The sequence below is a fragment of the Carica papaya genome, chromosome 2, assembly GCF_054855325.1.
Source record: "Carica papaya isolate Zhongbai chromosome 2, ASM5485532v1, whole genome shotgun sequence".
In the NCBI taxonomy this organism is placed as follows: Eukaryota; Viridiplantae; Streptophyta; class Magnoliopsida; order Brassicales; family Caricaceae; genus Carica; species Carica papaya.
The window spans coordinates 9,960,634-10,032,722 of NC_142310.1; the positions used below are offsets into that span (position 1 = coordinate 9,960,634).

Below are 72,089 nucleotides of genomic sequence, written 5' to 3' on the forward strand. Positions count from 1 at the left end.
GTTTTATGATAATAATAATAATAAGTATTATTTAAAAAAGCATATAAATAGACAAGAATTATAGAGAATGCTGTTTTCTCATCACGTGGGCCAGTGTGGGTTTGCATGAGACTTCTCCATCTATCACACTCTGCTCCCTCCCTCCTTAGCCGTCAATCAATTCCTTCCTTCTTCTTCTTCTTCTTCCCGTACCCCATATGGAGCTCCACAGATCAGACACTCACACTCAAAATGTCTGAACCCTCATTTCCACTCCGACTGCACGAATCTTCAACGCACAGCCACTGATATTTGTTTATATCATGTCGTTTTCCGCCGGAAGGAGGATTCTATACTCTTCTCTCCTCCTCGTTTTGATCTTCTCTGGGTTTCAGATTTGGTTCTGCTCTGACTGCAAAGCTGCTGCAATTCGAATAATTAATCCAGCAGGGAATGAAATGGCGAAGATGAAGGCGTCTCATAACCACAAAGCTAAACTGGAGCTGCCGTACAGCTACTTCAATGGAACATCATCTACAACACAGAAAGGATTTTCAGAGAGCAAAAGGAGAGTACCCAGTTGCCCAGATCCTCTCCACAACTAGCGCAAGAACTCCATCTTAATCCCAAAATACCCTCGTTTTTCTCGTCATTTTCATCCCACCCTTAGGGGAAAAACGGGGGTATTTTGGTATTTTTGATATTTTCTTTCCATCTTTTTCATCGATGTGTATAGAAGATGAGATTTTGGTTTATAGTTATCACAGTCAGACTCTGTATTAATCCTGTTCCTGCTCTACATTTTTCTCTTTTCTTTTCAATATTTTAATTATTATTATTCAAATTTGGGAATCTGATTGTGAGATGGTGGTGATGAATAACAGAACAGAAGGAGAGAGGGGAAGGTGAAAGTAAATTTTCTTTTTAACTTGCTATTTTCACCCTTTTCTGGGTTTGTGAAAGTAACATTATTGAGTATTGGGTGATGTTACTTGTCAAAGATTCAATTTTGGTATTACTTGAAGAAGTTGTATTTGTTAAAAATGGTAATGTTCCAGAACAAGTAAATTTGTACCAGTCACATCCTCAATGGTGTTAAAAAGTTTTAGCCAAAAGCATCTACTTCAGTTATTATAGAATTTACTTGTTTATAAAAAAGTAGAAGAAAATTTATCTGAAAATTAAATCTAAACACTAATTTCTTAAGGACATCAAATCCAAAGTTTTGATCAGAAGATCTCTGGCATTAGATCTAGGAGCTTTTTCTTCATCTTCATGGCATGTGACAGGCGTTGACTCCTCCTAAACATGAACAAAAGAAAAAACTTAAAAACCCCAAATTAAAAATTAAATATAATGAAAGGTAAGATGATAAAATTAGATTAAATTGCAGAAAAGAAAGAGGGAAAAAGGTGTTGTTTAATTTGAAGTGTTGTCTGAATGCAGTGTAGTCATTGTGTTAGTTTGGAAAGTTGTGAATTCTTTATTTCTTCTTCCAGTTAACTTTTTGTCTTTGAATGCAAAATCAAGACAACATATAATCGAGTACTGCAGCCACACAGAAGATTAAATTGATTTATTTTAAAAAAGATATTGATAAAATTGAGGGGTAATATTATATATATATATATATAGAGAGAGAGAGAGAGAGAGAGAGAGAAATAAAAGAAGGAGAGTGGTGGTGGGTAATATGAAAATTTTCGATATGGAGATGGGAGAAAGAGCCACGTATTTATGCGGCGAGGAGGTTAAAAAAGCTGGTGTTTATTTTGTTTGGTAGTGTTTTGGATTCGGAATCAAATTGACTCCAAACCCAATTTTACCAAAACAAAAACAATTATATATGTGTGTATATATATATATATGTATATATTTATTAGTCCACCAATAAATGCATACCCAATTCTGCTGCTTACTTTATTATTATTATTATTATTATTATTTTTTTCCTTCTTCTCTCTCATCTTCCTATTGCATACATACATATCTATATATAGCTTCCGTACTCTTCAAAAATTAATAATAATAATAAAAAAAAAAGGTTTTGTTAACTTTTTAAGTACGTACTTGGGTGGTGATTAAATCTGTGTGTTTCAGTGTGAGTTCTACAGATTTGCAGTTTTCATTTCACGTACAAAGCTAAAAGGTGCTCATAGGGTGCCTACAATTTACAGCTTTGAATTGGAGCAGCCTGAACTGGAAACACACCCATAAACAAAAATCCCACATTTGGCTCTACATTTTTCTAGGCAATTATATAATTATAATTCTCTTTCTGCATTAATTAAAACATTTATAAATTTTATTTAAAACATGTTTTTAATTGACATGTTTATTTTACATGCTTTTTATTAATATTTTATTTATTTATGTAACACCCAATTATTTTTATTATTTTGGTTTTTATTAATTCTGTATAAATATAATTATGTATTAATTGAATTTAATTTATTTTAATAAAAATAATAATAATAAAAATTGGTAAAAAATTGGTTAGAGATTTAATTGAAAATAATTTTGAAGAAAATAGGTGAAAATTTAGATTTTGGGGTATTTTTGAAAGAAAAATCAGAAATCAGAGATCAAAATATAATTTAAAAATATTACGCCACGTTAGCTGTCCGGTCAGCAGCCTCGACCAACCAGGACGCGCTAGCTGACAGAGACGCTGACGCAGGAGGGAGCTACGTGGGCGATACGCGTGCGCGAGATCGAACGGCTGAGATCCGTTTCTGCACACACAAACGACCCAGATTGAATCGCGCACGGACGGCCCAGATTGAATCGTGATGAACGGCCCAGATTCACTCCTTATTTAATCGCGATCGGACGGTCCAGATTAAAAGCGATGGACGGCCCATATCAAAAGCAGATGGGTATAAATAACCCCATCCGCACCCAAACCTTAACCCTAGCCGCCAAAGCCCCTCGCCGGAGAAGACAGCCCAGCCGTCGGGGAGCCGACCGCTGCCACCCGCCGCCGCATCGGAGCAACTTTCGGCCACCAAACGAGGTAAAAATTCTAACATTTGCTCATAATTTGATTCCAAACCCACTCATGGTCAAATCGGAGTGAAAGAACTGGCCAATTGGCCGGAAAACGCCGCCGCGGGGCGCTTCGATTTTTGCCTCCGATGAGACCCTTCTTGATTCCCGTTTGATGTGATTTTTCCACCATTGTGATCACTGTTTCCTCATCTACAGGTTGATCGGAGCAAAACACCCAACCGCAACGTGAGCCAGAGGAGCTGCTGCACCGGAGAGCCCCATCACCGGTGAGTTTCGGTTTTCTGCATTTTGCCGGTCCACCGAGAGCCCTAAGTGTGTTTTCTCATAGGAACCGATGTAAGTTTGGCTGAATTCGGCCGAAAAATGTCGAAAACAACTAACCTGAGGTGAATCGCCGCCGTGGGCGGCGGCACCGTCGCTAGAGCAGGCGAAGCCGCCGTGTCGGAATTTTAAAATTGGTCGAGTAGGCCCTGGGTATGACTTTTGGGTTATTTAGGATATGTGTATGTACCGTAAGCGCGTTTCAATTTTCGAGAAAAAATTCAGGGAACCCAAGGACCGCCCGTAGGCGCAGTAACAATCTAGTTTTCAGCGTCGAATTAAGTAAGAACTCCTCACCCTATTTCCTATCATGGAACTAAAGTTCGAATAAATGATAATACTATATTTTGTGCAAATTAATAGATATGCATAATTAATTAAGGTTGCTAATGGAGCCCGAACTAGACATTATTCTCTGTTGATTCCTGCTTGATTTATTTTACAGTTTAAATGCATTATGGTATCTGGTCTATCTATTCTATAGTTTTAAATGCATGTATTACTATCTTACTTGACTACTGTGTGATTTTAGAATTTACGATATGATTGTATTACTGGGTGCATGTTTATCGTTTATGTGATTATGTTCAACTTGGTAACGGAGACTAAGAAAAAACGGATAAGGTGACAGTCTCACTAGATATCCTGGGAGATGGTGGATGGACCGGGTTCATAAGGAACCCTACCGTAAACATCGTCTCATACCGGACGGGGTATGGGGACGACCCGCTTCACCCTCATACTGGACAGGGTATGGGGACGACCCGCTTCACCCTCATACTGGACAGGGTATTAAGGTTTAATGTCTTGGCGCTCATACCGGACGGGGTATGAGGACGACCCTGGAATTAAGACTGTTAAGGAGAATGGTTCACGTGTAGCGGAGATACTCCTATGGATCTCCATGGATATTAGTAGGCTAGTGAAAGCGAAAAACGGTGATAATCAGCTATTGTTAATGAATACGGATTTATGATATGTTTTATGTTACTGATTATGCATGAAATTGTGATCTGTATGATGTTATTATCTTTATAAGTTATTTTCACAGGTTCTCCAAGGGTAAGAAAAAGTGTAAATGGTTTTACTTTAAATAAATGCATTGTTTTAAAATTTGTGCTCAATTAGTTATTTTTGTTGGTTTTTCACCAATCTTTATTTATGTGATGGTGATATAGTGTGATGTCCTTACTGAGCTAGTGTAGCTCATTCCTTATTTAACCATTTCAGATCAGAAGGACCTGGTTCCCGAGCCCGATCCACAAGAAGACGACGAGTAGATGCTAGATGCTTTATAGTTTCTTTCATTTTTCTCATTTCTCGTATTTCTTTTAGAAAACTTATTCCGTGATATTAAGTTATTGTGTAAGACATGTTAACCTTAATATTTTATTTCACTTCCGTACTCAGATTATTATATGTATTTTTTTGAATTTCCGGGGCCGTTACAGTTGGTATCAGAGCCGCATTCCTCGGACCAATCCCTTACATAATAATACTTAGAGAAACACCAAACAATGAATTATCACTCAACTCTTTCTTGTGAAATGCATGTATAGAGAGATGAGAAGAGGAAGACCTCCACTAAACCGGGTAGCTCGGGAGTGTTCGCTCAGGGAAGACGTGGACAGGATATTTGAGATGTTAGAAATACTCATTGCGACCCAGCAAGGCCGATAGGAGAGGAGGGAGCTAGTTGACCCTCCCCCGTTGCCACAGGTTGAGCCACCACTGCAGTAAGAGGATCCTGAGCCACCTCGGTACGACCCTGCTCCTCCACAGTACCACCCGGTACCATCGCCGCAGAATAATCCAGTGCCCCAGCCACAGTACTGCCAGGCACTACCACAATATAATCCAGTGCCCCCACCATATAAGTAAGTACCACCACAGGGGCCCCCAGTCTATCCTCAGCCTAGCCCAATCCCTCTTCCACGGAACCCAATTCCTCCCACGATTGACCCAAGCTACATAGAGAGGTACATGAGACTGAACCCATCTACTTTTGTAGGGGAATCCTCTTTTTAAGATGCCTAGTACTGGTTGGCGGAGACGGAGAGGCCTTCAAGACCCTAGGGGTGACTCCCGAGCAGAGGGTCACCCTTGCTACCTACATGCTGGTAGGAGAAGCAGACTGCTGGTGGGAACTCAAGCAGACCACCCTGCCTGTTCTAGTTACTTGAGAATAATTCCTAGCAGCCTTTCATGCAGAGTACCTCCCAGAGCACATCCGACATCTGAAGGAGATGAAGTTTGTCCAGTTGGTCCAGGGGAACATGACTGTATCAGAGTATGCTCGTAAGTTCTTGGAGTTGGGTTGATACTCCCCTAAGACGTTGATGGATGAGGGCAGGAAGGCTAGGAGGTTCCAGTGGAGCCTCCACCCAGAGATCAAGCAGCATTTGTTTGTACTGGAGCTTGGGACTTATTCGGCCGTTCTGGCCAAGCCACAGTTAATGGAAAGGAGCCTCCACACCCTCCCTCAGTCAACAGAGAACCACAGACCCTTAGCTCCACCTCGCAGACCAGCACCTACTGCGCCTGTCTAACAGAACAAGAGGTCCAGACCGGTGATCCAGGCTCCCCCTCAGTCTCCAGTGGCAGGACGTGGTAAGATCTGTCAGCATTGCGGTAGGGATCATGGGAACCGACCATGCTACCGCCTCAACAACACCTATCGCATATGTGGTAGTACCCAACACTATGCGAGAGAGTGCTCAAGGAACCAGAATCAGGGCATACCTCCTATTCAGGGCAGAGCTTACAACCTCACCCAGCAGGATGCCGAAGCCGACCCGGACGTAGTACAAGGTATGTACACTATCTGTAACTATCTTACTCATGTTTTGATTGATATTGGTGCATCGCATTCATTTGTTTCACCTGTTTTTGCATCCAAATTTAATGTATTACCTGATAAACTTGATTCAATGTTATTTGTGTCTACTGTTGGGAGTGTAACACTATTGGGAGAAGTTGTCTACAGGGCTTGTGCCGTGGAGATAGTAAATAGGAAACTGAGTGTAGACCTAATAGAATTAAATGTGGAGAATTTTGATGTAATTTTAGAGATGAATTGGCTAGCGGCGTATCACACCACTGTAGATTATTTTAATAAGAAGGTTGTATTCAATCCTCCTAATGATGAGCTATTTACAAATTAATAAAATCATTTAGTATTTATTCCTTGATGACAAGTTTTCTTATTTGTCGAGTACCTTAACCTTGTTGTTTTTTCTAACTAGGCAAACCCAAGAAAGAGAATTGTATTCAAGAGATTCTGGTAGTCCGAGACTTTTCAGATGTGTTTCTGGATGAACTACCCAGACTGCCAGTGGACAGGGAATTCAAGTTCACCATAGATCTACAGCCATGCACCTAGCCTATTTCGGTTGCTCCTTACCGCATGAGCCGCGTTGAGATGGAGGAGCTGAGGAAACATATCACTGAATTGAGAGACAATGGTTTTATCAGAATTCCAAGTCTCCGCCGATGGGTTACTTTGATTCCAGGACAGGGTGTGTGTTTCAGGTGATAGTGAGTTAAAGAGAGACATCATGACAGAGGTCCATAGCTAAAAGTTTGCCATGCATCCCGGAAGCACTAAAATGTACCAAAGCATGCGACCTCGGTTTTGGTGGAATGAGATGAAAAGAGACATAGCTAACTTTGTGTCTAAATACTTGGTATGTCAGCAGGTCAAGGCACAGCATCAGCGCCCAGGCGAGTTACTTCAGCCTTTACCGATTCCAGAGTAGAAGTGGGAACATATCACCATAGATTTCGTGACAGGGTTACCTAAGGCACGCTCAGGACATGATGCCATCTGGGTAGTTGTTGACGGGCTTACCAAGTCTTCCCACTTCTTAGCCATCAGGATGACTGATCATTTGGACAAGTTAACAAGAATGTATATCTGAAAAATAGTCATATTGAATGGAGTTCCAGTGACAGTAGTGTCCGACAGGGATCCCAGGTTCACTTCTTGGTTTTGGAGTAGCTTTCAGCAAATCATGGGAACAAAGCTGTCTCTGAGTACTGCTTTCCACCCTCAGACTAATGGACAGTCAGAAAGGACAATCTGTACACTTGAGGATATGTTCCAAACTTGTGTCCTTGACTTTGGGGGCCATTGGGACCATCTACCCTTGATAGAGTTCATCTATGACAACAGCTACCAAGCGAGCATTGGCATGGCTCCGTATGATGCGTTATATGGGCGCCCATGCAGATCGTCGATTTGTTAGGAAGAAGTGGATGATAGAAAATTATTCGGCCTAGAGCTGGTAGAAGAGATTACATCCAAGATAGTTAAGATCAAGAAGAACATTCAGAAGGCTTAGAGCAGACAGAAGAGTTATGCGGACACCCGGAGGAGAGATTTAGCGTTTGAGAAAGGCGACCGGGTGTTCCTTAAGGTCACTCCCTTAAGGTCACTCATTTCAAGGGAATTAGTAGGTTCGGCAGGAGGGAAAAATTGAACCTCCGATTTATTGGACTATTTAAAATCTTAGACAGGATTGGTACTGCCGCCTACAGACTAGCACTGCCTCCAGAGCTTTCTAATGTCCACAATGTGTTTTATGTGTCCATGCTACGCAAGTACAACCTAGACCCCTCTCATGTCTTGGCCCACAAACCTCTCTCACTCCAGGAGGACTTATCCTACGAGGAAGTACCAGTCGGCATTACGGATCGAAAGAGCAGATTACTCCGCAACTGAAAAATATCTTTTGTAAAGGTTGTATGGCAGAACCACACACCAAAGGAGGCTAAATGGGAGCTAGAATCAGACTTTATAGCCCAGTACCTCCAGTTGTTCGATCGAGAGTAAAAGGTAAATTTGAGGGACCAAATTTCTTTTAAGGGGGGGAGAGTTGTAACACCCAATTATTTTTATTTTATTTTATTTTTATTAATTCTATATAAATATAATTATGTATTAATTGAATTTAATTTATTTTAATAAAAATGATAATAATAATAATAATAATAATAAAGGGTAAAAAATTGGTTAGGGATTTAATTGAAAATAATTTTGGAAAAAATGGTGAAATTTTGGGTTCTGATGGTATTTTTGAAAGAAAAATCAGAAATTGGGGGTTAAAACGTAATTTAAAAAAGTTATGCCACGTCAGCTACCCGGTCAGTAGCCCCGACCAACCAGGATGCGTAAGGTGGCAGAGACGCTGACGCGGGAGGCCATGCAGGAGGGAGCCATGTGGGCGATCCGCGTGCGCGCGATCGAACGGCTGAGATCCGTTCCCGGGTGCACGGACGTCCCAGATAAAAAATGCGCACGGACAATCCATATTACATCGCGCACAGAGGGTCCAGATTGAATCGCGCACGGACGATCCAGATTGAATTGCGATGAACGGTCCAGATTCACTCTCTATTTAATAGCGATCGGACGGTCTAGATTAAAAGCGATGAACGGCCCATATCAAAAGTGGATGGGTATAAATAACCCCATCGACACCCAAACCCTACCCCTAGTCGCCAGAGCTCATCGCCGGAGAAGACAACCCAGTCGGCAGGGAGTTGACCGCCACCACTCGCCGCCGCACCAGAGCAGCTTCTAGCTGCCAAACGAGGTAAAAATTCTACCCTTTGCTCAGAATTTGATTCAAAACCCACCAATGCCCAAATCCAAGTGAAAGAACGGGCTAATTGACCAGAAAATGCTGCCGAAGCTCAGCAGTGTTGCCGTGGGGTGTTTCGATTTTCGCCTCCGATGAGACCCGTTCTGATTCCTGTTCGATGTGATTTTTCCACTGTTGTGATCACTGTTTCCTCATCTACAGGTTGACCGGAGCAAATCATCCAACCGCATCGTGAGCCGGAGGAGCCGCCGCACCGGAGAGCCCCACCGCCAGTGAGTTTCAATTTTTTACGTTTTGTCGGCCGACCGAGGGCCCTAAGTGTGTTTTCTCACAGGAACCGATGCAATTTTGGCTGAATTCGGTCGAAAACTGCCGAAAACAGTTAATCCGAGGCGGATCACCGCCGCCCGTCGCAGGAGCACGGCAGAGCCGCTGTGCCAGAATTTTAAAATTGGCCAAGTGGCCCTGGGTGTGATTTTTGGGTTACTTGGGATATGTGTAGGTACCGTAAGCGCGTTTCAGTTCCCGAAGAAAAATTCAGGGAACCCAGGGACCGCCCGTAGGCGCAGTAACAATCTAGTTTTTGGCATCGAATCAAGTAAGGACCCATCACCCTATTTTTTATCATGGAATTAATGTTTGAATAAATAGTAATACTGTATTTTGTGCAAATTAATAGATATGTATAATTAATTAAGGTTGTTAATGGAGCTCTAATCGAAAATTATTCTCTGTCAATTCCTGCTTGATTTATTTTACAGTTTAAATGCATTATAGTATCTGGTCTATCTATTCTATGGTTTTAAATGCATGTATTACTATCTTACTTGACCACTGTGTGATTTTAGAATTTACGATATGATTGTATTACCGGGTGTATGTTTATTGTTTATGTGATTATGTTCAACTTGGTAACGGAGACTAAGGAAAAATGGATAAGGTGACAGCCTAACTAGCTATCCTGGGAGATGGTGGACGGACCGGGTTCATAGGAAACTCTACCGTGAACGTCGTCTCATACAGGACGGGGTATGGGGACGACCTGCTTCACCTTCATACCAGATGTAGTATTAAGGTTTTAGTGCTCATATCGGACGAGGTATGAAAATGACCATAGAATTAAGACATTTAAGGAGAATGGTTCATGTGTAGCGGGGACACCCCTATGGATCTCCATGGATATTAGTAGGCTAGTGAAAACGAGAAACGGTGATAATCGGCTATTGTTAATGAATATGGATTTATGATATGTTTTATGTTACTGATTATGCATGAAATTATGATCTGTATGATGTTATTGTTTTTATAGGTTGTTTTCACTGGTTCTCCAAGGGTAAGAAAAAGAGTAAATAGTTTTATTTTAAATAAATGTATTGCTTTAAAATTTGTGCTCCATTGGTTATTTTTATTGGTTTTCTACCAATCTTTGCATCTGTGACGGTGATATAGTGTGATGTCCTTACTGGGCTAGTGTAGCTCATTCCTTATTTAACCATTTCAGATCAAGAGGATCTAGTTCCCGAACCCGATCCACAAGAAGATGGCGAGTAGATGTTAGATGCTTTATAGTTTCCTTTATTTTTCTCATTTCTCGTATTTCTTTTAGAGAACTTATTCCATGATATTGTTAAGTACTTTTAAGTTATTGTGTAAGGGATGTTAACCTTAATCTTTTATTTTGCTTCCGCACTCAGATTATTATATGTATTTCTTTTTGAATTTTCGGGGCCGTTACAATTTCACTGATTAAATTTTTAATATTTAATAAAATATTTTACTTATTGAAAGCAAGATAAATTAATAATTATAAATAGAAATAGGAAGACAAGAATAAAAGCAAGAATATTATTAACTAATATTTTATAGAATAGCAAACAATTTACGAAATGATGTTCGTTGTTAAAAACAAATCACCATAATGGAAATAAAATATATTTTCTTTTTTATGACAAGTAAATATATGTTAGACTGTACAAGTCTTTAGAGAACATATTTGCCCCATAAAACGTAGCTAGTGTTGTGTGGGTTGAGTATAGAGCTTTATAGATAAAGTCAAAAAGGCCCAACATTTGATTAAAATATTGAATAGAAATCTCGGGCCCAGTGCCAGATGGAGCAGGGTCTTGATCTAAAAGGCTCACGGCAAAACGATGATCCAGATGAAAATGATGGTTGCAAAAACGTTGGGTTCCTCAGTTGCTGCGGTACAAAATTTATACCCTTAATGAGCTCTCGTTGAACTAGATACAAAAGTGGAGGCTAACAACACATTTGATGCTTGGATAACCACGTAAAGAAATTTTTTCTTATGCTTAGTCGCAGATGCTAAAGTAATTAATAGACTTGCCATATTTTCTATCGAAGATTAGGAAATAAGGCTTGTTGTGTAAGATTGACTGTTGAGCTTGGTAGATATTCTTGATCTATATGTGACATTGTAGAGGTCGTAGTTGAATGTTATTGTGTTTGGGTTAATTGTGCCAGTAATAACATTGGTCTATAATGATAAAAGCATAGAGAACAATGTGTTTGAAAATATGTGAATGAAGTGATGATGTGTTGTTACTGAGGAGTAGATAGGTTACTTAATTAGAGATGGTAAGGCCAGGTAGTTGTGAGGCTTGATGATCCATGGTGAAAGGTAACCACAATACTCAGGCTAGTGGACATTCTAGAAAAAAATGTTGAATATGCTCTAATATTCTGTTGACTATAGATCATGTAACGGAAAACATTAACAAATGAAGTGTTAGCATGCATTTCTAGCAAGATGTTATATAGGATATGTCATCATAAAATCGTATGGCTAGGCAGGATATTAGATCTCAATAGGAGGTCTCAATATCTAAAGTTAGTAGTAGATGCGGGGTGGATGAGTGTGAGTTAATAGTTGCCGGTACCTTGACCAGGTTGTGTATTTCCCACTAGAGGTATACTCCCACAAGCAGTAGTAAAGGGCATTTGGTTAGTTAGAAATGGGTAATTGGAGAAGGAGTCGAACTATGCTTGGGGATACTCTTGAGTCAATATAGAGGTGTTCTGTGTATGAAGGTTGATGAATAAGGTAGCCGACCTCTTGGTTAGGGATTAGGTGATTGGAGGGTGAGGGGGAGGGGGTGGGGTGGAAGTGCAAGGGATCGATAAAATTGGTATCTAGGGATCCATCTATGTATGAATGGTCAACCCTAAGCTTACTGCCTTACATATCCTCAATCTCAAAACTCATCTGCATGCCAGTATACCTTTTTGGATAAGGGAATCTTGAGATTTTAAAGTGTAAATGAGCGAATTAGACTCCCACAAATTTATGGCATTAAGGAAGTGGACTAGAAACCTTGCAGAGGATACAAAAGAGATCAGGCCAATTTGGTTAAAAGTGCAATGTTATAAAGAGAGAGGTTAGTGAAATAAAGTCTCCTTTGTTATTTGGGTCTTGTGAACATTAGTGAGCTAAGGGGATAGGAGCAATGTGATACAACCAAAAGATCCACAAGGATCCCAGTCAAGAATCCCAAATATATCTGATTTCGGTATCGTGGAAGCAAGTCGAACTCCCACAAGATTCGGTCAAACTATTCAGCATCAACTTCCCCGTTTTTTTGATTATTTAATTTCAGCATTGATCTTATCCTTTGGTGTGAGATTTTTTTGGTTGTTACTGGCATCGTGCTCCCTGGATAGCAAAGAGAAATTGTTGTTTCATTTCTATTTAAACCTCATCAGATTATGGATGAGGAGGTAAGCAAGAAATAAAATAAAAGGTGTGGTTTTTTATCCCAAAAATAGAAATTTACGTGCAATCCTTCTTGTGATTGTTCTAGGCACCTATCATTTTGGTATAAGAGCCATGTCTCACAAGGAAATGATTAAGAATTTGGAAGTAAGTATTGATGGACTGCAGGACAGCTTCAGCCGAATGGAGCTCGGAGTCGTTGATAAACTCCACCAACTAGAGGATACCCTCAAACGGTTAACAAAGAGTCTGTTAATCAACTGAGAAGGCTCCAACTGCAACAACCCAAAACGAAATGGAGGAACACGACCAAACTGCGACGAAGGAGCTGAGCGAAATGACAGTGGCCGAGAGCTCTTCTTCTCCAAGCTCGCCAAGCTGGAATTTCTTATCTTCTCCGGAGATGACCCGACTGAGTGGCTCAACCGCGTCACGCAATTCTTTGAGTATCAAGGAATTCACAAAGAGTAGAAGGTACAGCTAGCTTCTTTCTACTTAGAGGGCGAAGCCTACTAGTGGTGGCAATGGCTTCACTGGACTTATTAAGAAGAAGGAAGAATGGTGACGTGGACCAGATTCGAAGAAGTCTAGGCTTGTTTTGGGCCACTTGAATGTGAAGACTTCAACGAAGCCTTATCCCGAGTGAGGCAGACTGGGCCCTTGCGGGCCAAAGAGAATTTGAGAGATTGGGCAATAAAGTGAGAGGCTGGACTCAAAAGGCCCTGATAGGGACATTTATTGGCGGGCTAAAGCCTAAGATCGTTGAGAAAATCCAGATGTTCAGGCCCAAATCCTTGAAGGAGGCCATCAGCTTGGCCCGTATAAAGGAGAGCAAGTGGGTCGGCAGAGAAGGTTCAATTGGGTCAGAGTATCAGTCCGCCCCCAACCCTAGCTGCAAATTTGACCCCCAAGCGCCTCTCATGGGAAGAGATGCAGCGGCGCTGAATGTAGGGCCTCTGCTTCAACTACGACAAGAAATTCACCGCAAGCCACCGCTGCCGCAGAGCTCAAGTCCTGCTCTTAGAAGGGACCAAAAAAGAAAAAGAAAAAGAACTGAGTGAAGAAGAGCCTGAAATTTCTCTTTATACTTTCACTGGTTGACAATGCGTGTTGCAGCAACTATTCGTAATCAACACATCATCATCCTCATTGAAGCAGCTCAACTCACAACTTCATTAGTGAGCGAGTTGCGAGTTTGCTAAAACTGCAAATACTCCCGACCCAAGCCTTCTCAGTCAAGGTTGTGAACGGTAGCCCAATGAGGTGTTACGGACGATTTGAGAATGTGTCGGTTAACATCTAAGGTATACTCTTCCATTTGACCTTTTCTGCATTGCCATTAACTGGTCTCGATCTGGTTCTTGGAATTCAGTGGCTGGAAACGTTAGGGATGGTCATGTATGATTGGGGTTGGATGACCATGGAATTCCAGTGGGATGGTCGGTTGCGGCAGTTGCGGGGCTTTGACGCCCCACCACTCTAGATTACTTCAGTAGAAGAAATCGCCAAGGGCACATTTAGGCACTCCTCCCTGTTTGCGGTACAGCTCCAGGTAGAGGGTTTTTCCTCTCTGCTTTCCTTCCATCCTGACATGAAGGTCCTCTTTGATCAGTACAAGGATCTCTTCAAGGACCCGCAGTCTGTTCCTCCATGTCGAGACGTTCATCACCGCATCAATTTGAAGGGGTTGAACCCGTAAATGTCAGGCCATACCTATATGCTTATTTCCAGAAAAGTGAAATTCAGAAACAGGTAAATGCAATGCTTGATTCAGGGCTGATTCGACCAAACACCAGCCCATTCTCTTCACCGGTGCTATTAGTACGCAAGAAAGATGGGACTTGGAGGTTTTGTATCGACTACATGGCCCTCAATTCAGTCACCATCAAAGATAGGTTTCTCATCCCTACCGTTGATGACATGTTGGATGAACTCCATGGAGCTGCTTTCTTTACCAAGCTCGACCTCACCGCGGGCTATCACCAGATTAGGGTACACCCAACAGATATTCACAAGACGATTTTCCGCACTTATAATGATCATTATGAATACCTCGTCATGCCATTTGGACTCTTCAATGCCCTTTCCACCTTTCAAGCCATCATGAACAACATCTTCCGCGAACACATTCGTAAGTTTGTTCTAGTTTTTTTTTTATGATATCTTGATCTATAGTCCCAGCTAGGAACTGCATTTTAAGTAGGTTAAGTAGGTTTTTGACATCATCTGGCAACATTAGTTTTTCATTAAGCTAAAAAAGTTTGCCTTTAGACAACAAGAACTTGAGTATTTGGGGCACATAATCACCTCACAAGGGGTCAAAGTGGATCAAACCAAAATTAAGGTCATCTTAGATTGGCCTCGACCAAATAACGTCATGGAATTAAGGGAATTTTTTGGTCTGACTGGCTATTACCGGAAGTTTGTTCGGTAGTATGGAATCCTTGCTCGGCCTTTGACTAATCTCCTGAAAAAGGGGCAGTTTGGGTGGTCCGAAGAAGTAGAATAAGCTTTCCAAAACCTTAAAGTTGCCATGACCACTACTCCTACCTTGGCACTCCCGAACTTTGAAGAGCCATTTATCATAGAAACTGATGCTTCTAGTTGCAGCATCGGGGTCGTCCTCACCCAGTATGGGCAACTTATAGCTTACATGAGTCGAGCATTAGGCGCTGTCAAGCAGTCATGGTCAACATACGCCAAAGAGATGCTTGCCATTATTATTGCCATAAAATTATGGAGTCTGTATTTGATGGGCAGCTATCTCTATGCCTAAAAATAAATTATGGGACACCATCCGGGGAACTGTGGATCATCCCTACATGTAAACAGCCTGCAAGTTAGCCACTGACTCAGTAGGTGGTTCCTTTTCACTCAAGAACGAGTTGATTTATTTTAAGAATCAAATTGTTGTTCCTCATAAATCAGAAATCAGACAACAATTACTGCAGAAATTCCACTTATTTTTGGTCGGTGGCCACTCAGGTTTCCAACGAACTTATAAAAAATTGGCCCAACAATTTTATTGGTATGCCATGCACCGAGACCTTAAAGAATATATAGCGGCAAACGACACCTGCCAACGTGTCAAAATCGAGACACTGTCACCAGTCGGCCTCCTCCAACCATTTCCAACCCGTGTCAGATATGGAATGATATTTTCATGGATTTCATTGAAGGACTACCTCTCTCAAACGGAAAGAATACTATCTCAGTTGTGGTTGATCGTTTCAGTAAGAGTGCGCACTTCATTGCTTTAGCTCATCCCTACACTGCTAAAACCGTGGTAGAAAAATTTATGGGCAATATGGTTAAACTACATAGTATGCCTCCTTCCATAATTAGTGACAGAGATCCGGTCTTTACTAGCCGCTTCTATCAAGAGTTTTTTAAGCTGTCAGGCCCTCAGCTCTGGATGAGTTCCTCCTATCACCCGCAAACAGATGGACAGTTAGAGGTCGTGAACTGCAGTTTGGAACAATATCTATGGTGCTTACATTGCCAACAACACGCAAGTGGAGTTCCCTCCTTCCTTGGGCCGAATTTTGGTACAACATAACCTACCACTCCTCTATCAAAATGATACCCTTCCAGGCCCTATATGGGAGGCCACCGCCACCCATTCCTCGTTACCACGACGGCTCCATCCTTATCAATGAAGTTGACCAACAACTTTGTAATCGAGATGCCCTCCTTAAACAATTTCAAACCAATTTACAAGCAGCCAACAGTCGCATGCAAGCTACCGCCAATGCCCATTGACGAGAAATCGAATTTCATGAGGGTGATTGGGTCTTTCTCAGGCTCCGACCATATCGACAGCAAATGGTCTTCAAGAGAGCCTTTCAGAAACTCGCTTGTTGATACTACGGACCTTATTAGATCCTCCGTCGAATTGGACCAGTTGCTTACAAGCTTTTGCTGCCACAAGGGTCACGTATCCATCCCTTTTTTCACATCTCCATGTTAAAAAAATAAATTGTGAAGCAGTTACCCCGACCGAACATCTGTTTGAAATATCTGAAGATGGGGACCTACTGTTGCAACCCCAAACCATTTTAGAAACCCGATGGATCAAGAAGGGAGAAAAAATTATTGAAGAAAACCTGGTCCAATGGAAGAATTTACCCCCAGAATAAGCTACCTGGGAAAATAGCAAAGAACTAACAGATAAATTTGGCTCATTGAACCTTGAGGACAAGGTTCCTGCAAAAGAGGGAGGCAATGATACAACCAGAAGATCAGTAAGGATCTCGGTCCAGAATCCCAAATATCTCTGATTTCGGTATCGTGGAAGCAAGCTGAACTCCCGCAAGATCTGGTCAAACAATTCAGCATCAACTTCCCCATTTTTTTGATTATTTAATTTCAACATTGATCTTATCCTTTTGTGTGAGATTTTTTTGGTTGTTACTGGCGTCGTGCTCCCTGGATAGCAAGGAGAAGTTGTTGTTTCATTTCTATTTAAATCTCATCAGATTATAGATGAGGAGGTAAGCAAAAAATAAGATAAAAGGTGTGGGTTTTTTATCCCAAAAATAAAAACTTACGTGCAATCGTTCTTGTGATTGTTCTAGGCACCTATCACAATGTTGTCTTTAATCCTTGATACCCCACTAGAATTTCCTAATGATTTGAGTGGCTTATTTAATGATTTGTTGGATGAGACATAAATAGACATGGAATAGGTCGTAAGAGCCACTAGCATCGCCTGACCTGTAAAGGAGAGTGTTGATTTTTTTCAAGCTTGTAGTTTTATTCTCATTGTGTCTAGATGTACTTAAATTGGTTTAGTAGAGCGCTCAGTAATTGAAAGGGGCAGTCTCAAGTGCTTGCAATGTTTAGGCATAGGTGACAACTTGAAAGTTGATTTTAACTGGTGTTGAAGTGTAATAGGGAGATTAGGGCTTATGATGATATGAGATTTATCATAATCTAGAGATTGTTCGAACCAAGTACAATAGATTCAAGAATGTGGAGATAGTTTTGAAGATTATTTGTTGGTGGCTGACCAAAGAGCAAAAGTTCATATGTATAAAGTTGATGGATAATAGAGAGAGTAGATGATTTTATTTGCATACCTGATATATGATAGAGATTGTCCACAAAATTAAACATCCTAGATAGGACATTCGTGTAGAGGATAAATAAATAAAGAGATAAAAGGTCTCCTTGTTAAGCTTGTATTGAGGGAGGGTTCCCTTCATAGGGTACCATTAATAAGGATATGATAGGAAATAATCATGTAGCACTGCGTAAGTAATGATTTTTTGAGAAAAACCTAGGCTGTGAAGTACTTAAGTTAAGAAACTCCATTCAAGTTTATTACAAGCTCTATTCATGTCACACTTGAGGGTAAACCAGCTTTGTTTCCCTCGCTTTTTTTTTTTGAGTAAATGTTTGATTTCCTATTTCAACAAAGAGTTATTATGAATTTTTCAATTTTGAATAAAAGCATGTTGGGTGGAGGAGATAATTTGACCTAAAAGGGACAATGAGCAGTTAGCTAGAATTCTGGCGATATTCTCTTATCTTCTATCTCCTTAAGGTCTGTGAGCCATTTCCTTGAGTCAGTGTAAGTACATGATAGAAAGTTCTCCCTTTTACAGTTGGTGACCTATATATGAAAGTAGGTGATATTCCTATTACTTGAGTGTACCAATTGATCTTTTGATCATTGTCTCTAGTAGATTTCTTGCTGAGTGAGAAGGCCATCAAGTTGCTTGAGGATTGAAAACTCTTTTGGTCAATCCAAAGAAGAAGGTAGTTGTTGAAGATGATCGAATTTTATATAAAGGTCATTTAGGGATTTATATATTTCCATAGTAATGTTATTCTATTATTTAAGACAAACTCTAACAATTTTTAGTTTTTAGCAAAATTTATGACAGGTGATCCTAAAATTGGTTGGGACCATGCCTTGTGAATGAATTGGGAACAAGCTGCATCTTTTAAGCAGACATTCTCTCGTCTAAAAGAAATTGTGCAGGTAAAATGGAGATAGGAGCCTTCAGTGTTTATAAGTGATGATGATTAGAAAAGGTGGCAGTGGAATGCGTGACTGTTATATTAGGGAATAGGAGATTCTAATGAGAATCGGCCAATACTCAGATAAGTCAAGCTTTAATGCCTGTGAGTCCTGTATGTTTGTTTGTCTAAGTGCATGGATTTTCTTTATATGCTAAATTAGTTAGACTTGAGGCTTTTATAGTACCTTTGGATAGGCTATTTGAAGGCATAGGGTGGCTTTTGTAGGAGCTACATTTGGAGGGCCCAAGGATGTCAAAATATCCCATGACTAGCCACATGAGGTAGCACTTATAGAAATTAGAGTTGAAGTGTCCTAAAATTTTTTCCTTCGACTATAGTACAGAGGCTCATAAACCCCTTTAGAGATCCAAGTCTATTGGGAATTAAGATGATCTAGTAATATGATTATGTGAGTAGTAGTATGCATTATCTGAAAAGAGAGAAAGGAATTCCAAGCCATGTAAAGGCCTCCTTTTTTGCCATGAGAAGGCATGTAAACAAAACCAAGTGTGAGATATTGGTTTCGGCCTATGATTGTTAGGACTTATCCAATTAGTAAACCTTGTAACCTAAAGTTTAGAACATTACAATTTAGTGATTATTGACCCACCGCTGATCCAATAACTTTTTAAATTCAAACTAGTAACACTTAAAAATGTACTTTTCTTATGAGTCTAGGTATCACATTCCTAAAAACTCATGGTTCAGGTAACTACTTATAGATGTATCATAGATCGACAATGAACAATTCATATATTTGATTAAGTGAATTTAGGAGTTAACTCATTAATATGTTGTGAACTGCAACAATCAAGTAAGATTTCTTTCCTACAAGCTGTCAAAATTCTTGTAAAAATACTATTTTGTAATAATTAAGTTATCTTAATACGAATATACGTAATAAATTAATATCCTACCTAGCCTTTCATTAACATATGATAAACACTTCAATAAATGTTCTAAAACTACCTTAATATAATGTCCTACATGCCATTTTTAGCAATGACATGTCACTTGAATTTTGTCACCTAATATGCCATCAAGACATTTCTTTAATTCAGGTTAAAAGTAGAATTAAAGCTAAACTAAGTTTATACTAGTCGAATATACCTCACACTTGAAATGGATTAAATGAAAACAAGATGGCGTAGAAAATTCAATCAACCCTAAATAACAAATTTAGACAAACCTTAAACCTGTGTGCACACATTTAGATTCTATCTAGCAAAATACTCTTCACATAAAAGAAACATGAAAGAGGGAACCAACTTCCTTTCGCTGAGTCGGTTACGCACTTCCAAATCTCAAGTGGTACAACTATTTGTAAACACTCTCAAGTTTTCTTCTTAAATTTTTTATCCTCTGGTCTTGATCAGCACAGGAGATACATAAGGAGACTATGTATATGTACCAATAAATAAGCACATAGTAACGAGAGCAGACTTCAGAATACAATCAACACAGGCCCAAATAAATCCAGCAAAACATGGATATGAAGCTCGGAAGGTGGTTCTATGAATACCCAGTCATCCCAACAGTTGAATTTGCACGATTTGTTTTATGAGCTGCCTGTGTAGTAGTTGCCTTAGTGAAGTACATGTAGTAATACACGTTTAGAATCATTGTTGCCACCACAAAGACTGCTCCTGCAATGAAAACACCTTTTCGCAATGTTTCACAGGAAAAATTCTGGGCATAAATCATTCCCCGATACTTGGTATGATAGGCATTCCTTGTGGCACCCGCAATTAGACAAGCTTCTGCAACCAGAAAAGTCAACCTGAAAACAGATATTGCATACAGAAATAAGTTCTAAAGTTTTTAGTAACATGTTATGAGTGCTTAAGTAGATAATCCATCACTAATGCACAACTTTTTTCCATAAAATAAATTTCTACAAGTGACACATGGGGGGAAATTCCTATAAAGATTTGTTGAGCATTCCATGTAGAGCCTCTCACCAACTGCAAAGCTTGTCAAATGACAAGATGATACAAAAAATTGGTAATTTACAGGTTTCTTATAATAACATTGGTGCCTAGTAGCATACAGGTGCAAAAAATCTCAATTCCCTCAGAAAAAGAAAGAAACCTGAAAGTAACACCTTTAACTTTGAACAAAGAAAAGAACAAAAGATTACAAATCAGGATTTAGATTAGTAAAAGGGGCACTGATCAGCATTGGGTTTCCTGGTAAAGAATGATAAATGAAAGTTTCACTACATCAAGGGCCTAAAATTCTTACCATGAAGAGACAAAATAGATGATGGACCATGCTCGGTTACTGCCAGGAGCCAATGGTCTCCCAAAACACATACATTTGGTCACGCCCATAAGTAGAGATTCACTTGAAAGAAGAAATAAGAAAGCACCCACTCCATACCCAGTGGACACATCTGAGTTGTAGACACAATACGTAGCATTTGATACATCATCTTTAACTACCATCCCCTGTCATGCAGAAAATAACAGCCGATTTACATATTTAGAATTGACAATAATAGGAGAATCAACTATCCAGCTGGTATTTCTACTTTCTTAAATAGTTGTGATTCTTATATGGTGCCATCCACCAACACATTTCTAAACTTCAACTGCAGATTTTGCAAATTCTACACCACGTGAAACAATATCTCAAATCGTTACTGATGCAGAGAAGATTAGCTATTATACTTCATTTCATGAACAAATTTTTTTTATGTTCATTTTCTACCCGCGTCTGTACAGAAAAACATGTATTAACATGTGAATTTATGGTGATTAAGCATAAACAAAAGACAGTCTCCTAAAAAGTTGACTTTTATACTTTGGCTGATATATTTTTTTTTATTTGCTAAACGTTGTTTCTATTTACAACTACAAAAAATATTTTCTTCTATCCGCCAGAACAGAGTGTGACTTCTCTAAACAAATTAAAAATTTTCTTTCCTTCAAACCTGTTATTTGCTTTAACAGTATGATTAATAGATATTTGTATTAAGATTTAATTTATAATTTAAATTCTTTCAAGTTTCTTATTAGAATTCTAGTCTAATTAAATTAGGATTAGACTATGACACAAGACTCAAATAATCCCTGGTCAGTGTTATGGTAGTTACTGTATCTGCTTAGGATGTGTAATCACAGTTGCTGATTCCCTGTTAATACTGAATACACTCTAGCAATTAAGTACCAGAACAATTTTCAGGAAATGATTCCATCCAACATTTGGTAATCCCCAACAATTATCAGCAACACCATCAAACCATGCTCTCCAATTAAAAAGATTGAGAATGCTTTTGTTCAAAAGAAATTTCTATTAATCACACACATAGAAAACAGCAGCATCAGCAATTCAAATAGGTTGAACTTGGTGATCAGAGAACAAGATAACTCTTGGGACCAACCAACCGAGACAGGGATGACGATACTCGGTTATAATTTAAAGAAGCATGACTGCTATACGATGATGGATCAATATCAAGATGCGACACGATTATCAGTTGCATGTTTCACTCAAAACGTATTATGACTAGCACAAATGATTATGGTTTAGAGAGAGAGGAAATTAAAACAAATAAAAGTCAATCCAAACCATGATTGCAGGGTTTGGCAATCATAATAAAGACTTGTGAAGAACTCAATTCAAACGGAAAAACTCAATAGTTTGATTTATAAGCAGTCTCTTTAATTACAATAAAACCTTATGTATTTATAAGGTGTCTATATAGCCTAATATAATTAGTTTTCAAATAGGAAAATAATAACAAAATACAACTTCTACTAAATAAAAAATAAAATATTAAACTACCAAAAACCTATCTTTACTAGTCCTAAATATGCTCATTATCCCTAATAATACATAAGTATTTGAAGTACAAAAATAGTCCATAATTTAAAGTACATCAATTTTGGGGTTCTTTTTTTCTGCATCATCCTCCCCTATTTAGTGAAAACTCAGTCTTGAGATTTAAAATGTCAAAGCAACAAGGGGAAACCTCGGACATGCCTTTCAAAAATCTAAAACTAGCAAAACTTGAGGTTGTTATGAGAAAATGAGAATGCTTCCAAAGAAAAAGACTTTTAATAACTAGTGAACCAACTAGGAATGATTGAATCCGCAAAAAGAGAATGGCCAAACTCTCCTTATCACCATTAGGAGCCAAGAAAAATTTAAGGCAGTATCATAATGGGGAGTCTCTTTCTTCTTCTTCCTCAAACAATATATATATATATATAAAGCATTATTGTCTTCAACCTCAATAACATTCTTGTTTACAACCAAATTAAGAGATCCATGACCAGATGACTCAATTTTTACAATAAAAATCAGGACAACTTTCACAATCACCTTAGTTTCTTCATATAGTTATTATTGTTTTTAGTTGGATCATCAACGATAATGAGATCACCTTGCTCAATAAGTACAGATTGGTCATAGCATATGATGGTCACTAAATTACTACAATCATGCAGGAAACACCTAATGATTTCATTTTCTGCATAAAAGATGATTCAAGCTAAGTAGCCAGCTTTAAAGAAGTCTCCCGGCTACACATTAGCAATTGGCAAAACTCTTTTGTTATATCTGCTAACACTATGTAGGACTTAAGAGAGCAACTCTACTGAGCTAAATTCACTTTTAAAAGAATGGCAATAATTTCTTCCATGTACACAAAAACATTCTTTCATTGAGGTCGGATAGACTCTAGAAAGTACTTGAACATTTCTACAATTGATCCTTCATAATCAAGATCCAAACTTACTAAATATAGTCTTAAGTCTTACAACCATTTTAAGAATTATGATCTCTTTGACATGTGATTATCTTGTTCTGTCATATAAATTTCAAACATAGAAACAATAAGTTCAAGAACCTTCTTCATTTGTGCAGCATCAAAAAGAATATCTGGTGCATTATTCTGGTTAACTCGCAAAAACAGTAAGCAACTTCCAGTTTTACATTGATATTTGAGTGCTTACAAAATAGATTAGCAATCAATTCCCTTAATAATGAAAAAAGCGCATCTCAACTTGACTAGCTTTAAGATAAATTTTGAGAGACAATAATTAACTTGGCTCAAGGGATGAAGGAGTTCATTAATTGAATGTGGAGGGTTTATAAGCATATCATCAATGTCCATAAGCCATTATTCAAGCCCTTTACCTAAGGACGTTAAAACATCACTGGTATCTCTTTGACATGTGATTATCTTGCTCTATCATCTAATATTTCAAACATAGAAACACTAAGTTCAAGAACCTTCTTCATTTGTGCATCATCATAAGGAATATCTGGTGCATTATTCTAGTTAACTCACATATACAGTAAGCAATTTCAAGTTTGACATTGATATTTGAGTACTTGAGAAATTGATTAGCAATCAGTGCTCTTAATAACAAAGTGCATCTACCATCAACTTGACTAGCTTTTAATATACATTTAAGAGACAATAATTAACTTGGCTCGAAGTATGAAGTTCATTACTTTAATATGGAGGGTTTGTAAGCAATAATCAATATTCATAAGCCATATTCAAGCCCTTTACCTAAGGAACTATAACATTACTAGTACACGTCCATTTTCTCTTCCATTCTGCCAATTGGAAGGTCTAAGGTACATTCTAAATCAATGACCTTGGTGAATATATCAATAAACATTAATTCATCTTTCCAACTAATCAGTCTGTCAAAAAGTGAGTATAGAATATGAATTTGACCAAACTGACCCCAAAAAGTGAAAGAACACCAAAAACCTCAAGGACTGAGTCTAAACTGGTCAAGAACTAGTCTATAGGTAGCTTAACCAGATTGACTCAATCTGGTTTAAACCAATCAGCATAGGGCTTCAAACCAATGAGCAGTGGTCGACATATCAGAGTCATAAACGAACTTCTAGCTGTCTTCTGACATTAGTAATCTGGTGAAGGAATCATCTAACGGCCCCAGCTCTGGAGCTGGTATTGGTGTTACTCATGGCAGTAGGGAAGGAGGAGATCAAGTGATTACAAAGTGGCCTTGGTTCTCCTAGCTAGTGAGGCAAACTGCAAAGATTTCTAGCTAATGAGGCAAACTCCAGAGATAATAGACATTGAGATTTGGTGGAGGTGCTGATTGGGATCCTCTAAGGACAATGAGAGAGGTGGTATCAACCACCTCCCTAGCCATGATAGGAGATATAATATGGACCTGGGATGGCTGTTGCTTTTATTTCTCTCTCCAAGTTGTATATGTTTGGTATGTTAGATTTTAGGTTTCTTTCTGGAGTATTTGAGGGTTTAGTGGTGTGGAAGCATGATATAAAAACAAAAACCTTAACTCTGATGCCAAATCGATGTAATATAGTAGAGTTTAGAGAGATAGGAAAATTAAAGAAAACAAAGGATAAATCCAATCCACAATCAAGGGGATATTAGCAACAACTACAATTAGAGGGTTTTTTACAACCACAATCCCGTGGTTGTCAGCCACGCAGTGCAATTAGAAAAAAATCAATAATTTTATTCATAAGCAATTTATTTAATAATGATAAAACAGTCATGTATTTATAGTGTCTATGTAACTTAAAATGACATAAAATTAAATAGAAAAATAATAATAAAATAAGACTCTGAACTGAATAAAAAAATAAAATACTAGCTGACAATAAGCCTATTCCAGTAGTTCCTAAATAAGCTTAATATCCTTAATAACACACGCTTTAATTTCACAAATATCCATTAATATCAATTCTAAGGGTCTTCCTTTCCCGCATCAGATAATATATTGTTAAAAAGAAAAAAGAACTATGTATAATACTAGTTTGGTGGAGAAAGCAGAGATGCAAGTAAAAGGTTTGGTGAAGAGCACATCATCTTGAGCTGCACATTATGTTTCTGAAAGGAAATTTGCGGTAGCCACATAACACTGATCCCAAGTATCAGTTTAAAAAAAAGTTATAAGCAATGTTAATTGTTAATGCCAAATAAGAGTCATCTTGCCAGAAGACATCATTCGGAGAAAATTATCTACAGAACTAGGCACCTTCTGATGTTTTGAGCTGAAAGAAAGCTCTCTTGTTAGCCTCCATATACAATCACTCCTAAATCTTATTGCCTCAAAGGAAGGTCAATGTCAATAAAAGAAAAAGGATATACTACTACGGTAGCGTTTACATAATATATATATATAGGAGAATAAAACAAATCCTAAGACACACACACACTATAAAATATAGAAGTCAGCAAGATAGTAACTCATGTTAAACCAGAAGACTAGAAACTGAGAAGAGACGACCGGTAGTTCAACTAGTTCAACGAGAAGAAATTTCAGCCCTAGTAATATATTTTCGTGTACAAGAGTAGGAACAACATGACAAAATACTACGTCAGCCGTTTTCTAAAAAAGCGAAAGAACTCCATTGATCAATCACCGCAAAACACATAGATCTTTAATAATCATGTGTTCATTATCTTAATATACTAAAAAAGGAACGAAGCAATCAATGCAAGATAAATAATCTCAAAACAAGATAGAAAAACAAGTTAAAAAGGAATCGCAAAAACAGAGATCAGAAATATAGAGACAAGAAAAAATGCCGACATGTAAAACCAGTAACTGGAATAACATAAAAGAGAAAAGGGGGAAAGGAAAGTTCACAATGCTTCTCCGTCTCTCAGCAGCAATGGCGAATCCAAAGGCGACTAAGCTGAGAACCACAACCAGAAGGTGCACCAGAGTGGAGCCCTTCCCTTCTCCCATCTCCCAGAATCTTCGAGAGAGAAACAGAGAGGCAAGTAGCAGCTTAGTGTGAACTGTAAGAACTTTACTTTGTAGGCAGTGTGAAGTTTGCTGTAAAGGAACCGAAGGGACTGTTGGAAGAGGGAAAAGGGCCGAAAGTTTGGGTCCACGCGAAGTCATGGGGAGTTGGATTTAAAATGAAGTCTTTTCTTGATCGTGTTTGTCACGCGAGGCGTAAAAGCAGTGGTATTTGGGAAAATGAGGTTTGTTAATATGGGGGCGTCCTCAGGAACTTACTTTGCTCCTTCTTTAATTCTTTCTCTGGACTGGGTAGGTGTGTCTCTGCAACAGCGAGGTTTCCCATGGGAAACATGCAGATATTGACTAATTGATTTCTTTGGCTGTCGCAATTTGTATTTTAATTAATTTCTAATGCGTGTATATATTTATAAATCATGTCTGTCGAGATCAATTTTATGGTACAATATTACAAAAATGGAGCAACCGATTTTATATTTAAATTAGATTTTAATTTAAAGTAAGATTAATATATTACCATAAATTAAAAAAAATTAGACAAATATGTAATCTTATGATATTACTAGTAAAAGATAATATTATAAGATTGTTCTTAATTTTCTAAGAACAAATTTAATTCAAATTTGAGTGCAAATTTGTCTCTTAAAAAGCTAGAATCTTCATATTTCTTTCTATTTATTCTTAAATTGTTACATAGAAATTGTTTACTCATACATCAGTCTTTATGAAAAAAAAAAATCTTTAATATAATTTTATATGCCCTTCAAATATGAGAAATTTAATTTATTATTATTTATAAAAAATGTTTGAAAATTGATGATTTAGTAATTGTAATTATAATTATATTAAATTGTAAAAATTTTTGTATATTATTATTTTTATATGTGTAATTTATTATAGCAGAAATAGTTCCATATATTTGTTGAAAATTAATAATTATGAAACAACATATTAATAGTTTCTGTGAATAATTTATTATTATAATAGTTCAATATTTTGTTAAAAAAAGTAAATATTAAAATAGATAATATTAATTTTTAAAAAGAATCTAAATTTAATATTGATGTCATACAAATAATATTTTCTATTCGTGAAATTTTAAAATTATATATCAAACAAACTAAAAGGTGCATTTTAACACCTTACCAAATCCTATCATAAGTTACTGACTTATAAAAAAATAAAAAAATAAGCCACGCATATCTATTTTTTTCTTTTTAACTTATAAGCCATGCAATAATCCTATTTTACCTTTTATGATTTTAGCAAAATAATATTGTTTAAAATTACACAATTCTCATTAATCCTGTCAATTTTTCAACTTATAATTCTCTTTATCAAAGTGCTTACATATATATATATGTACACACACACACATAATGTAAATTAAACATATAACTAATCAAATATATATGTATATATATTTTCTTGCTTATTTTAAAAAAATTTAGAAGTTTCATGAGATGACCACAATAAGCACCTAATGAGGACATGTGTTACATATAAAACTCCTTATACTTTAAAGCCAACCAAGATTCTTTTTTCTACGATCAATTGAATTTATCTCATGTAATGAATTATCTTTTTGCATAGATAACATTCATTCACTAAAATCTTTTCCTTTTTAATTCTTACATTGAACAAGTTAATTAAGAAGGAAAAGATTTTAGTAAACAAGTACTGTTTTATACAAGAAAAATATAGAATCTTCAAACTATATTTTTCTACAGTGCCCATCTGCTCATCGGATTTGGTCTTTAGTATGCAGTTTTTTAGGAGTAGACCGGTGATACCAAGTTCATTTAGGAAGGATTACATGCTTGGAGTGGCATCAAAGGTGATGAGAAATTAAGACTTATTCTTTTTATTACCTTTTATGTTATTTGAAAATGAGAAAAATAGAATAGTTTTTTATGGAAAAAAATTAATTTTGATAGATTTAAGGATCTATAGTTAAGGAATTTTTTTTTGTTGAGAGTCATCTACTTTATATTAATGAGGATTAGAATGATCTAATTGATATCTTAATTGATATGTAAATAGTAAATGAGTTTGTACCTCCCAGTATTCATAAATATATATTATCATACTTTTTTTTTTTCCATTCAAAACAATATAATAGATGATATTCTTATTATAACTTAAAGTGATAAATTTTGTAACTTTCTTCTAACCAATGTTTAAGACTCTCGTCATGCTATATGCGTAAGTGTACTTATGTTCGTTAGAACTTTTCTTTCTACTGTACTCAACACATCCCAAGCGTCATTGGAATCATCTTGAAAAAAAATTCCTCGAAAGTTCTTCGTTAAGATTTTTTCAATCATTTTTTAATTTGTAATCCATTATCCTCCCTCATTTCTCCATTTCTAAATGAAGTTTTAATGTTGTTGCTTAATAGATCTAAAGTGAAAGAATTTTTATTCTTGTCATCCCATTTCAACCAATTAATTTTAGACCATTGAGTTTAATGTATCTCATCTTTCTTAAAATATTCATCCAATTCCATCTTATTATATTTTAATATTTGAGTCTATTTATTATTAAGAGAACTGCATTACAACTCATCAATCTTCTTTTGTATTTTGTAGGGTGTTGTCTAACACTACCAACCATAAACTTATACCATATATGTAATAGTTTCCACATGTTTTAATTTTCTCAAGTAAAGAATCAAAGTTTTGGTTCTAAGTAGATATAACAACAACTTCACATGATGATTCCGTCACCCACATTTGTTCAAAACAAAATAATTTATGACATCTTCTATAATTATTAGATAGTTGAAAAAAGTATAATGCAAGGGGAACACGATCTTATCCATATGTGGGTAAGTATTGGATTATACATTCAAGAAATAACAACTGTCATATTGTAGTCTCTAAGAATTAGTCTAATTGTTCCTATATATTATCCTTTCATTTCCTTCTATTACATTATATATATCAGTTTCCTGTGAAACTAAAATCTTCTGGACCGCTCACGTCTTTAACAGTTTAAAATGTATTCATTTTCTTTAAGAAAACACGACGACCGCCCTTCTTTTCTGTGGCATACGAGATCTCACTTAAGTTGCTTCCAACTAACCAAGATCTCATTTAATTCTAAGCTTTAGTTATTTGATATTAAAAGTTAGTCATAAATTATATTTTAATATATAAATAATTAAAATCAACTTTATTTTTATTTTTGATTTCTAATTTTTGTATTTTTACTTGTTAATGAATGAATCATGAAAAACTTTAAGTTAAACATAAAATTGATTTGAACTAAAATGATATTTTTGTTTAAATTTATTATATTTGTATATATATTAGTATTATATGAAATTAGAATGTAAACACCAAATCCAACTTAAAAATCATTTCAAAATGAAAGGAATTTGCCACTATACAATTGTACCCAAATCATAGAAAGATGGATGTCTTATGTGAATAATGATTGTGAGGCTTTGGTTTTAAAGGGTTATCTTCTAAAAATTTCAATCACAAACCTAATGGCTTTATTGCTGGCTCTGCTTTTTCTATTACTCCATGTCCACAAGTTAGGTTTATCAAGAACAGAAGATGACTTCCTCATATAGTCCACTCAAATATGATCATGCTGAACATTAACTAAGTTAATCAAAGCAGTTAAATAATAGTAAAGCATATAATAATAATACTTGATTGACAGAGAATTCAAAGAGAAAAAAAGAGAGTAGAACTTCTATATATTTACAAAATTAAGCACGAAAATTCTGAGCCTCTAGGGATCGAAAAAGTAAGATTTATTTTTAAAAAAATAACAATAATCATGTCAAGGCTTAATATTTCAGCCCTCAGCAGAAAATCCATTAAGCAGCAACAACAACAACAACAAAAAAAAGGAGAAAATGGGGAAAATGGAAAAAAGAAATGGACACCATTAGATGTTTAGATTGGTCTGTCGTCTGCCATGAGTGGAACATAATGTCCCACCTGAAGCTATAAATAATGAGCTAAGCTGCAAGGGATTATCACCAGTGCAATATAATACAGCACAAATCAATAAGAAATTAAGAAGTTGACAATGGCTGCCTCCATAGTCCCATCAACAACCATTGCTTCCATCAACCGCGGCTGCAGCTCAGTTGCCCCATTCACCGGCCTTAAATCCTCCGCAGCTTTCCCCGTCACCCGCAAGTCCACTGACATCACTTCCCTTCCAAGCAATGGTGGCAAAGTGCAATGCATGCAGGTATACGTATAGAAATATATACACACACACACACATACATAGGCATTTATAAATTATACTCAATAAACTGCAGGCAGTTGATTGAAGCTTTTAAAATTGTAAATTGTTGAGTTCAGGTCTGGCCTCCAATTGGGAAGAAGAAGTTCGAGACTCTCTCTTACCTGCCTCCTCTAACCGACGAATCATTGGCAAAGGAAGTTGAATACCTTCTCCGCTCTGGATGGATTCCTTGCTTGGAATTTGAGTTGGAGGTTTTCTACTCTCTCTTTCTCTCTTTTCTCTTTTTAGAAATTTATGAAATAATGAAATTGTTGAAGATGGAGATGAACTGATAAATATGGTATGTATATATATGTATATATGTTTGGAATGCAGCATGGATTTGTGTACCGTGAGAACGCCAGGTCACCAGGGTACTATGATGGAAGGTACTGGACCATGTGGAAGCTGCCCATGTTTGGATGCACAGACGCTGCTCAAGTGTTGAAGGAGCTTGAGGAGGCCAAGAAGGCTTACCCCAACTCATTCATTCGCATTATCGGATTCGACAACAAGCGTCAAGTGCAGTGCATCAGTTTTATTGCCTACAAACCCCCTGGTTTCTAAATTTTCCTTTTCAGTTTTTGCGGTATGATGAATAAATGAATGAATGATGGAAGGGCCAAATGTACATAAAAGAGTAAACCTACATTATATGAGATAATGTCCTTTTATCATCTATACTAATTCTCCTTTTCACAATTATTACTACCATCTCTTTCTCGCCATCTCTCATCAATATTCAAGGTCTCTTGCATATGGAGATTATACCTCATAACTTTAATCTCTTCAACATAATGAGTTTAAATACAGTGGGTCAGGACGCTTATGGTTTCTTCTTCACAGCATGCGCGACTTTCACGGAAAGGAATGGCTTCCACAATCTTAAATATGGGCAAAAACAAATGCTAGTTTCTCTCTAATTTTTATTCTAGAAATCTAATTTTTTCTGTGCATATGCAAGATAAATGATCTTTTAAGTGTCATTTTCTGTAATATCTGAAATTAATTTGTAATATTTAAAATTTATGTATAAAATTTAATTTTTAATTTTATAAATTATTATTTAATGTAAAATTAGAAAAAAAAAATAGGTGGAGAATGAAATTGAAAATAATTTTGAAAAAATGAAATGAAAATTTGGATTCTGTAGGTATTTTTTAAAGAAAAATCAGAAACTGATGATTAAAACTTAATTTAAGAAAAATGTGTCATGTAGGATGCTCAGTCAGCAGTCCCGACGAATCAGAGTGCACCACGTTGCAAGACACACTGACGCGGTGTCATGCGGGAGGCCACGCTGGCGATCCGCGTGCCTGCGATCGGACGATTCAGACTTGTTCCCGCGTGCGTAGACGGTCCGGATCTAATCCCTCCTCAGACGCGATCAGATGGTCGCGATTAAACTCAATGAACAGTCCATATCTATTTCTTATTTAAATATGATCGGATGGCCAAGATCAACTTGCGATGAACGGTCCAGATTCACTTCCTATTTAAACGCAATCGGACGGTTCAGATCAAACACGATAGATAAGCCAGATTAAAAGGAGACGGATATAAATACCCCTCTTCACACCAAACCCAAACCCTAGCCACTAGACCCCCCGCCGAAGAAGAAGAGCCAATCGCCGGGAAGGGAGCCGACCGGCGCCTCCCATCGCGCGGAGCCACTTCCGACTGCCAAAAGAGGTAAAGTTTTTCTCATTCACTCGAAATTCAATTTTGAACACCTTCATGACCAAATCGAAGCAAAATGATAGGCGAATGAGCTTGAAACCGTAGGTAAAGCCCGGCGACGCCACCACGAGAAAAAAACAAAAACCACCTCCGATGAGGCACTTTCCGATTTCCGTTTCGTATAATTTTTTCACCATTGTAATCACCATTCCTTTTTCTATAGATTGATCAAAGCAAAACACCCAACCGCGAAGGTGAGCCGGCGGAGCCACTGCATCAGAAAACTCTGCCGCCAGTAAGTTGCGATTTTTAACTTTTTTCAAACAACTGATGCCGCTTAACATATTTTCTCGCAGGGATTGATACAAAATTGGCCGAAAATGGCTAACCCGAGGTAAACTGCCGCGGGCAGCGGAGTCGCCGTGCTGGAATTCCAGAATTGGCCAAAAGAGATTTTTAACACTGATTTTGAATTTTTTGGAGTATTTTTAGGTACTTGAAGCGTGTTTTAATCCCCGAAAAAAAATTTAGGGAACTTGGAGACTGCCAGTAGGCGCAGTTGAAAATCTAGCATTTCAGACATCAATTTTGAGTAAGAATCCCTCACTTTATTCCCGGTTATGAAATTGAATTTTAATTGTAAATAATATGGTATTTTACGTAATTTAAAAATATCGATAATTAAATGTTACTAATGGAGTCGGAATCAGTTATTTATTACTGTTTATCATATTTCGCTGATTGATTGATTTTACAATTTTGAATACATGATAATACACTGGAATTAGTATAATAATTCGATTGTGTTTTCTTGATGCATGTTTTGCTTGTTTTACGTGATTTATAGTTAATTGAGAAACTGAAAATTAAAGGTAAACGAGAAATTGTTTGATTAAGTGAATGAATAAATTGTAATCTTAGTGGATATCTTGAGAGATGGTGGATGGATTGGGTACATAAGGAACCTTACCGTGAACGTTACCTCATACCGTACAAGGTATCGAGAATTGGTAATTTAACACTCATACCGGACGGGATATTAGGACAACTCTTTTCACACTCATACCAGATGAAGTATTGAGGGATGATATTTCTTGGTACTCATACCGGACGGGATATGAGGATGTGCCGTTAGTTGAAAATATTGAAAAATAGTTCACGCGTAATAGGGATATCTTTATGAACCCCCATGGATACTAGTATGCTGATAAATGAGAAAGTTGTTGTTCTAACTGATTAAATATGAAATTATGATATTGTTTATGTTATTAACTTTATAGGTCGGTTTTATAAATCTCGTTACGGTAAGTATACGGTAAATGATTTTATTTATGATAAATAAATTTTACTTAAATTAAGAACTCCATTAGTTATTTTTATAATTTCTACCAACTTTCATTTCTATATTGTTGAGTAGTGTGATATTCTTACTGCACTAGTGTAACTCACTCTTTTATTAACCATTTCAGATCAAGAGTATCAAGATTTAAAATCCGATTCACAAGAGCGTTGCGAGTAGGATGTTTAGTTTGTTCATTTTTTATTTATTTCTTTAATTATTAATTGTTCTTTTATAATAGTCATTATATCTCTATTGGTTATTTCGAATTATTTTGTAAGGAATGTGAACCATAATTTATTATTTTACTTCTGCATTCAATTCATAATTTATTTCCTTCCAAATTCACGGGCCGTTTCATTTTCAGCAATTCTTCACAATGTCACATGATTTTGAATGAAACTTACATGAAAGCTAATTCTTTTATACTTATGTTTATACGCTCACATACTTGCTGCATGAGGGGAGGTATTCTGTTTGTACCTTGACTGCTTTAAGAACATCCTCCGCATAAGGAGTCCATGCTCCATTCAAGAGAGAATATTTAGTAATGTAATCCCACATCAAGCAAATATATAGATCTACAATGATTTATGTACATATTGGACAACTCTTTTTGCTATTAATATCATATGAATTTGGTTCAGAATTTACTAAGAACTCACAGATTTTAACAAAATATTATAGAAGAATTAAAGTGTCGTTCATAAAAATGATTTGAGTCAAAACAGTAATGCAAGACCAAGCTCCAAAAAAATATAAAATTAAAAATTTAGAAAAAAATAAGCAACTATCAAAATCAGAGATTTAAAGTTCAAAGTGATCCAGAATAAGAAGGCGTACATGTTTTGTATACACATAAATAGTACCCTCCTATCTGTAATGCAAGTTCCTGATATTATCATTCATACATAAATAAAAAATCACGAGCTACAATATTTGAAATATTATTGGGAATGAGGGATCAGAAATAAATCAAGATAAAAAGGAGAAATAAAACAAAAAGGGAAAAATACATAACAAAAATCTATTGCCCCTTCATTCCAAAAGGCCTTCTGACGTTTCCTGATTTGCAAGTCCAATGTACCCTTCCAGTGATTGCTGAATTTTTATTCATTTTCTTCTTTTTTATGTTTATCTTATTTCTTTCTATCATTTCCTTAGTCCTTATCAAATGTAAAAAATTTAAATGGCTTATCCAATTTATTAATCTCATGCCACTGCTTCTTTGTTGCTTACTAAATTAAAAGTAGTAGCCTGACTGCAGTAACTGGTCCTTTGATAAAAACAACAGCGAAACAAATAGTAGCCTAAAATCATCATCCAATCTGTTTATCACATCATATCATGGAATTCACTATATGCTTTATCAAAAGTATTAATCTACATGCAGAAAGCCCAAGCATGCAACATACCATTTAATAATCATATATGTATAGAGCAAAACTCCAACAGTGAATCAAAAAGCAAACCAGTATACCTGGAATCCAATACAATAAGCAAAAATCTCATAGTAAGTGAGAAGCAAAAAGCTCCAATAGGAAGGCCCCTTGCAGAAGGTCAGTAAATGCACATATAAACTTAAAGACTCACATTTAGTCCGACAAGCAACATTTAGCAATCCAAACATAATGGTATCATGCCATGCAAGAGGAAGAAACACAGTCTAACAGTAAGTCAAAGGAGTGGCCAATGAAAGGTGTCCAAGTCACGACTAGTAAATTATGGAAATGAAGGCATGAGCATGATGAATTCGGAATTAACCAAAAGCATCAACAGAAGCACAGAAATATAGTACAGGAGACACCGTGCATGTAATCCTTCAACCATAACGTTAAGAGCAATTAGAAGTATATAAAACTGATCCAAATACAGAAACATCATGCCAACAAAACCAAATATGCATCACTGTTCTGTTCAATTCCTAATGTCTCTAAACCTATATGTACATTCTTGCTGTTAATGATTAATCAAGAGCCATCATGAAGCATTAAGAAATCCTTAAACAGATGGGTAAGTAGCAGAATGTATCTCAAACTTAATCAAAAGATGCCAGTTCATTCTAACCATTATTTTTTTTCTTAAAGCGGGAAACATCGAAGTTCAAGTTAGATAATATATGGGGATTGACAATATGAAACAAAAATAAAACCGTTTTACAGTACCTCGTCAACAAATTTCTTTTAGTCATTTTACCAAACAGTTAATGCGAATGCATTCTAAAAGACAACAGAAAAGAAAAAACATTTATCCAAGTCACATCAGGTTCCAATCATCTTCAATAACTAAAGAATGATCAAAATAATTTGCGAAAGGGAGAGAAGAGGGCAGACCTACATCACCCGCGTTGGGTTTTTATCCAACTCGCCTCGAGCCCTTAATCCCCTTCTCCTCAGCCTTTTTTGCAATTTTCTTCCCCAAGCCTACTCTTGTTTTCTGCTCAAGGATGCCCAAAAATCTCCTCCTTACTTCACCGACTCCTCCATCTCATTCTGGGTTCTCTTTTTTTTATCCACAGACCGAGGAATTGATCCGCTCTATTTCTACCTTGAGTCAAAACACAGCCTGCTCTGATACCAACAGCGCCACTTGTCTTTTTGGTTCCGGCTTCTATTCAACTGCTACTCACATGGAACGTTCCCACTTTTTCCTACGTCTTGACGTCTTCCTCTCTCTCGCCAAGCGCCTCAATCCTCTCTGTTGTCAGCACGAGCGCTGTCTGTTCCTCTCCGTTTTCGTTTTCAGATAAAAGAAGCAAACTTAAGGCCATCTCCCTCTCAATTCCTGTAGTCGAAAGAAGGAAGAAAAGAAATTGAAAATAAAACGGGGCGACATTTTGGATATCTGGAGGTAGCATTGGGTTTATGTATGGGCCGATGGATTGAAGAGCTAGGAAGGGTAACTTATTTTTGGGCTGCATTGATTTAAGAGGCTATCTTGAGTAGGCTTTCGAAATTTGAAAACATGTTGGGATTGATTAATTTAGAGGGCTATTGGGTCTTGAACTTTTTCCTTTGGGCTTCAATCCTCCTTTTCTTTCTTTTTTTTTCTTCTTTTTAATAGTGTGTGACCAACAATAAAGTCACATTAAATGTAGTTGGGCCACTATTGGTGTAATCTCTTTTTTTCCACTCAACATCTTGTACTAATTTAAAGTAAAAAATTATTTCATAAATTACTTCAAAATGATAAATATGTAGTAGATTGTGTATACCAATGTATTTATATGAGATTACAATAACATAATATATTGACTTTAAACATAGCTTATAAATATTCCTAATCACAATCACGGTAAACAATTTGAATGAATACTAGTGTATCCTAAAAGATTACTAAAAATTATAGTAGTTATGGAGAAATATTTGGTCTCATTAAACATTAATTTGTTGACATTATAAAATTATATGTGTGTTCCTGAAAACTAAGTATTTTATTGTTCAAAATTGAAGTAGATAGAATGTTAATTGTGATATATTAGAATTGTTTTAGCATCATATAGAAAATTAGTAAATTGATGAAATTTTCTTACTACATTATAAAGATATAGTTTATTATGTTTACATGTGATGTAAAATAGTTTCAAGTTAAATTACCCATTTATCTCAATTTTTTTTTTTCGTTCATGATTATAGTTAAAATTAGTTAGACTAATTCAGGTTATTAAAGCATTGTTAATGCTAATTTGATCAGACAAAAGTTCACTTAAAGGTCCCCTAACACATACGCGTAACTCAGAAATGAAGGGACAATCAAAGGCTTGACCAACACCACAAATTGAAGCCCTAATTGATCATAGGAAGTAAGATAATAATTCACTGCCACGTGGCAGAAGCTGTGACGTGCTTACCGATAAGGCTATCAGATCTCTTATTTATGTGGCCATCATAGTGTAATGTCAATCTAACGGCCCATAAATGTCCAAGAAATTACTGAATGAATTTTAGCCGCCAGATTTGGAAGGAAGTAAACAAGCATGCATTGGCCTATTTATAGCGGAGGAAGCAGCAATAAGAAGGCCTCTCAAACTGACCACCAAACAGTAGTAGATAGCAGCAAATTAAGAAGTAGAAAGGGCAATGGCTTCCTCCATGGTTCCATCAGCAGCTGTGTCGTCCGTTAACCGAGCCACCGCGGCTCAGGCTAGCATGGTCGCACCCTTTACTGGCCTTAAATCATCCTCAGCCTTCCCAGTTACCCGCAAGCTCAACAATGATATTACCTCCGTAGCCAGCAATGGTGGAAAAGTTCAATGCATGCAGGTACTGTTTTTTCTTTTCTTTTCTTTTCTCTTCTCTGGGTAATTTCAATTGTTCTTTTACATTCTTACACATTTCTAATTTATTGGAATTTGTTGAGTTCAGGTCTGGCCTCCAATTGGGAAGAAGAAGTTCGAGACTCTCTCTTACCTGCCTTCTCTAACCGATGAATCATTGGCAAAGGAAGTTGAATACCTTCTCCGCTCTGGATGGATTCCTTGCTTGGAATTTGAGTTGGAGGTTGTCTACTCTCTCTTTTTTCATTTATGAAATAATGAAATTGTTGAAGATGAAGATGTACTGATAGGTATGTATATATGTTTGGAATGCAGCATGGATTTGTGTACCGTGAGAACGCCAGGTCACCAGGGTACTATGATGGAAGGTACTGGACCATGTGGAAGCTGCCCATGTTTGGATGCACAGACGCTGCTCAAGTGTTGAAGGAGCTCGAGGAGGCCAAGAAGGCTTACCCCAACTCATTCATTCGCATCATCGGATTCGACAACAAGCGTCAAGTGCAGTGCATCAGTTTCATCGCCTACAAGCCCCCCGGTTTCTAAATTCATGAGCTGGCCGCCCATGTCCTTTAATCTTGTTGGGATCAATTCATCTTGATTAGGTTCCATTCATCGTTTCATTTATTTTTCTTTTTTGTTTTTCGTGGGGAGTCATTTTATTCTTGTTTTTGGTTATCTGATCTGGGAAAGGGAATAAAATTTGTCATGTGTTTTCTGTTGTCAAGTATTATTGAACTGGAATGCATTAACTTCACCAACATGTAATATTTATTGTATTTAGAGAAAAAACACTAATTAAGAACAATTATAACCTCATAAAACCATAGTAATAATAAGAAGAATAAGAAGAACGACAGTAACAACACCACCAACAAGAAAACAACCCTCTATTCCTCTCATCAAAATTACTCATATCTATTTATTAAACAGGACACAAACTTTTTTCTGCGATGATCAGTCTATGGATTGATACTCTTCAAGTTCCAAATATCATCGTCCCAAACAACATCACTAAACAGGGCATCGTAATTTTGAGAAATGAACTCAACATCCCAGAATGGTAACCAAACAGACCCCCATGACATTACCTCATCCAGACCACCTATTAACCATGGCAGCTCCTCTAAACCCAGAAAAAAATTCTCTACCCCAACTGCACCAAAATTTCCTTCTTCCTTCTCCACAGCTGGCTTGCTCTTCTTTGCCTCACTCTCGCCTTCATCAATGTTTATTTGCCTCTTCATTTAGAATGTTGTGAAGATTAATCATGGAAGGGACAAGAAGACGAGAGGGAAGAAGAGAAGAAGAGGAGGAAAGGGGGCGGGGGGGGTCGGAATCTGGACCGCTTGGTGAATTTGTCCCTTTCGAGAGGCACAAGGACCTTTGAAGAGGCTTAAGATTCAAATCTGCCGTTAATTTAATCCAATACCGTGACTGAAAACAGGACCCTTTTTCGATGAATTCCCAGTTACCAACTGCACATTTCAGACATCAATTTTGTTTTTAAATTTCCAAGTTTTAGTAGCGTGAATAAAAAGAAAATTTGGTTATATGTAAAATTGAAAAAATAAAGAAAACTTCTGGAATATTACAGGGACCAATGTTTTAAAAAAAGTTTATTTTATTGAATTTTGATATTAAAATTTTATTTTATTATTTTAATTACTATCTTTAATGAAAATTTAAAAAAAAAAATTAAATACGTGTCCATGACGTATCAGTCCTATATATGTATATGAAAAATAACATGTCACTTATCATATAAACACAAACTAATGACAATAAAAATGTCGAACATATATTATAAGATTTGGTTACTCAAAGGGTTTAGTAGAACCCAATAAAAAAGTCTTTAGGTTAACTAAATACAAAATAATTCCAACAATTCTAACCAGTAAAAGGACTTGTTTAAAATTTTTTAACTATATTGATCATGTGTAGAAGATATGTAATGCCCCGGTCTCAATATTAGACAAATTATAAAGTTATATATTTACGAAAAGAACTAAAATAAACATGCAAAGCCAAGAATAATAAATATAAATAAAGCATTTAATATGTAATAAAAAATTATTTCAAATTCAAAATTGAAAATAGTTCTCCTCATAATGAAAATTTTTTATCTCAAAAATTTGAAACATATCATTCCATTATAAATAGAAACTGAAACAATTTAAAAGTATCAAATGTAATGAATATGTAAGTCCTCAAATAATTAGCTACTTGATATCAAATCCAAACAATCACATCCTAAAATTTAATAATTACCGCAAATAATCAATACTTTATAGCTAGTAATTGTCGTGCAAAAAAAAATACATGTAATCTAGTAAATAATGATATAAAAAATTGATTTTTTTTATTCTCAATTCACACTTTTTATCAATTTTTATTGAAAATCAAGTCCCAAGTATATATATATATATTCAAAAATTAATAATACATATATTTATGCATAAAAAAATCTCGTCTCTAATATAAATTAAGATAACACACAACTCTAATAATATGAATTATAAAATCATAATTGTCATATTATTTTATTACTAACAGCACAATATCAAAATTAGTTTATTTTATATTAACATGATTATTATTTAATCCTAATTGATACAATTACGAATTATTAATTAACTTTTAACTTGTTAGGAGGGTTATAGTGCATAATGTTTAACTTTTATGAGAAGGATAATGAATTTTACAAAAGTAATATCGATTTTAACTTATTTAAAATATCTTAAAATCTATGTTAATGACTTTGTCTAGTTATTTTTGAGTATTGAAATTAAAAGTGAAAGCAAAGAGAGACTTGAACGAAATTGTAGAGATAAGTGTTATTTTAACTAAACAGAGAAAATAGAGAAATTAGTGTTTTAAATACGAAAAATAACTGAAATAGAGAAAAAAAAAATGAGAATTCTTTGGATTCCTAAACAAAAATATGCTATTTTAATTTTTCTTAATTAAAAATTTGATAGCGTTAATGTTATTAAACATCTATACGAATTATATTATAGCATTGACCAAAATTCAAAAAATAAAACTAGATATTTACTTTAAAAGTAAATTGACAAACTAGATCCGACTCATAAATTATCTCTCTCGAAAATTGTTGGGTCCAACTCAGAGGGCTTAATTGGGAGAAAAGAAATTAGTAGAACCACGGTTCCTGTTACATTGCCACACCAAATCTGAAATTGAAAATCACCCAACTATAAACCCTCCAATCTCCGCGTAATTCATTTTCAACCTTTCTTGCGGGCATCTTATTTCTCCTTTAGCAATGGCGACTCTAATGCAAAAAATCAATGAGTTAAGTAACTTCCCTTGGTTTCTTTATCCTCCCCAAATTTAAATCTTTCTATTCAATTTTTAATCATCTTTCGGTTCTTTTTGCTTCTCTATAAAATGAAAACGAAAATTGTTTCAACCAAGTTAGGACTCCTTTCTAATTTTTTTTGTCAACATAGCAACTACCCTTGTCAGAAAATTCTACATAAATGAGTTTGTCTATTTCTTTCTTCAGCGGTCATTCTAGCATTTTTTTTTATTAAATAGGCCAAAGAGGAAGCTACTAATCTTAATCCAAAATGGTGTTAAAGTGAAATTTAATTCTTCAATGGATAAGTCTGATTTATACTTTTTCAAATATATCAGTTTCATGATTGAAAGAAAAATAATAAATATATTTTTATCAACTGACATTTTTCTTATTTTCAATATTGTACTCAATATTTATTGAATAACTTTAAAAAGAATGAATTTTGATGTTTTATGAATCTTCTCCTACCACTAGAAGCTCATCCATATTTACATTGCGCTTTTGAGCATTAATAACTCTATATTTTTTTACTGGATAATCCATCAAACTCTTTCTTTTTAATTGGATGCAGTCAATGTTAGTATTGCTAATGTTGAGAAAATTCTTCACTTGTCTCTTTCTCTAAACTTGGGTCTGGGATTGTCGAGAGATTTATTGCAGGTACTTTCTCCGTGTAGCGAGCATTTGAGGAAGATAAATTAATGGCTGCAACATAGGTGGAAGAAAAAGAGAGTGAAAGATGATACTCCAGAGCGAAGAGAGGTTTTCATTCTGTTAAGAAGAGTTGTTTTTCGAATTCAAAATAGGTCTTTTGTTTTTATTCTTGGTAGATATCGATTGAGCAATTTTCTAAGAGTATTTTTTTTAATTTAAACGTAAATAAAAAATTATAAAAATATATTTTATTTAACATTTCTAACTCTATGTTAAAAAAGTTTCATAGTGTAATTATTGAATAGCAAAATAACATAAAAGAGACATATCACATTATTGTAAATTATTAATTTTTAAATAATTATTAGTAGATTACTTGAAATATTTAATAATTAAAAATAAATAAAAAATGCTTTTTTTTAAAAAAAAAGAAGATAGTTTTATCAATTATGTAAGGCAAAATCGAAGGTAGACAGAGAATAATAGGTCCCTCCTTTCAGCAACCAAACAAATCTGACCAATGCGATTGGATCTAAAATAACAACTTTTTCTTTTTTCTATTGTCATTAAAATATCATAAATTCTATTTGATGTGGGATCCTTCCACTTTTGAAAAAACTAAAAATGAATTAGAAATTCCAGAAATAGCAAAGAAAAAAAATATTACCTTAATTGAAATGAAACAAATTTGGCTATCACCCCCAAGACTTGGAACTTCAAGTTTCACGATTAATATTAATTTTCTATATAAACATGCTTATTTATAGTAAAAAACTTGTTCAGGATAAGACTTCCTTTTACTCAACTCTAACTTCGGTAATTAAGTTCAGAAAACTTTCTATGGTGTTTAAAGATATAGTACATCCAAGGCATTGTGGAATATAACTTATTTATTAGTATTTTATGATGATTTAAGAAAATTTTGTTCTTACATAGTAGTTTAAACTTTATGCAAATAGATAGAATAAATAAGTGTATGTAAATAAAAAGTGATGCCTTAATAAGTACTTTATCTAAAGAACTTATGTTGATTGGGTATATAATATTTTGCTCCAAAAGCTCTTCAATTAATCACCCGTCTCAAGAGATTCTTCCCATCTTGAGAATAAATTTTATTACTATATTTACAAAATAAAAAAATTAGAAAGCGTTTAATATATCCAAAAATTTAAAATATGAACGAATGTTTTAAAAAAAAAAATATGTCACAGTTATCTGATTACAAATAACTATTTATATAGTAAAAATTTATCCACAAACTATAAAAAAAAAAAAAAAAAACTCTAAATTTAAGTAATTATCTGAAGACAAATGTATAAAAAACATGTTGCAATACACATCTCAGAGCACGTAACGATTGATGACTTCTCTACCAATTACTATAAAGAAACTCAATTTCTAGTTATCATTTATTATAGAGAAACTCTAATTCTTTTCATCAGAGTTAGTTATTAATAAAGGTTTTTTATTATTTCTATTGTCGAGAGGGATCAAACTCATGATTGGACTATTAGAGGCAAATGCTTTTGTTAACCTTAATGAAAATTTAAAAAGATCAATGATAAACCCAAATGCCGCAGATCAAGGGAAGAAAGGAAAACTGACTCGGTCAAGCCACCATCCTGAACTCCTCACATCCGCAGTAGCTACATTTTTCCTCTGTCTTTTTCTTTTAATTTTTTATCCTTATCATTTCCTTAGAAGTAGAAAACACGTTATTTCATTTTTCTATACTTAAAAGTTACAATTCTGGAAATTAAAGAGGATGATGATATTTTTCAAAAAGGTTCAGGTTATTTTTTTACCTTAAGAAGAAAAACATTCTTATTTCTAACTTCAATCTGATTGGAATTTATCAATCAACTTTATAAATATTTAGTATCAAAGAAGAAATTGTTATTCTAAACTCACTTTTAATATTTTTTTCATATTAATTTGAACGTACGAGAAAATAAAATCTTATCACATGTTAGCATTTTGTTCAAATACAATTTTATTAAATAAAATCTTATTGAAATTAAATGTATAAAATGTTGTTTAAGACAGAAAAATATTCTAATTAGTATGAAATATTGAAAATTTTGAAAAGAGGACATAATTCCCAAGAATCAGCTGATTAAAACCCTTAACATGAACTGCTTCTGTCAATCAAGTATTAGAGAAAAGTTGTGAGAATCGAACTCACAATTCAAACTTGCATCATGCGCCATGATTGTAAGACACAAGACAGAATAATTACCAGAATAAATTCAATAATTCAATTTCTCCTTAATTGATTTTCAACCAAAGAATGGCGTAGATTCTTTACAGCTTTTTACTTGCTTTAGATGCAGCTGACAGTAACTGATTCAGAGCTCCTTAACACAATTGCCGACAAGTTGCAGGCTCTAGAGATTGCATTTGCGTGAAGCATAAGCAAATATCAAATACATCATCATCGTCCAGAGAAGACGACTTTATCAGATCAGATTCCAGATCCAAACTAAAATAAATAAATAAAGCTATAAGAATCTACCATTTTGAAAGAGAAAAAGAAGAAAAAAGAAGATTTGATTTAGTAATTTACATTTTATAGACTGCATTCATACGCCGCGAATACCCAAAACCTTAAATTACAAACACAACTTCCCTCGCTCAAGACTCTCCGACAATTACAAAATAAGATAGATGAGAGGAGATGGATAATACCCCCTCCCCCCCTTCTCATCGCTCTTTGATTTAAAATTTTCTTTCCTAAACTTCAAATCTAAACAAACCCTATTCGTTATTTCTTTCATTTTTACTTACATAACCATATTAACAGGTCGACCTTCCCGTACATATTTACACAAAACAAAAGGATCAGAACTTCAAAATTCTCTCTGATTAACGGCTACCAAAGTTTTGACGTAGCTGTTTTTCCTTTTCTTTCAACTATATACTCTTCTTTTTATGTTTGATGGATGAATTGGGTTGTTTTATGCCAGAGCAGGAATGCTGCAATTTCGACTATCCCTGTCGAGGCAATCAAACCCCTCGATTCGCACCACTGGCTTGTTTCCAAAATTTCCTCGGATGCAGCCTGCTTTTCTTGCGGAGGACGATGGCGGTGATGGCACTGACAGTGGAGGATTCTCATCCCCGAATCGAGCATCCTGTGTTAATGGGTTAGAAACTCTGCTCGGCGGCGACCCGCAAAAAAATGGGGGCGACGACGCTACTTGTGTGCTACTTTGTTCTATACTAGAAGCACCCTGTAAAATTAACAAGTTCAAATCAGATTTGGAAAGACCAACTTACTTTTTTTTGCACTATCATTCACAACAAGAATGAATAAAGGAATCTAAGTCTCCTTTATTGAGAACATCAACAAGAATCCATGAAGTTTTTCTGGTTCACCAATTTACTTCAGCCATAGAAGATAAACTGTAACTTGGTCCATACCCAATAAACCATTAGCTTACGGAATGTTAAATTTTGTTCAGATGTCAACACTACAAATGGTATCAGACTAGTAAGTTTCTTTAAAATTACCCAACTTTCCAAATTTTAACAGATTAGGAAAGGGCATACCTCAGTGAGGATGATATCCAAAAAATCAGTCCCTGGTTTTGATTCATAGAGCTCCGCTTGGTGCCTGAAAATTTCAACATAACCAACGCTTAACTAACAGTGACCTCTAATCTAAATCAAATATACACGGATTAGGAAAAATAAAATTACCCAAGATGCCATTTGGCAGGCTTGATGGGTAGATCTTCGATGGTGGCGTTAAGAAGACCAAAACGACGTGGTTTTGGACAAACAATAGACCTCCTCATCTCTTCACGGGTTGCATAGGTATTTTGCAGGATCCCGCACTGGTTCATTTTTCCTCTCTGTTGCCAATCTGATAAAAAAAAATCTGTTGCAAATTAACACAGTTTTACGTTAGAGAAGGGTCTTGTGGTTATTTGATCACCAGATCCATACACGTGCATGACAGTGATTAAACCAAGATCTGGTCAAACAAAAATAAGATAAACCAGTTGACATCTTTGACAAGTCTCAAAGAAATTGTGACACGAAACTGACCCCAAAAAAAGTTAAAATTAAAAGAAAAAAATAAGGAGGACTAAAATCTCTTGGAGTAAAGAGAAAAGAAGGAAAGAAAAAAAAAAGGAGCCTTCGCGGTATTTGGACATGTGTGCATGAATTACTTGTCTCGTTTGAATAGATCAGATAAAAATCTACCAGAGAGTCGTCAAAGCAACAAAAAGAAAACATTTGTACACCATTTGTCTTCTAGTTTCAAGAAATTAAGAGAGAAAAAAAAACAAATTTCGATTAAAATGATTTCGGTTTTCCCAGATCTACAGAGTTCAAATTTAACTATTAAAAAAAAATTAAAAAAAAAAAAGAACGTTGCCCGTAGAAGAAAATAAAGATAGTGAGAAACAAAAGCAGAAGAAACCCAAAACCATGAAGAAGAAATTGAAAAGATTAGGAGTCGGCACGAAGCTCCTAAAAGAGAAACATAGAGATATACCTGAAGCTTAACTGTACAGCACCTGGACTCTCTGCAGCTAAATATATTACTAAACCCCTCAAGCAAAAAACACAAAAAAAAAAAAAAAAAAAAAAAGGAAAAGAAAAAACGAACGGCGAGAAGGAGAGAAGAGTAGTTAGAATGGAGAAGACAGAAAAGCAAGAGGGAGGGATCCTCTCTGATTTATAGAGAGTCAAATAAATTAGAGAGAGAGAGAGAGAGAGAGATGAGAATAAAAAAAAAAAGAAATTTAATTTTATTTAAGGAAAAAGAAAAAAGAAAGAGGCGTTTGGGTTTTGGTATTGGGTAACACAGCACAGGTCGAGGGAGGTCATGGGAGGCACAACACCAACTTTGCCTTTCTTTTCTTTTTTTTTTTCTTCTTCTTCTTTAATTAAAAAAAAATATATATTTTTGTATTTGTAATTGATTTTTAATTTATTTCTTCACGCAGGCGGTGGCTCCCGCGAGAAATCTCATCGGTTTTAGCAACCCGTTAGAAAACTAATAATATTTTTTTTAACAAGAAAACTCTTTTCAGATATCTAACGAACCAAACCAAACCGACTTAAACTCGAGAGGGTTGTTTCTGTCAATTTCTCATTCAGGTTTCCTTGTCGGCGAGCCAATGGTTCTCGCTTCCTTCCTCGTTTGTGAATTTTTCTATTCAATTATTTTACTTCCAACTACGCAAATTTATCCCAAAATATTTTTATAACACCTGAAAAATCAAAAATATCTTTTTAAAATAATAATTTAATTTAATTTTTTTCCCCCTCATTTATATTTGAAAATAACAACAAAATCTCACCCTCTTATACACTCGTGTCTCCACCTATAATATTCCGGTTACCAAAAGATACAAAATGCTTTCACTCTCTATAAATAAATTTAATTTATTGATTCTAAAGAAATAAAACATACCTAATTATTATTTTTCTTTCTTAATTATAGCTTTTAAAACTTTAAAAACAAAATTATAAAGGACGTCAGTTATATATTTAATTTCTGCCCCCCCCCAAAAAATGTATATTTTTCTTTGCTTAAATTTTCTTGTTTAATTATAGATTATAAAATCTCAAAATGAAGCATACTTTTATTTCCTCTTTTATTTTATTATTACGTAGACTGCATTACTTATTTATTCATAAGCTTTAACCTCAAATCTGTTTCTATATTTTTATATATATTTAAAAAATTAAAATGCTAAATAATTTTTATTTTTATTGGTTAATTTGCTTGGCCAGAAAAATTTTGAAACTCACCCATGATATAAACAATCTCATACATATTGCATTTTCCACAAAATAAAAGGAAACAATCCAATAGTGTGTATTGATATGAGATGTTAGCTATGCATATCACTTACAAGAGCTACCAACCATATATTCAATAAAGACATGGTTGCCAAGAGCCTCGACGAACACCTTCAGTTTCAACTTCCTATGCATGTAAGGCATAAAGAAATGGCTCAACAGTGCATACTAACTTATAACATCAAATACGTGGAATCATTTTGAGGATATTACTATCAAGGATGACACAATATTTAATATGTCTCATTGTTAAGTACTACTCAAGAAATTTGAGAGCACACATTAGGTTTCTGCTAGCCAAGCCTAACAGGCACAAGAAAATGAATAAAAGTAGTTATTAACACAAGATATTATTTTTGAAAATCATTTTATGGACATTTCTACTATAGATCCCATGGTGTATAGGGTTTTTTCTTTCACTAAGTATCACTTAGGAACTTAAGGGAATACCTCGAGTTTTGACTTTTATGGAGAGAAATTATTCAACAATGGTTATTAACACAAGATTTTGGCTTTGGAAGTTGTTATATTCAATGATGTCGTTGCGAATTTAAACGAGCATGAGGTGCATTGTTGTGTGATTCCACATGTTCTAAGAGTAGAAAAAAGTGTTTGAAGAGAAAATAAAGTAACTAAAGAAAAACTATTTATGGAAGTTAGTTAATTGAGTTCTTATACTAGTTTTCTTGTATTCCATTTATACAACTTGATGGAGAGCAATAACTTGATCTTAATAATTTCTTATCAATATGATGTAACATTAGAGTTTTTAAACATAGAAAACAGGTACTTACATGAGATGTAAATTGAATTAAAATAGTATGAGAATCACTAAAAGTCTTTATTTGTTGAAGAAATTCTAAAATATGTACTATATGTGGAAGTTATATATTCATGATTGCTCCTATGAATACTAAATGAGATCTAAGATAATTAAAATGTCAATAATGAAACTAGAAAAACAAATACATTTATTTAGAAAGCTATTATTAAATGCTCGGAATACACAATAATGTGTATTATATCAATGCGTAATGGGCCTAAGCAACTAAGTTTACTTCAATCTAATATGAGTATAATAAAAAGTTATGACTAACTTTCCATTGTACTGTGTTCTCTAACGAGTAACTCTTCTCAAAAGTTTAAAAACTGTTCGAGTTGGAATTTTATTCTGAGTAATGATTTTTTTAGTTAAGGAGAACTCAACTATAGGAGACTAAGAATAAAGAACTTTCCCCTTTTCGATTCAACTCTTTCGAATGCTGGTTTTAAAAATGAATGGTTTCCCTTCTTCGACTTTTGCTACCAACATAAGAGAAGATAACTAATGCATTCCATTTATTGAACAAGATTTTATGGTTAGTCCACGACTTTTTGATACCAAAGATGTCTTTGGAGATGATGGAGTCAGTCCTTAGATTTTTCATTCCTTCTACCATATTTCAGTCAAAGGATTAAAGGTAATGCATCAGACTGTTCTCAATTATCAACTTGATCCTCTTCTTTAAGTATCCCAGATGAAGAATAATAGAGTCGTTGGCTCCAACTACCATCTATATATGATCCATACTAGATTTGACAAACTAACAATCCTACCTCCTCCACATTTTTTGATAAACTAAAAAACCCATAAAGGATTTGTACTTGAAGTTTATGTTGATACCCTGTGAGCATGTGAAACTTATGAGTGTACAAACGGTAGATTTTGAACTTTTATGTAAAATGTGATAAGTTTTTATGTAATAGCTAAATGTCAAACTTTTATAACCTTAAGAGTTCGAGCAACCAAATTAATGATATATATAGTTAAGAGCATGAGGTCATTTGGTTAAATATAATGTTATATTATAAGATTATTAAATGATAGTAAATGTGACAAGACTAATATTATCTTAGCTAAAATAAAATGCCTTTAAAATAATTCATTAATTCACTAAAGAACCAGTAATGCATAGTTATTATGTATAATGACATAAAAAGATACTGTGAAGTAAATAAAATAATTATACAACAAATACAAGTACTAGAGTATAAATAATTTCATTAGCAAGTTCTATTATTTTAACATGTAAAAATATGGGCTGTTATAAGATAGTGTTTGTAGTTTTTGAGCATACTGAATATATATTTTCTTTAATTTTTGTAAATAATCTTATTGGCAAAAAAATTACTCATTTTTAGTCCATTAAAAATGCATTTATGATAGTAATTAAGCTTAAAATGATTATTTTCTTGATTGAAAATTAAGATGAGATCAATATAGTAACTGTAACATAAATAATTGCAATCATGGTTGATGTTATCATCATCTACTTAGTCACTAAATATGACACACCTAATGTTCTTAATTAATTTCTAAGAAGGTTCTTATTTAAGGAATTCAAGTTAGGCATTATGGCATGTATATATATATGTATTATGTTTAAATGTGAATTTGGAGTATATATAATGGTAATCCTAGAAAAGAACAACTTTATTTTATACATACGTAGATATATATAGAAAGAGAGGAGAGATACATATACATAATTAAGAGAATTGAGACATAATAACTTGGTTATAATAATAACGACATAAGAAATTAAGTTTGAGGTAATGCAAGTATTATTGGAAATTGAATCAAGGATTTTTGATCTATTATTTAATCTTTAACCTATTAACTCTAACAAATGCTCATTTATTTGTCGATTATAAGATAAATTGAGAATACAAGAAATGATAATATATATTTAAAAAGACATAATTCTTATGTAAGTGTGAGATGTAAGACCTTTAAATGATTGGTGAGGCAACACAAAACCTAGCCAAAACAACCCAAGCCACCCAATAAGAGAGGTTATGGAGGGTGTTAATTATGATAATAGAAGAGATTTGTGGCAAGGGGATTTGATTGTGTAAAAGCCCAAAGCTAAAGGTAATGGAAATATTGAATTATATCAACTATAAGCAGAAACAACTTAGAATTTAGAGTTTACATTCCTTACACAGTAAATCAGAATGACCAATAGGCCTACGAGAATGTCACATTATAGCAGTTCATAGTAATAGAATAAATATTAAAACAAAACGAAATAAAAATCCTATGGGGTTAACCTCCGCTGGGTAACTCTGATGAGATTCGAGGGGTAACTTTTATTTGCAACCCTTCTATTGTTCATGATCTGAATCTTGATCTTCTTGATCTGAAATATTTAAATAGGGAAATGAGATATACTAGCCTAATAAAAATATCACACTTATCACCAATTACAGAAAATTAAAGGTTGGAAAAAAAAAATCATAAAACAACCAATGGAACCATTTTATTTCTTAAATAAATCCATTTAACATAAAAACTGTTACTTCATACTTACCCTTATGAGTTTTCAAAACTGACCTATGAAGACAATAATCCAAATATCATTTTTGTTATGCATTTACATAAATAATAAATAGTAAACTTACCTCCTTACCTTTTTACCAGTACTTATGGGAGTCCATAGGGATGTCTTCCTACATGTTAATCCAATATTCAACTTGTCAATTAACCAGCTGTCTCCATATCCCGTCCGGTGATGGCGTCAAACATACCACCGCCTCGATACCTTGTCTGGAATAAGGGTGAACCACACCTCTCAACCCCTTTCGGTATATGACTTCTCAACTCTGTTCAACTGATATAATGTTCACGGTAGAATTTTTTCTATGTATCGGATCCATCCACCCTTTCCCAAGGTACCTAGTAAGCCTTTCATACATAGGTTCGCATCATCAACCAATCACCAATCACATACCAACATCTAATTTCATATTTATAGATCAATAAAACGATATTTAAGTAGGCAATACAAATTTATACTTTAGCAATTAAGAAATATAATTAGGGTATTTATTTCGACTCAGTCAATAGATAAAAATAACGGTATGATAATTATTAAATGAGAAAATAATTAAACCTATGCATTAAAATGCATGCAGTAAGCAATAATAACAGTCTAGCAACAAATGAACCGTATAGATAAAATAAGCAATTTCGTACTAACCAGTTTCGATTCTATTGGTGACCTGTAATTAATTTAGGATTTTTCTAATTTTCAGAAAATACAATGTTATTAATTATTAAGCTTCAATATACTATAACGGGAAAAAGAATGAGGGATTCTTACCCCTAATTGGTGTTCGATCATCGTTCTTTTTATTGAGCCTCCTGGCTGTTCTGGGTTTCATGTGTAACACCCGGACCCAAAAATTTTGCCCTAGATAAATTTTTGAATTAATAAAAAAATAAATAAAAATAATTTTATCATTTTTTATTTTAATTTTTTGAAAATTTTAAGAAAAATAGAATCAGGGATGAAATTGAAAACAATTATGGGAAAAATAGGTGAAATTGTGAATAATGTTTTTGAAATTTTTTTTGAAAACATGGGGTAAAATCATAAAAATAAAAAGTTTAGCCACGTGGGACGACATGATCAGCAGCCATGATGAGTCAGAACGTACTATGTGGCAGACACACTGACATCGACTTGACACGGACGATCCGCGAGCCTGGGTGATCTGACGACACCCAGATTGTATACCACGTATAAATGGCCCAGATGCATTCCCTATTTAGATGCGATCGGATGGTTAGGATTGATCGCCCACACAATCGGCCTAAATGGAAAATCATCAAATGGTTAACCTCACTCCACATTGACTCAAACGAGAGGCTGGGATTGGATGAAGAGGGGTATTTAAACTCCTATTCATAGGGAATCGTAACCCTAGCCGACAGAGGAGTGACCAGAGAAGAAAAAGAAGAAGGGCAGTCGGAAAAAGAATCAGACGCAGGAGAAAAAGGCCGACCACAATCATCATTGCACCGGAGCCACTGCCAATGCCAAAACAAGTATTTTTCCCCCTTCCTACTCGGAATTCAATCCTAAATCTCCTTATGCCCATATCGAAGCCAAATGATTGATGGGTGAGCTCAAAACTATGGGCAAAGCTGGGCCGAGCCACCGTTGCCAAAATTCAAAACCCTCTCTGATAACCACATTTCTGTTTTTCATTTCGTGTGATTTTTTGACAATCATGTTCTCCGTCCTTTTCTAGTGCAAATTAGAAGGGGAACTTTGGCCGCGAAGGAGGACCGACGGAGTTGCCACACCAGGAGACCTTCCGCTGGTAGAGTTTTGATTTTTTTTCTTTTCCAGCCAATCGAAGCCTCATAACTTGGTTTTTCATAGGTTTGCATGCAAAACTAGCCAAAACTGGCTAAAACTAGCCAGACCAAGGCGAACCATTGCCGTGGTCGGTGGGGCCAGCACTAGAGCACGACAGCGCCACCGTGCTGGAACCCTAAAATTGGCCAAAAATATTTTAAAACACCTATTTTGACTTTTTAGAGTATTTTTGGATACGTAACGCGTGTTTTAATTTCTACAAAAAAAAATTCAAGAAACCCGAAGACTGCTAGGAGGCGCAGTGGAAAGTATGGTATTTTGAATTTTGTTCTGGTGTAAGAATCTCTCACCCTTTTTTCTATTACGGTAAATTGAAGTTTAATAATCAATAGCCCTATGTTTTGTGAAAGTTAGAGAACATTAAGATTAATTATAGGTCACTAATAGAGCTGGAACTGATCAGTGCATATTTATCCTAATTTACTATTTATTTTCTCCTATACTGTCCTAAATGCTTACTATTATATTGTGTGCATTAAATTACTAGTTTCCATTGCTTTCTCGATTATTTAGTTTACCTAACTGCCTATCCCTCATTTTGGTTTGTTTTACAATAAATGTCTAAATTATGTTGTCTTGATTTACGTACCACTTTTTGCATGACCTATTGTTGATTTGTAAGTATGAGATGTTGATATATAATTAGGAATTTATTGATGATGTGAATCTATGTATAAAATGCTTATTGGGTACCTTAAGAAAGAGTGGACGGACCCGATACATGGGAGAACTCTACTGTGGACTTTACTTCAGTCAGACGAGACTGAAAGGTCCCATACCTGAAGGGGTTAAGAGATATGGTTCATCCCCATATTAGACGGGATATCGAGACAATGATATATTTGGCACCCATTATCGAATGGGGTATGGGGACGGCTGGTTGATTGACAAGTTTGGATATTAGGTTCACGCATGGGGGAGAAATCCCTATGGGCCCACAGAGGTATCGGTAAATAGATAAAAAAGTAAGTTGTTATTCTTGCTTATTTGGATATGAAATTATAATGTTATTTAGGTCATTGTCTTCATAAATCGATTTTGGGAACCTATAACGGTAAGTATGAAATAACTCTTTTTAAGTTAAATGAATTTACCTAAACTAATTGCTCAATTAGTTATTTTATATTTTTTACCAACCTTCAGTTTTTTATATTAGTGATTAGTGTAATATTTTTACTAGCCTAGTATAGTTTATCCCCTTATTTAACCATTTCAGATTAAGAATACCAAGATCCAGATCTTGAACAACAGGAGACTTGCCAGTAAAAGTTATCTCCTTAACCCCATCAAAGTTATCAATTGAGGTTACCCCATAGGATTTTTATTTCTTTATTTTCAATCATTTATTCTTTTTTTTTTATGAACTGTTGTAAGAGAGACATTCTCGTAATTCTATTAAGCATCATGATCTACTGCGTAAGGAATGTAAACCCTAAATTATTATTTTCTTGTGCCTTTAAAATATATATTCTTTTTCTTAAAATTTTGGATCTTTACATCTTGGGTTACAGGATCAAAAATACACGTCATATATCAAAAAATACCCCAAATGGCCAAAGCAAGTGTTTTTTATCCTGGTCGTCCACTCACATTGATGTAGAGTGAGAAGGACCATCTGATTCGAAGTCTGTTTATGCTGATCTATGTGCAAATCTAGGTCATCCATCGTGATCAAATCCAGCAGTCTGATCACAGCTAAAGAGGAAACAAATTTCGGTTGTCCATGTGCATGGGATGCGATCTGGACCGTTGGATCGCCTACGCACACGAATCGCTCACGTGGCTATAGTGTGGAACCAGTGTCAGTGTGTCTGCCACGTAGCGCATTCTGACTCGCTGTTACTGCTTATATAGTCATCCATGTGGTCTGTATTTCTCATATTTGTGATTTGACCTCCTGTTTTAATTCTCTCTTTTAAATGCACCCCCCTTATTCACAGTTTCACCATGTTTTTCAAAAATAAATTTTAATTTCATCCCAAATTCATATTTCTTCAAAATTAACAAAAATTAAAAAATTTAAATCGTTTTGATTTATTATTTTATCAATATTAAAGTATTCCGAGTTAAATGTTCGGATCTGGATGTCATAACTCTCCCTCCTTTAAGAAAAAAATTCCCTCAAATTGCCACTCTCTCACCAGTCAAACAGTTAGGAGTACTGGGCTCTAAAGTTCGATTTTATCTCCCAAGTGGCATCGTCCTTCGATTGATTCTGCCATAAGACCTTGACGAATGAGATCTTTCTGTTGCGAAACACTCTGCTCTTTGGGTCCAAAATATCTACTGGTACCTCCTCATAAGACATATTTTCCTAAAATAGAAGTGGCTCATGAGACAAGATATGTGAGGTATCTGGTTTATACTTGCGTAACATAAACACATGAAATAGTTTATAGACTCTGGATAGCTCTTGAGGTAGTATTAGTCTGTAGACAAATGTACCAATTCTATCCAAGATCTCAAACGGTCTGATGAACTGGAGATTTAACTTTTATCTCTTTCCAAATCTGCTGATACCCTTAAAGGAAGTGACCTTAAGAAACACTCGATCGCCCTTCTTAAAGTTCAAATCTCTCCTTCGGGTGTCTGCATAACTCTTTTGCCTACTCTGAATTATCTGAATGTTCTTTTTGATTTTTGTTATCTTAGCTGTGGTCTCCTCTACAATGTTTAGGTCAAATAATTTTCTATCACCCACCTCTTCATAACAGATCGATGACTTACAAGGTTGGTCATACAATGCCTTATATAGGGTTATGCCGATATTTGTTTGATAACTATTATCGTAGGCAAACTCTATCAAAGGTAGGTGATCGTCCCAACATCTTCCGAAGTCTAGAACATAAGCCCTGAGCATATCCTCCAGTGTACGAATGGTTCGTTTTGACTATCCATTTGTTTGAGGGTGGAATGTGTGCTGAGGAATAGTTTCATTCCCATTACTTGTTGAAAACTTGACCAAAATCGAGAGGTGAACCTGGCGTCCCTGTCGGATACCACTATCATCGAAACTCCATATAGCTTGATTATCTCTTGATTATAGATTCTTTTAGATTGTCTAAAGGATCAGTCATTCTGATGGCCAAGAAATGAGAGGACTTGGTGAGTCGGTGAATAATTATCCAAATAGCATCATGCCCCGAGTGTGCTTTAGGCAAACCTGCTATAAAATTCATAGAGATATGTTCTCATTGCCACTCTGGGATTAACAATGGTCGAAGTAGCCTACCTAAGTGTTGATGCTCTGCCTTAACTTGTTGACATACAAAGTACTTAGAGACGAATTCGACAACTTTTCTTTTCATCCCGCTCCACCAAAATTAGAGTTACACGCTTTAATACATTTATGTAATTTCTAGATGCATGGTGAATTTTGAGCTGTGGGCCTCTATCATAATATCTTTTTTTAGTTCACTATCATCTAGGACACACACTCTATCTTGAAACCTAAGAAACCCATCGGTAGAGACTCAGAAATATGGATTTATACCTCGTTCTGTATCCTTTCTGAGAGTTACTATGGTGAAATAAGTCAATTGAGCTTTCTTTATTCTCTAAATCAGTTTGGGTTGAACAACTAGATAGGCTAGGTATGTAGCTCTTTTCAAATTTTGAAGTCGCGCAGCCCTTATTACCCTGCATTCAGAAACCATTAAGTGAGTCAACATACTTACACTTTTCTTGTTGAGCATGTCAGCTATCACATTGCCCTTACCCGGGTAATATAAGATTTTATAATGTAGATCTTGAGGAGCTCTATCCAACACCTCCGACATGTTGAGATCCTTCTAGGTGAATATATATTTCAAGCTCTTATATTTTGTATAAATATAAAAAATCTCCCCAAATAAGTAGTGACGACAGGTTTTTAAGACACGGATTATAACGGTAAGTTCTAAGTCATGGGTAGAGCAATTCTTTTCATGACTTTTCAACTGTCTGGACTCATAGGCCATAACCTTCGTGTGCTGCATCAAAACACAGCTCAACCCTAGGTAGGAAGTATCACTATATATTGTGTATCCTCTTGTCCCACTCAGCAGAGCTAAAATTGATGCAATAGTCAACCACTTCTTGAGTTCTGTAAATCTCCTTTTACAGTCTTCATTCTACTTAAACTTGACGTTCTTCTTCGTAAGTTGGGTCAAGAGAGCGGTTAGGGTTGAAAATCCTTCCACAAACTTGCGGTAATAACTTGTCGTCTCCAAAAATCTACGAATTTTCTTAACCGAAGTCAATTTCTCCTAATCCATTACTGCCTCAACCCTTTCAGGATTCACTAACACCCAATTCTTTGATATTATGTGCTTTAGGAAGGTAGTCTACTCGAGTCAAAACTCATACTTACTCAATTTTGCATACAACCTCTTTTCCCTAAGAACCTGTAAAACCTAAGTCAGGTGCTGAACGTGTTCCTCTATGCTATTTGAATAGACCAAAATATCATCAATGAACACTATGACGAACTAATCCAGGAACTGTTTGAAAACTATATTCATCAAGTCCATAAAAATAGTTGACACATTGGTTAACCCAAATGATATGACCAGGAACTCATAGTGTCCGTACCGGGTTCTGAAGGCCATCTTAGAAATGTCCTCTACCTTGATCTTTATCTAATGATAACCCGAACGCAAGTTAATTTTGGAGAAAACATAGGTATCCTGTAACTAATAGAAAAGATTATCGATCTTGGAGAGGGGATACTTATTCTTGATAGTGACTCTGTTCAATCCTCTGTAGTCAACATACAACCTTAGGGAACCATTATCTTTTCTCGTAAACGTGACTTTAGCACCCAAGGAGATATACTGTGTCGGATGAACCCACTATCCTATAATTCTTTGATCCGTTTTCTCAGTTCTTTCATCTCTACATGACTCATACAGTAAGGGGCAACTAAAATGAGTTGGGTGTCAGGTTGAAGATCTATGGTAAATTCAACTTCTCTATCCATTGACAGTTCGGGTAGTTCATCAGAAAATACATCTGAAAATTCTTGGACTATAAGGATCTCTTGAATGCAAATTTCTTTCTTAGATTTGCCTAACGTAGAAAAGAATAACTAAGTTACGACATTATATAAACAATGCAGTTACCATAAGGGAATAAAATCTAAAACTTTCATTAATTTTTGAATGTCTTTTTGTTAGGAAAATTAAATACAAGCTTCTTATGAAAATAATCTAGGTGGTATGATACGCCACTAACCCATGTCTATTGCTATCAAGTCTACACTCAATTTTCTACCTGTTATTTTTACGATACAAGATTTATATATGACCTCCTCTAGTAGTGTCCCATTCCCAAGAATAGACACAAACAACACAAAATCAAGATTTTCAAATAATACATTCAATTTTTTTACAAAATCATGTGAGACAAAAGAAAGTGAAGCAGCAATATCAATCAAAACACGTGTAAAGTGATTACAGAGAATGTATGTACCCTCTATCACGTCTGGGTTAGTTTCAGCATCCTGCTGGGTGAGAGTGTAGGCTATGTCCTAGATTAGAAGTCTAGCCTGATTCTGATTTCACGGGCACTCTCTTGCATAGTGTTGGACACTTCCGTATATGCATCAAGTATTGTTAGCAAGGTCGGTCTCGATGATCCTACTTACAGTGTTGGCAAGTCCTACCGCATCCTATTACCAGAGTTTGGAAAGGAGTTTGAGTCGCATACCTAGGTCTCTTATTTTGCTGAATCGGTGCAGTAGATGCTGGCCTGCGATGTAGAACCGGGGGTCTGAAATTGCCCACTGCTAGAGGAAAAATATGAAGGTTCCTCTCTATTAGTTGTGGTTTGGCTAGGACTTCTGAGTAGGTACAGATCTTGAATACATACAATTATTACGTGATCTTATGATAGAGGCTCCACTTAAATTTCCTTGTCTTTCTGTGTTCGCCGATCATGATCTTAGGAGAATGCTGGTCCAATTTCAGGAACTTTCTGACATAATCAGACATTATCATCTCACCTTGGACCATGTATGCAAACTCTATTTTTTTCAAATGCCGAAGATGCTCTAGGAGGTACTCTGCATTGAAAGCTATCAAGAATTGTTCCCAATTGATTGAAATGGGTAGGGTCACCTATTTCAGCTGCAATCAGTGGCCTGCATCACCCATGTAACACCCAAAAATTTGTATTTTTATTTTTTAATTTATTATAATTTTTTGTTTAATTTTATTCTATTTTAATATTTAATTTATAAAGTTTTAATTTAATTTAATATAAATAAAAATAATAATAATAATAAAATAAGGTAAAATTATTTTTGGGATTTAATTGAAATTGATTTTGGAAAAAAGGGGTGAAAATGTGGATTCTGGGGTATTTTTGAAAAGAAAATCGAAAACCGGAGGGTCAAAACGTAATTTTAAAAAGTTGTGCCATGTCAGCAGCCACGTCAGCAGCCCAGTCAGCAACCCCAGCCAACCAGAACACGCTGCGTGGCAAGGAAGCTGATGTGGGAGGCCATGCGGGACGGAGCCACGTGGGCGATCCACGTGCATGCGATCGAACGGTCCAGATCTCACGCGTACGGACGGTCCAGATCTCATGCGCACGGACGGCCCAGATCTCACGCGTGTGGACGATCCACATTGAATCACGCACGGATGGCTCAGATCTCATCGCGATTAAATCATGATGGACGGCTGAGATTAAAAGGGGAAGATTATAAATAACCTCACCCACACCCAACCCCAAGCCCTAGCCGCCAGTACCCTCGCCGGAGAAGAAGAACCAATCACCAGAGAAGCTGTTCACCGCCACCCAACGCCGCACCAGAGGATTTTTCGACCGCCAAACAAGGTAAATTTTCTCCCATTGGCTCGTTTTTCGATGCTGAATCTGCCTATGGCCAAATCAGAGCCAAACCGCTGACCAATCGAATGGGAACCAATGAGGCCCTTCCCGGTTCCCATTCGATGCAATTTTTACACTACTGTGATCACCGTACTTTTCTCTACAGGTTGACCAGAGTAAAATATCAAATCGCGACTCGCGACGGAGAAGCTGGTGCACCTGAGAGCTCTGTCGCCGGTAAGTCTCAGTTTTTCATGATTTTTTGGCCCACTGAGGGCCCTATGGTTGTTTTATCGCAGGAACCAATGCAAGTTTGGCCGAATTCGGCCAAAAACGGCCAACCCGAGGCGGATCGCCGCCGCGTGCGGCGGTACCATCGTCGGAGCACGGCGGAGCCACCGTGCTGAAATTTTGATATTGGCCGAAAAAGGGCCTGAGTCTGATTTGGGGTTCTTTGGGACACGTGCAGGTACCGGAAGTGTGTTTCAGTTTTTCAAAAAAAATTCAGGAAATTTAGGGACAGCCCGTAGGCACTGTGAGAACCCGATTTCAGACCCTGAAACAAGTAAGTATTTCTCACCCTATTTTCTATCACGGTATTAAAGCTCAATAAATGATAAAACGATATTTCATGAATTGTGTATAATTAATTAAGGTTGCTAATGGAGCCCGAATCTGATTTATTTTTCAGTCAGTTGTTGTTTAATCTATTTTACAGTTTAAAATGTAGTATGGTATCTGATATATTTATTTTATGGTTTCGTATGCATGAATCACGGTTTCGTTTATTATAGTTTGAATTATTGGGAACCCGTTGTTGTCTTATTTGGTGTTCATTACTAGTTTACGTGTTTATGTTTGATTGGATAATTGAGACCGAGAAAAACAGAAAAAGGTATGTGAGTTGATAAATGGATGATGTCGACAGCCTAACTAGATATCCTGGAAGATGGTGGACGGACTGAGTCCATAGGGAACCCTACCGGGAACGTGGTCTCTCATATCGGACAGGGTATGAAGATCTTATGTGTTTTGGCGCCCATACCGGACGTGGTATGGGGAGGGCCCTGGAATCAAGTTATCAATATGAATGGTTCACGTGTAGCGGGGACCTCCTATGGATCCCCATGGATACTAGTAGGCTGATAAAAGAGGAAAATCTGTTGTCTGATGATTGAAATACAAATGTATGATATGTGTTATGTTATAAAGTGTGTATGATTTCATGATATTATAATGTTATTGTTTTCTTATGTTGTTTTCATGAAGCTCACCGAGGTAAGTGGACAGTAAAGAGTTTTATTATTGAAAAATGAATTTATCATGAATTATGCTCCATTGGTTGTTTTCTACCAATCCTTACTTTTATGACAGTGAGATAGTGTGATGTCTTTACTGGGCTAGTGTACCTCATTCCTTATTTAACCATTTCAGATCAGGAGGATTTGGTTCCCGAGCCCGTCCCGTAAGAAGACAGCGAGTAGACGCCTTTCATAGTTTTATTTATAGCATTCATTACTAGTATTTACCTTAATTAGTTTATTCTTTCACACGTTGAATAGGTTTTTGGTTATTGTTTAAGGGATGTTAATTAGAATATTTATTTCGCTTTCGCATTTAGAATTTTTAATACATACATTTTCTTTTAAATTTCCTGAGCTGTTACAGTTGGTATTAGAGCCGCGTTCCTCGGACTCATCCCTTACACAATAAAGCTTAAAGAAATACCCACCGATAAATCGTTATTCAACTCTTCCTTGTGAAATGCAAGTGCAGAAAAATGAGGAGAGGAAGACACCCACTAAACCGAGCAGCCCAGGATGATTCACTTCGGGAAGATGTGGACAGAATATTTGAGATGCTGGAAAGGATCATGGCTGCCCAGCAAGGTTGAGAGGAGAGAAGGGAGTTACCCGAACCTCCCCCACTACCACAAGTTGAGCCACCGCTACAGCAAGCAGATCCCCAGCCACCCCGGCACGAGCCTGCTCCACCATAGTACCACCTGGCACCACCGCCGCAGTGTGAATCGGTGCCTCAGCCACCATACTGCCCGACACCGCCACAGTACAATCCGGTGCCCCCACTATATCATCAGGTGCCACCACAAGGCCCCCCAGCCTGCCCCCAGCCGGGCTCAGTCCCTCTTCCACGGGACCCAGCTCCTTCCTTGATTGACCCAGGCTACCTAGAGAGGTACAGGAGACTAAAACCTTCCCCTTTTGCAGGGGGGATCCTCTTTCAAAGATGCCCAGTACTGGTTGGTGGAGACTGAGAGAGCTTTCAAAACCTTGGGAGTAGTTTTCGAGCAGAGAGCTGCCCTTGCTTCCTACATGCTGGTAGGGGAAGCAGGTTGTTAGTGGGAGCTTAAACAGACCACCCTGCCTACACCAACCACTTGGGAGCAGTTCTTAGCGATCTTCCATGCGGAGTATCTCCCTGAGCACATCCGACACCTGAAGGAGATGGAGTTTGTTCAGCTGGTCCAAAGAAACATGACGATATTGGAATATGCTAGTAAGTTCCTAGAGTTGGGCCGACACTCCCCGGAGACATTGATGGATGAGGGCAGGAAGGCCAAGAGATTCCAGTGGGGCCTATGCCTAGAGATCAAACAACACTTATTGGTATTGGAGCTCAAGACATACTCAGCTATTCTAGCAAAGGCACAGATTGTGGAGAGGAGTTTCAACACCCGTCCTCAGTCAGCAGGGAGTCACCGACCCTCAGCTCCACCCCACAGACCAGCACCTACTGCGCCGGTCCAACCAAATAAGAGGCGTAGACCAGTGATCCAAGCCCCTCCTCAGGCTCCAGGGGCAGCACGTGGAAAGATCTACCAGCACTATGGCAGAGATCACGGGGACTGACCATGCTACCGCCTCAATAACACCTGTCGCATATGTGATAGTGCCCAGCACTATGCGAGAGAGTGCACGAGGAACCAGAACCAAGGAAGACTTCCTTTTCAGGGCAGGGTTTACAGCCTCACCCAACAGGATGCTGACACCGACCCGGACGTGGTACAGGGCAAGCCTAAGAAAAAAATTTGTATCTGAGAAATTTCGGTAGTCCGAGACTTTCCAGATGTGTTTCTGGACGAACTACTCGGATTGCCAGTGGACAGGGAAGTCGAGTTCACTATAGACCTACAACCAGGCACCCAACCCATTTCGGTTGCTCCTTACCGCATAAGCCGCATTGAGATGGAAGAGTTGAGGAAACAGATCACTGAATTGCAAAACAATGGTTTTATTAGATACAGTGTGTCCCCTTGGGGTGCCGGAGTCACTTTTTCTAGGAAGGGAGATTGAACATTGAGACTGTGTATTGATTAAAGAGGATTGAACAATGTTACAATTAAGAACAAATATCACCTTCCCAAGATTGATGACCTCTTCGATCAGCTGCAGGGTGCACAGGTCTTCTCTAAAATAGACTTGTGATTAGGTTACCATCAGGTGAAGATAAGAACAGAAGACATCCCCAAGACGGTTTTTCGAACCAGGTACGGACACTATGAGTTCCTGGTTATGCCATTTGGGCTAACTAACGCCCCGACAATCTTTATAGACCTGATGAACATGGTCTTCAAAGAGTTCTTGGATCAATTTGTTATCGTGTTCATTGATGACATCTTAGTCTACTCAAAAAGCAGAGAAGAACATGCTCACCATCTTGCCCAAGTTTTGCAAGTCCTCAGAAAAAAGAAGTTATATACAAAGTTGAGTAAGTGTAGATTCTAGTTTGAGCAGACTGCCTTTCTAGGACACATCATATCGAAGGAAGAGTATCAGTGAATCCCAAAAAGGTTGAAACGGTACTTGGCTGGGAGAAGTTGACATCAGTTAAGGAAATCCGGAGCTTCTTGGGGATGACAGGTTAATACTGCAGGTTCGTTGAAGGATTCTCCAGTCTAGTAGCTCCTCTAACCCGACTCACAAAGAAGAATGTCAAGTTTGAGTGGAATGAGAACTGCGAAAGAAGTTTTTCAGAATTAAAGAAGTAGCTGACTACTACACCCGTGTTGGCCTTACCTAGTGGATCGGGGAGATATACGGTTTATAGTGATGCCTCCAATCTAGGCCTTGGTTGTGTCCTGATGCAGCATGGGAAGGTCATAGCATATAGGTCCAGACAGTTAAAGAATCATGAGAAGAATTATCCCATCCATGACTTGGAGCTTGCCGCAATCATACACGCCTTGAAAACCTTGCGTCAATACTTATACGGAGAGACCTTTTAAATCTATACCGATCATAAGAGTTTGAAACACATATTCACTCAGAAGCATCTCAACATACGTCAGAGAAGGTGGATGGAACTCCTTAAAGACTATGATTGTGATATCTTATACCATCCGGGTAAGGGCAACGTGGTAGCAGATGCTCTCAGCAGGAAAAGTGCAAGTATCTTAGCCCATTTGATGGTTTTAGAATGTAGAAAAATTGGGATCACACAACAGATTCGACTTCAGGACCTGAGGAGAGTCACATGTTTGGGCCACCTGACAGTCCAGCCCGAGTTAATCCAGAGAATAAGAGAAGCCCAGTCAGTCGATCCCGCCCTAGTAGCCCGCAAGATTGATACAGAACAGGGAGCGAGCTCAGAATTCTAAGTATCTGTCAATGGGTTACTCCGGTTCCAAGACAGAGTGTGTGTTCCAGACGACAGCGAGTTAAAGAGAGACATCATGATAGAGTCCCACAGCTCGAAGTTTGCCATACATCCTAGAAGCACCAAAATGTACCAAAGCATGCGACCCTGGTTTTGGTGGAATGGGATGAAGAGAGATATAGCCGACTTTGTATCCAAATGCTTGGTATGTCAGTAGGTCAAGGCAGAGCATCAGCGCCCGGGTGGGCTACTTCAGCCTTTACCAATTCTGGAGTGGAAGTAGGAACACATCACCATGGACTTTGTAATCGTTTAGGACATGACGCCATCTGGGTAATCGTTGATTGGCTTATCAAATCTTCCCACTTCTTGGCCATCAGGATGACCGACCCCTTGGACAAGTTGGCAAGAATGTATATCCAGAAAATAGTTAGATTGCACGGAGTTCCAGTGATAGTGGTATCCGACAGGGACCCCAGGTTCACTTTTCGGTTTTGGAGTAGCTTTCAGCAAGTCATGGGAGCAAAACTGTCTTTCAGTACTGCCTTCCATCCTCAGACTGATGGACAATCAGAAAGGACAATTCGTACACTTGAGGATATGCTCCGAGCATGTGTCCTTGACTATGGGGGTCATTGAGACGACCATCTACCCCTGATAGAGTTTTTCTACAACAACAGCTACCAAGCAAGCATTGGCATGGCTCCATATGAAGCGTTATATGGACGCCCATGCAGATCACCGATTTGTTGGGAAGAAGTGGGCGATAGAAGATTGTTTGGCCCGGAGTTAGTAGAGGAGACCGCGTCTAAAATAGTTAAAATCATAAAGAACATTCAGACGGCTCAGAGCAGACAGAAGAGTTATGCAGACACCCGAAGGAGATATCTAGCGTTTGAGAAAGGCGACCGGATGTTCCTTAAGGTCACTCATTTCAAGGGAGTTAGTAGGTTCGGCAAGAGGGAAAAACTGAACTCCTGATTTATTGGACATTTTGAAATCTTAGACAGGATTGGTTCTGCTGCCTACAGACTAGCACTGCCTCCAGAGCTCTCCAAGGTCCACAATATGTTCCACGTATCCATGCTACATAAATATAACCTGGACCCCTCTCATGTCTTGGCTCATGAACTGCTTCCACTCCAAAAGGACTTAAATTGTGATGGACAGTTGAGATTAAAAGGGAAAAGTTATAAATAACCTCACCCACACCCAACCTCAAACCCTAGCCGCCAGTACCCTCGCCGGAGAAGAAGAACCAGTCACCGGATGAGCCTACCGCCGCCACCTGCTGCCGCACCGGAGGATTTTTTGACTGCCAAACGAGGTAAATTTTCTCCCATTGGCTCGTTTTTCAATGCTGAATCTGCCTATGGCCAAATCGGAGCCAAACCACCGGCAAATCGGTCAAAAAATACTGCCGAAGTCCAGCGGTGCCGCTACGGTTTTACTTAGTTTTTACCTCCGATGAGGCCCTTCCCGGTTCCCGTTTGATGCAATTTTTACACCACTGTGATCACCGTCCTTTTCTCTACAGGTTGATCAGAGCAAAACATCAAATCGCGACTCGCGCCCGAGAAGCCGCTGCACCCGAGAGCTCTACCGCTGGTAAGTCTCGGTTTTTCGTGATTTTTTGGCCAACCGAGGGCCCTAGGATTGATTTATCAGAGGAACCAATGCAAGTTTGGCCGAATTCGGCCCAAAACGGCAAAAAATGGCTAACCCAAGGTAGATCATCGCCGCGTGCGGCGGTGCCATCGCCGAAGCACAGCGGAGCCGCCGCTCCGAAATTCTGATATTGGCCAAAAAAGGGTCTGAGTCTGATTTGGGGGTTTTTTAGGACACGTACAGGTATCGGAAGTGTGTTTCAGTTTTCCAAAAAAAATTCTGGAAATTTAGGGACAGCCCGTAGGCGCAGTGAGAACCCGATTTCAGACCCCGAAACAAGTAAGGATTTCTCACCTTATTTTCTATCACGGTATTAAAGCTCAATAAATGATAAAACAATATTTTATGAATTGTGTATAATTAATTAAGGTTGCTAATGGAGTCCGAATCTGATGTATTTTTCGGTCAGTTGTTATTTGATCTATTTTACAGTTTAAAATGCAGTATGGTATCTGATATATTTATTTTATGGTTTCGTATGCATGAATCACGGTTTCGTTTATTATGGTTTGAATTATTGGGAACCCGTTGTTGTCTTGTTTGGTGTTCATTACTAGTTTACGTGTTTATGTTTGATTGAATAATTGAGACTGAGAAAAACGAAAAAATATATGTGAATTGATAAATGGATGATTTCGACAGTCTAACTAGATATCCTGGGAGATGGTTGATGGATTGGGTCCGTAGGGAACCCTACCGGGAACGTGGTCTCTCATATCGGAGGGGATATGGAGATGTTATGTGTTTTGGCGTCCATACCGAAGGGGGTATGGGGGCGGCCCGTTTCACCCTCATACCAGACGGGGTATTGAGGTTTATAGTTTTTGGCGCCCATACCGGACGGTGTATGGGGACAGCCCTGGAATCAAGTTATCAATGTGAATGGTTCACGTGTAGCAGGACCCCCTATGGATCCCCATGGATACCAATAGACTGATAAAAGAGGAAAATCTATTGTTTGATGATTGAAATGCAAAGGTATGATATGTGTTATGTTATAAAGTGTGTATGATTTCATGATATTATAATGTTATTGTTTTCTTATGTTGTTTTCATGAAGCTCACCGAGGTAAGTGGACAGTAAAGGGTTTTATTATTGAAAAATGAATTTATCATGAATTATGCTCCATTGGTCGTTTTTGTTTTCTATCAACCTTTACTTCTGTGACAGTGAGATAGTGTGATGTCTTTACTGGGCTAGTGTACCTCATTCTTTCTTTAACCATTTCAGATCAGGAGGATTTGGTTCTCGAGCCCGTCCCGCAGGAAGACAGAGAATAGACGCCTAAGGATTTCATAGTTTTATTTATAGAATTCATTACTAGTATTTACCTTAGTTAGTTTATTCTTTCACACGTTGAATACATTTTTGGTTATTGTATAAGGGATGTTAATCAGAATATTTATTTCGCTTCCGCACTTAGAATTTTTAATACATACATTTTCTTTTAAATTTCCGAGGCCGTTACAACCCACAAGCATATAGGTAGCAAGTACAACCTTCTATTCGAAAACCACCCAAGAGTCACGAAAGTCTTCTCTGTCTCCGCTAATCAGTACTCGGCCTTTTCAAAAGAGAATGCCCCTACAAGGGTAGATGAGTTAAGTCTTTTATACCTCTCAATGTATATTGGGTCCATTATAGGCAGAGATGGATCTTATTGAAGAGGGATTAGATTATGCTAAAAGAGGTTGGGTGACCTTGTGGCAGCACCTGGTTGTGTGGTGGAGGGTACCAGATTATACTGTGGTGGTGCCGGATGATATGGTGGAGGAGTAGGATCATATCGGGGTGGTAATGGATCTTCTCATTGCAGAGGTGGCTCATATTGTAGCAGCGGTGGAAGGTCAAACAACTCCCTCCTTTCTTCTCAGGCTAGCTAAGCAAAGATAACTTTCTCCAGCATGTCGAAGAGTTGATCGAAATTCTCTCAAAGCAACCCATCCCCGCCTGCTCAATTTAGTAGAGGTTCCTCTCTTCATATCTTTGTACCTATATTTCATAAAAAAAAGGGTGGAGTATCGAATTGTATTCGAATTATTCAAATCTGCGTGTAAGGAATGGTTCCGAGGAATGCGGTTCTGATACCAATTGTAAAAGTTCAGAATTTAATGAATATGGAAATATTGAATCAATAAAATAATGGCAGAAACAATTTAGAATTTAGGGTTTACATCTTTACACAGTAAATCAAGATACTCAATAGGACTATGGGAATGTCCCTTTCTAATAGTTCATAGTAATAGAATAAATAGTTAAAATAAAACGAAATAAAAATTTGTATTAGGGCATTTATTTCAAATCGGTCAACAAATAAAAATAATGGTTAGGCAATCATTAAACAAAAAAGCAATTAAACCTATGAATTAAAGTGCATGCGATTAGCAACAATAGCAGTCTAGCAACAAATGAACAATTAGATTAAATAAGCAATTTCTTATTGACCAGTTCTGGCTCTATAGGTGACTTGTAATTAATTTTAGGATTTTTTTAATTTTCACAAAACACAATGTTATTGATTATTAACCTTCAATTTACCATAACGGGAAAAAATGTGCGAGATTCTTATCCTAGATTGGTATTCTAAATATTGTTCATTTCACTATGCCTCCTAGCGATTCCTGAGTTTCTTGAGTTTTTCCTACGAAATTAAAAATATGCGTCACGTATCCAAAAATATCCCAAAATGTCAAAATAAGCGTTTTTGAATTTTTCTTGCTGGTTTAGGGTTCCAACATGGCGGCGCCAGTATCCCTCCGGTGGCTGAACTTCTCTCCGGCCGCCCTTCTTCTTCTTCTCTAGTCAGGAGTATCGGCTATGGTTTTGGGAGCCAATTAAAGAGAGGTTTAAATACCTCTCTTCCCTTGATCCTAGTTGTCCATTCACGTTGATCTGAAACGAGGAGGGTCGTCCGATTCGAAGTCCATTTAGGCCGATCCATGTGCAAATTTGGATCATCTATCGCGATCAAATTCAGTCCTCTAATCGCGTCTGAAGTGGAAACAGATCTGGGTCGTCCGTGCGTGCGGGATGCAATATGGGCCGTTGGATCGTCCAGACACGCGGATCGCTCGCATGGCTCTTGCGTGGAACCAGTGCCAGCGTTTTCGCCACGCAGTGCGTTTTGACTCGTCTTTACTGCTGAGGTGGTCATCCCACGTGACCCGTATTTCTCCTACTTGCGATTTTACCTCCTTTTTTAATTTTTTCTTTCAAATGCCCTCCCCTCCCCTCCCCACCCCCCCTTCACAATTTCACCATATTTTTTCAAAATAAATTTTAATTTCGTCTCAAATTCATATTTCTCCAAAATCAACAAAAATTAAAAAATTTAAATCGTTTTGATTTATTATTTTGTTAATATTAAATTATTCTGTGCCAAATTTTTGAGTCCTGATTATTACATATTGTATAAAAAGAAAATTTATGAAAATGGTAGAACTACAATCTCCATAATTGTCATAGAACAAAATCTCTTAAATCTCATTAAATAGAATGAGGGAGTGAAACATTAAGTGTTTTTTTTCTTATAATTAACTATATGATCAATAAGCAAACTTTAATAAATAGAATCTTCATATTTTTTTATCAAATTTGTTTTTTTTTTATAGATTCTTTTCTATTTTTATATTAATGAATGATAACTAAAATAATAATAATAAATTATAATCAAATAATAGTAAAATTTAGAAGAAAATTATGGGCCATAATCACCTCCAAGTAATTAAAAGTACCAAAAAAAAATCTTAAACACACACATTGGTGTGCTTAAAAATTATACCTAAAAGAAAAGGATAAATGATATTAAATGCTTAACAGTCACGCATAATCACAAGTAAGTTCATAATTTTTAGAAAGTAATAATTTAACCAATATATAAAAAAATATGTCCGACGATTAAATCTAATTTTGTAATAAAAACCATTTACAAATCTTATATTACAAATTATTATGTACATTTTTCTCTCTTGTCATTCACTCTATTAAATGCGGTAATGATATAAGTAGTAGCGTGGAAGGGTGTGAAAAGTAGATGCATCTTGCAAAAAGCAAAGGTGATAGCTTTTTTTTTATTTCCTTAAGTAATCCATTGCCTGTATATATATGGTAGGTGATGATATTTTAGACAACATACTGTGAACTGGTAAAATAATTAGTAAAATTTTGACATGCTTAATAATCTAAAGTAAACTGTATAATAATTTTTAATTGAAATTTATAAACATAATAACAACAAGAACATGAGAATTGTTTAAACAGAAGTATACCAAGATGCTTCCTCCTTTTCTAAGTTGGAATATTTAATAATTTATTGACCATTTATTTTTTTATATAGTAAATTATTAAATTAATACTTAAAAATTTAATTCATTTTTTAATAAATTATAGTATAATAAATGTTAAATTTTGAGACTTAATATAATAAATTATTTATTATTTTATTATAAGAAAAATATAATTAAAACAAAAATTAGATTTAAATGATAAAACTAAAATGGATATTTGAAAATCACGTTTTCCCCCATAAATTTATTGTTCAGGCATATCACATATTCCATTTTGCTTTTGATTTTGATGCAATTTAATATTTCTGGATGTATTAGATTTCATAAATATATTGATTTTTCTTTGAAGAAAAGTTTACTTTGTTTGCCATTGGGCCCTCGGAATTTCTATTCCCATTTCTTCGCCTCTTTTACTCCAATAAGTAAATTTTTCTTAAAACTATATTAACAATAATCATGTTCTACCTAATTTATCTAAAAAAATATGTAACATCAAAATATATATATTCTTAAATAGCCTAACATTAAAATTGTTTTTAAGGAAATTATTTTATCAGAAAAATAAATGAATATAAAGAAAGAATAACTAATAAGTTGCGAGCACAAAGTTGCATGCATCTTGAGAGTCTCTCTCACTATTAAATATATATTCTGCAATTTAATCACTCGGTATGTGATAGATATTTTGACATTTTAGGGGAAGGATAAAGCTGAGTAGGGGGGTTAGAGATGGATAATAAAATTTTAATAATTAAGAGTAGAACCACGATCTACTTGTGCTACAAAGATGACTGCTTACAATTTTCCATTACTTTTCTTAACTTGTTTTCTTTCTCATCAATCTCTCAATAAAAATAATGGAATTTTCATCCAATATATATATATAGCAAGGCAAATATTTTGTCCGTTCTAACTACCCGGATGCCAAATGCAAACTATATTCTATTTATAAATAATAAAACTCCCTTCCCAACGGAAGGGTGGCTGATTTCCAGAAGCATGGATATGTGGCACTTGAGGGTTTTTAACCCCAAACTAATACACGTGTGACCAAGAAACACCAGAACAACTTTTCCACTTTTAACTAAATTTGGATGAAAGATTCACTGTTTAAGGCTGGGAAAGTAAATAAATGTAAAAACAAGTAATTCCAGTAGGTGACACAATTATGTTTGAGTTAAAAAAAAACAAAGACTTCAAACAACAAAATCTCTGCTTAATCATTTTGGTCTCTATGGAAAAAGAAAGGAATAAATCCAAAACAAAATAAATAAGGAACCTCCTTGTCCCACCACCGCTTGACCAAATTGAGCATGACGCCTTATAGAACACGAACTCTGCAAAGGTATTGCGTCGCGCAGCAAATTTATACTTATCATCATACTACCGATATCGAGGAGAAGCAAGTAAAAAGTAATGATGATGTTGATATAACCCTGTTTATTGGCTATCCCCATATTCTACATGGGCATTTTCTCGGTGGTGGCCATTTGCAAATCCAGTCATTGAAAAGATACATTCGACTACCTGGTGTCTGTCTATAAGGTGTGGTTGGAATTGCCACTCGCTGCATCTTCTTAGTGGGCTTAAAAGGGGTAGCATCTTTTTCCTTTGGGCCTAAAATATACGCAAGTTGAAGTAGCCATAGGATCCATGTGCTCTATTTCTGCTTGTTACACTTTCTCGTGCTAACCAGCCAATGAGGGAATTGGTATCTCTAATT

At 36.3% G+C, this 72,089-nt stretch overlaps 5 protein-coding genes across 6 annotated transcripts in view; 2 read left to right on the forward strand and 3 right to left on the reverse strand.

The window, feature by feature from the left end:
* Positions 1-19,785: 19,785 nt before the first annotated feature.
* LOC110824062 (sodium/hydrogen exchanger (DUF1218)) lies at positions 19,786-26,540 on the reverse strand. The gene is made up of 3 exons (XM_022054586.2): positions 26,295-26,540; positions 20,923-21,128; positions 19,786-20,458 (listed from the first exon to the last, which is right to left on the reverse strand). The coding sequence occupies exons 1-3, from the start codon at positions 26,394-26,396 to the stop codon at positions 20,191-20,193; spliced, it is 576 nt and encodes a 191-aa protein (XP_021910278.1). The 5' UTR covers positions 26,397-26,540; the 3' UTR covers positions 19,786-20,190.
* A 3,863-nt stretch (positions 26,541-30,403) lies between these two features.
* Positions 30,404-31,352, forward strand: LOC110824084 (ribulose bisphosphate carboxylase small subunit, chloroplastic-like). Its single transcript, XM_022054614.2, has 3 exons — positions 30,404-30,632; positions 30,749-30,883; positions 31,008-31,352. The coding sequence occupies exons 1-3, from the start codon at positions 30,465-30,467 to the stop codon at positions 31,236-31,238; spliced, it is 534 nt and encodes a 177-aa protein (XP_021910306.1). The 5' UTR covers positions 30,404-30,464; the 3' UTR covers positions 31,239-31,352.
* A 6,348-nt stretch (positions 31,353-37,700) lies between these two features.
* Positions 37,701-38,693, forward strand: LOC110824180 (ribulose bisphosphate carboxylase small subunit, chloroplastic 1-like). The gene is made up of 3 exons (XM_022054743.2): positions 37,701-37,952; positions 38,055-38,189; positions 38,282-38,693. Exons 1-3 carry the CDS (start codon positions 37,770-37,772, stop codon positions 38,510-38,512), a joined length of 549 nt encoding a protein of 182 aa, XP_021910435.1. The 5' UTR covers positions 37,701-37,769; the 3' UTR covers positions 38,513-38,693.
* A 5,784-nt stretch (positions 38,694-44,477) lies between these two features.
* Positions 44,478-46,793, reverse strand: LOC110824300 (uncharacterized). Of its 2 annotated transcripts, none has more exons than XM_022054886.2 (4): positions 46,453-46,793; positions 45,648-45,813; positions 45,498-45,561; positions 44,478-45,178 (listed from the first exon to the last, which is right to left on the reverse strand). In XM_022054886.2, exons 2-4 carry the CDS (start codon positions 45,791-45,793, stop codon positions 44,903-44,905), a joined length of 486 nt encoding a protein of 161 aa, XP_021910578.1. In that variant the 5' UTR covers positions 45,794-45,813; positions 46,453-46,793; the 3' UTR covers positions 44,478-44,902. The 2 variants fall into 2 exon arrangements, with proteins under 2 accessions (XP_021910578.1, XP_021910577.1); XM_022054885.2 differs by having other exon boundaries at positions 45,648-45,828; positions 46,453-46,789.
* Positions 46,794-71,468: 24,675 nt separating this feature from the next.
* RPL15 (ribosomal protein L15) overlaps positions 71,469-72,089 on the reverse strand; it is a 4,426-nt gene continuing 3,805 nt past the window's right edge. Inside the window, exon 5 of the mRNA XM_022054810.2 lies at positions 71,469-72,083. The gene's annotated coding sequence lies outside the window, so the exon portion shown is untranslated. The remainder of the gene's footprint in view (positions 72,084-72,089) is intronic.

What these genes read in the sequence shown, in the direction of transcription:
- LOC110824084 (XM_022054614.2), top strand. Translation starts at nt 30,465, where the DNA reads ATGGCTGCCTCCATAGTCCCATCAACAACCATTGCTTCCATCAACCGC. An exon ending in GCAAAGTGCAATGCATGCAG is followed by an intron (nt 30,633 to 30,748) that starts GTATACGTATAG and finishes TGTTGAGTTCAG; the next exon opens with GTCTGGCCTCCAATTGGGAA. An exon ending in GCTTGGAATTTGAGTTGGAG is followed by an intron (nt 30,884 to 31,007) that starts GTTTTCTACTCT and finishes TTTGGAATGCAG; the next exon opens with CATGGATTTGTGTACCGTGA.
- LOC110824180 (XM_022054743.2), top strand. Translation starts at nt 37,770, where the DNA reads ATGGCTTCCTCCATGGTTCCATCAGCAGCTGTGTCGTCCGTTAACCGA. An exon ending in GAAAAGTTCAATGCATGCAG is followed by an intron (nt 37,953 to 38,054) that starts GTACTGTTTTTT and finishes TGTTGAGTTCAG; the next exon opens with GTCTGGCCTCCAATTGGGAA. An exon ending in GCTTGGAATTTGAGTTGGAG is followed by an intron (nt 38,190 to 38,281) that starts GTTGTCTACTCT and finishes TTTGGAATGCAG; the next exon opens with CATGGATTTGTGTACCGTGA.
- LOC110824062 (XM_022054586.2), bottom strand. Translation starts at nt 26,396, where the DNA reads ATGGGAGAAGGGAAGGGCTCCACTCTGGTGCACCTTCTGGTTGTGGTT. An exon ending in CTGAGAGACGGAGAAGCATT is followed by an intron (nt 21,129 to 26,294) that starts GTGAACTTTCCT and finishes TCTGCATGACAG; the next exon opens with GGGATGGTAGTTAAAGATGA. An exon ending in ATCTATTTTGTCTCTTCATG is followed by an intron (nt 20,459 to 20,922) that starts GTAAGAATTTTA and finishes ATCTGTTTTCAG; the next exon opens with GTTGACTTTTCTGGTTGCAG.
- LOC110824300 (XM_022054886.2), bottom strand. Translation starts at nt 45,793, where the DNA reads ATGAACCAGTGCGGGATCCTGCAAAATACCTATGCAACCCGTGAAGAG. An exon ending in CCTGCCAAATGGCATCTTGG is followed by an intron (nt 45,562 to 45,647) that starts GTAATTTTATTT and finishes TGAAATTTTCAG; the next exon opens with GCACCAAGCGGAGCTCTATG. An exon ending in TGGATATCATCCTCACTGAG is followed by an intron (nt 45,179 to 45,497) that starts GTATGCCCTTTC and finishes TTAATTTTACAG; the next exon opens with GGTGCTTCTAGTATAGAACA.